The sequence below is a fragment of the Dipteris shenzhenensis genome, chromosome 23, assembly GCF_047967505.1.
Source record: "Dipteris shenzhenensis isolate YYH24624 ecotype China chromosome 23, Dip_SZ_1.0, whole genome shotgun sequence".
NCBI classification, from domain to species: Eukaryota; Viridiplantae; Streptophyta; class Polypodiopsida; order Gleicheniales; family Dipteridaceae; genus Dipteris; species Dipteris shenzhenensis.
The window spans coordinates 4,559,323-4,631,411 of NC_141618.1; the positions used below are offsets into that span (position 1 = coordinate 4,559,323).

General features: G+C 41.0%; 2 protein-coding genes across 2 annotated transcripts; one reads left to right on the top strand and one right to left on the bottom strand.

Annotated features, from left to right (window-relative positions):
* The first annotated feature begins 26,368 nt into the window (after positions 1 to 26,368).
* LOC147886892 (uncharacterized) lies at positions 26,369 to 29,416 on the top strand. The gene has a single exon (XM_087394960.1). The coding sequence runs from the start codon at positions 27,212 to 27,214 to the stop codon at positions 28,259 to 28,261; it is 1,050 nt and encodes a 349-aa protein (XP_087251086.1). The 5' UTR covers positions 26,369 to 27,211; the 3' UTR covers positions 28,262 to 29,416.
* A 25,930-nt stretch (positions 29,417 to 55,346) lies between these two features.
* LOC147886893 (pentatricopeptide repeat-containing protein At1g06140, mitochondrial-like) lies at positions 55,347 to 58,092 on the bottom strand. Its single transcript, XM_087394072.1, has 3 exons — positions 56,908 to 58,092; positions 55,511 to 56,682; positions 55,347 to 55,416 (listed from the first exon to the last, which is right to left on the bottom strand). The coding sequence occupies exons 1-3, from the start codon at positions 58,090 to 58,092 to the stop codon at positions 55,347 to 55,349; spliced, it is 2,427 nt and encodes an 808-aa protein (XP_087250198.1).
* Between the last annotated feature and the right edge of the window lie 13,997 nt (positions 58,093 to 72,089).

Sequence of the window (72,089 nt, forward strand, 5' to 3'; positions counted from 1 at the left end):
CTTGCTTTTGGTGTCCACTTCACTTCGGGAGCTTGGAAACACCTTCATTCTTGAATTTGGGATCATTTCATTGGATTTCTGACTCACTGTGTCAGTTTCTGCGTTTTTCTACCCAGGTGTTGGAACTCAAGTTTAGAGCAACCATTTGTAGATCTGTCAGTTCTGGTGGACTCAGGAGGTCCTAAAACTTCTATGTTGCTCATCATTTGCACTCCACTGGAGTTTACAAACAGCTCTGTTTTCAAAAACGTTTTTCAATCCGTGTGTTGGACCCAGTGATTGAGACCACGGTTTCCAAAACTGTCTGTCCCATTGCGTTCCGGATGCCCAAAAACCCCTTCTTATCAGTTCTTAAACGATTCAGTGGAGGATTTTCAGAGTTATAGATCTCTGTGTATTCCATTTCATCTCTCTGTTATGCATTTTTCATTCTAAGGTTTTGAAACCTTAGATTTATGCCACATGGCAGTGGATAAGTGTTGACTCCCATTTCTCACTCATCGGTTGGGATTTTGGACTTTCGACAGAAGAGAGATATTTGCAAATTTTCTTGTTGAGTCCGATTATGCAATGGCATCCATGTTTTGAGCATCTCAGGTTCTATCTTCAGTAGCGGTCATTACCGTGGGACTATGATTTCTTAAGCATACCTTATGTAGATCACTTTGGTTGTAGTTTGAGCAGTGCGCTCATTTGTGGTGTGCATTGGGTTGCAGTGGATGATTTATAGGCCATTTGGATGCATTGCGGTCCTTATTAGATGCGCTGATAGGCCCAAATTGCCTTGTGGGATGCTATTTTTTATGGACGCTTTGCACATGGATGCTATTTTATGCTGAGGGACAACTTTGACACATTGCAGTTGATGCACTGATAGTGCTATGCTCTCTTGGATGAGATATTATTAATGCATATGCCAGTGGATGGTGTTTATGCTTGAGTCATTTGGCACTTATTGGCATTTTGGATTGCCATTGCAGTTGGCATTTTCTTTTGGGCCAGATTTGCTCATATGGATGCATAGTATATGCACATGAGTCAGATGCTTTGAGCTTTGAGTTTTGGTGATATTTCAGTCTATTGTGGCATACACATTTGGGTGCACCTGGTATTTGGTGTGATTCTCTCTTATAGGCACTAGCATTTGGGATTTTGCTTCATTTGCATCATGGCATCCTCTTCCATGTCTGAAAAGGAGTTTTTCAGCATTAAAAAGTTTGATGGGACAAACTTTTCTTTGTGGAAAGAACAGATAAGGGATGTGCTTATTCAAAAGAAGGAGATTAAACCCTTGGCAAGGATTGAAGCTAAGCCTGCATATATGTCTAAGGATGATTAGAATGAGTTGGATGCATTAGCAAAGTCTACTATTAGACTTCATCTTGCAGAGTTTATTTCACAGTAGTAAATGAGCAAACTACGGAAGATTTGTGGAAGAAACTATGTGCCACTTATGAGAAGGAAACTACCTCTAATAAAGTTTACCTCATGAAGAGGTTGTTTGAACTACAGATGAAGGAAGGGGTCTCCATTGCTTCTCACTTGAATGAATTCAATATTATTTTTAGCCAGCTTCAAGCTTAAAGGATGAATTTCATGCCTCTTCAGGAATACCACCATCCAAACTCTTACTAGGTGATCTATTGATCGCATGCACTGCAGTCTTCATTGTCTCAGCCCAAAAACCACAAAAAAGACTTGCATTGGAAAGCATGCATTGCAACCTTTCTTGAATGGTACAGTTCATCTTTTCTGTAATTGGATTTTGCTCTGCAGTATGAGGGGATGTGAGCTCCCTCTTAATCCCACGTGTATCACAGAAATGCTAAAAGTCATGAGAGAGATACTCTCTACCATTGTCACTCTGTAGGCATTTAAGCGTTCTACCTGACTGATTCTTAACCAAGGCCAGCCATTTCTGAAATACCTGGAACACATCACTCTTCTGAGCTATAGCATAAGCCCACACTTTGCTAGTTGCATCATCAATGAATGTCACATAGGCCCTGCCTAATGACCGTGTAGGCATAGGACCACATATGTCTGAATGCACCAAATCAAGCTTTTCAAGCTCTTTCTTTTCCCTTCTTTTATGGGCTGATTTAGTCTGCTTGCCATAAAGACAGTGCTCACAAAATTCAAAATCAAAGAAACTCAAATGCAGTACATAACCCAAATGGCATAAGAGTTTCATTCCATTCTGGCTCATGTGCCCCAACCTGCAATGCCACAAAGAAGTGCTTGGTTGCTCGGTTATTGCAAGAACATAATCAAATACCCCTGATACATGTAAGAGATACAAAGTCCCACACTTGGCACCCCTGGCCAAAAGCATAGAGCCCTTCTGAATTTTCCAACTCTGAAAGCCAAAAGTGGTGCAAAAACTAGCATCATCTAGCAAACCCACTAAAATAAGACTCTTGGTCAACTTAGGAACATGTCTCACATGTTTCAAAATAAATGCAGACCCATTTGTAAAAGAAAACTTTATGTCACCTACTCCCACTATGTCACATGCATAGTCATTTCCAAGATGCACACAACCTGTCTTTCCACTGTCATAAGTGGAGAACCATTCCCTATGGGGAGTAACATGGAATGAAGCACCAGAATCCAAAATCCAATCCTAGGAATATGCATCATCTGAAGTGGTAAGCAACTCTGCAGATGAACTAGACATGAAGAGAATGTCATTGTCACTATCATGTGTGACTGCATTGATCTCCTTGATCTTCACTTTTCCTTTGTCCTCCCTTAGACTCTCTTCCTTTTGATTTGCACCCCAATTTGCATTCTTTTTCTTATCCTTTTGCTCTCTTTTCAGCTTGTAGCAATCCTTTTTCATATGGCCCTTCTTGCAACAGTGGTAACACTCAATGTTATGTGCCCTGGATTTGCAGCGAGACTTCCTTCTTTCTTGGGACTTCCCCCTGAACTGTGATCTGCCCCTTTGCACATTTAAGGCTGCATCCTGCTTGTTGCCATCCATAGACTTCTGTCTAATCTCCTCGGCCAACAAGCTACCCATAACATTATCAAATTTCAGTACTCCACCAGATGCAGAGTTACTGACAGTTGTACGGAAGGTATCCCATGAGGATGGCAATGAACATAAGAGAAATATTGATGGGCTATCATCTCTGGGATCCAGAAGCAAAGAAGATCATATGTAGCCATGATGTAGCCTTCAATGAGAAGAAGATTCATAAAGCACCCATGAGGGATGTGGAAATGAGGAGAATCACTTTCCAGGATGTGAATCCACCTGCATATGTTGATAGACAGCAAGCTGTCCATGCACCAAATGTGCAAGAAATGGTACCACCTAGTACTCCCACAGGTATACAATCAAGGGTAGATGATGGATCATCTATTGGTGGAAATGATGAGCCAAATGTGGCTGATATGCAGGTGGGACAGCAAGCTGAAATGCCCTTGAGAAGATCATCTAGAGTGTCTAGACCGCCTGATAGGTTTGTTCCAGGGGTAGATTATGTGATGCTTACTGATTGCGGGGAGACTTCTTGCTACAGAGAGGCTATAATATGCGAGGATCAACGCAAGTGGGAGTATGCTATGCAATTAGAGATGAGTTCACTTATGAAGAATAAGACTTGGGACTTGGTTTCTTTACCACATGCAAAGAAAGCATTGCCATATAAATGGGTCTACAAAATGATGGTCACATGTGATGATGTGCCTAGGTACAAGGCCCATTTGGTCGCTAAAGGGCTCAAGCAAGAGAAAGGTGTGGACTTTGATGAGATATTCTCTCCGGTTGTAAAGATGACCACACTTAGATGCATGCTTGGACTAGTGGCATCAGAGGATATGGAGCTTATGCAGATGGATGTCAAGATAGCTTTCTTGCATGGGGATTTGCATGAGGAAATTTACATGGTGCAGCCGGAAGGCTTTGAAGAAAAGGGGAAAGAGCATTTAGTTTGCAAGCTAAAGAAGAGTCTCTATGGTCTTAAGCAAGTGCCTAGAGAATGGTATCAGAAGTTTGATGCTTTCATTCGGTCCCAAGGTTTTAGAAGGAGTGAAATTGATCACTGCCTCTACACTAAAAGGGCTAAGGATAATAGCCTGATAATCTTGGCACTATATGTGGATGATATGCTATTGGCTAGCAAGAATACTTATGAGCTAGATGCATTAAAGGCCAAGTTGCATGAGGCCTTTGATATGAAGCATTTGGGAGTTGCAGGTCATATTCTTGGTATGCACATCACGCGTGATCGGAGTAGGAACTCCTTTGGCTTTCACAAAAAGAGTATGTTACAAAAGTATTGCAGCATTTCAATATGGAGGGGGGGAAGGCAATGAGTACTCCATTGCCTCCATATGTGAAACTGAGTCATATAGATAGTCCCAAATCAAATGAGGAAAGGGCCATGATGGCCAAGGTTCCTTATGCATCAGCAGTTGGGAGTCTTATGTATGCTATGATAGCTACTAGACCAGACATTGCATTTGTAGTGGGAGTTGTTAGCCGGTATATGGCTAATCCAGGAAAGAGGCATTGGGAGGCAGTTAAGTGCATCATGAGGTACATGAAGGGTACCAAGGAGATGTGCATCTGCTTTGGTAGAGGAGACATGCGTGTACTTGGGTACACAGATTTAGACTATGGAGGGCATGTGGATAGTAGGAGATCCACTTCTAGTTATGTGTTCACCTTTGCAGGTGGTACAGTGTCATGGATGTCTCACACACAGAAGTGCATTGCTTTGTCTAACATAGAGGCTGAGCATGTTGCAGCCACAGAGGGTTGCAAGGAGGCTATATGGCTTGATCAGCTAGTGGGAGATTTGGGGATTCATACAGGTGTACTAACATTGCATAGTGATTCCATGAGTGCTATTCAACTAGCACAGAATCCGGTCTTTCATGCAAAGACCAAACACATTGAGGTCAGGTACCATTTCATCAGGGAGGTACTTGAGGACAAGTGCATAGAGCTTGTCAAGGTTCATACAGATGATAACCCTGCAGATATGCTGACAAAGAGTCTACCTAGTCAGCGGTTTGAGTATTGTCATGTATTGATGGGCATCGGATAGTATGCTCATTGGTTGTTCTCCCTTAAAGGCACATTGTCCTTTAAGTGGAAGGTTGTGGGGGTAAAAGGTCACTGTGCCTTTACATCAGTTATGTACAATACTCAAACACATATATAAATGAATGAAAAAGAAGATTAGGGTTTCCGCACCCACCAAAACTTGTGTGGCTCTCTGTTTCTCTCTCTCCCTCTTCCGTTCTTGCTTCCATTGAGAGCACTCTCAGTTACGTACAATACTCAAACACATATATAAATGAATGAAAAAGAAGATTAGGGTGTTCTACACCCACCAAAAACTTGTGTGGCTCTCTGTTTCTCTCTCTCCCTCTTTCGTTCCGCTTCCGTTGAGAGCACTCTCAACTGGTATCAGAACCTGGGTGATCTAGCTGAGCGTGCGTAAATGCCTAGAAGCTCAACAACTCTATGGGAGGAAGGAGAAGCTTTGTGGAAAGCTTTGTGGGTGATTTTACTTGCATTTGAGTACGTAGAGTCCTTGAAGGACCTTTTTAAATTCACTTTGGTTTTGCAAAGTTGTTTTGAGAGCGTGTTAAGTGTTTTCAAAGAAAAAGTCGTTTTTAAAGCTTTTCCTTGTTCCGTTTGATGACAGAGACTCCATATTGACTTGTAGAGGCAACTATTGCTTGCTTTTGGTGTCCATTTCACTTCAGGAGCTTGGAAACACCTTCATTCTTGAATTTGGGATCATTTCATTGGATTTCTGACTCACTGTGTCAATTCCTACATTTTTCTGCTCGAGTGTTGAAACTCAAGTTTGGAGTAACCATTTGTAGATCTGTCAGTTCCAGTGGACTCAGAGGCCCTAAAACTTCTATGTTGCTCATCATTCGCACTCCGGTGGAGTTTCCAAATAGTTATGTTTCCAAAAACGTTTTTCAGTCCATGTTTAGACCCAGTGATTCAGACCACGGTTTCAAAAACTATCTGTCCCATTGTATTTTGGATGCCTAAAAACCCCTACCTATCAGTTCTTGCATGATTCGGTGGAGTATTTTCAAAGTTATAGACCTCTGTGTATTGGATTTCATATCTCTGTTATGCATTTTTCATTCTAAGGTTTTGAAACCTTAGATTTATGCCACATGGCAGTGGATAAGTGTTGACTCCCATTTCTCACTCATCAGTTGGGATTTTGGAGTTCCAATAGAAGAGAGATATTTGCAGATTTTCTTGCTGAGTCCGATTATGCAATGGCGTCCATGTTTTGAGGCATCTCAGGTTCTATTTTTAGTAGCAGTCATTTTCGTGGGACTATGATTTCTTGAGCATACCTTATGTAGATCACATGTGCGCTCATTCGTGGTGTGTATTGGGTTGCAATGGATGATTTATAGGCCATTTGGATGCATTGTGATCCTTATTGGATGCACTGATAGGCCCAGATTGCCTTGTGGGATGCTATTTTTTATGGATGCTTTGCACATGGATGCTATTTTATGGTGAGGGACAGCTTTAACACATTGCAAGTGATGCATTGATAGTGTTATGCTCTCTTGGGTGAGATATTTTTGGTATTGCATATGCCCATGGATGGTGTTTATGCTTGAGCCATTTGGCACCTATTGGCATTTTGGATTGCCGTTGCAGTTGGCATTTTCTTTTGGGCTAGATGCTCATATGGATGTATAGTACATGCACATGTGTCAGCTACATCTTTTGATGCTTTGATCTTTGAGTTTTGGTGATATTTCACTCTATTGTGGCATACACATTTGGGTGCACCTGGTATTTGGTGTGATTTCTCTTTTGTAGGTACTAGCATTTGGGATTTTGCTTCATTTACATCATCGCATCCTCTTCCATGTCTGAAAAGGAGTTTTTTAGCATTAAAAAGTTTAATGGGACAAACTTTTCTTTGTGGAAAGAACAGATAAGGGATGTGCTTATTCCAAAAAAGTAGATTAAACCCTTGGCAGGTATTGAAGCTAAGCCTACAGATATGTCTGAGGATGATTGGAATGAGTTGGATGCATTAGCAAAGTCTACTATTAGACTTCATCTTGCAAAGTCAGTTTAATTCACAGTAGTAAATGAGCAAACTAAATGAGCAGACTACGGAAGATTTATGGAAGAAACTGTGTGCCACTTATAAGAAGGAAACTGCCTCTAATAAAGTTTACCTCATGAAGAAGTTGTTTGAGCTGCAGATGAAGGAAGGGTTCTCCATTGCTTCTCACTTGAATGAATTCAATATTATTTTCAACCAGGTTCATGCTCAGAAGATGAATTTTGATGCGGAGACTAAGGTAATATTTCTCTTATGCTCATTGCCATCCTCATGGGATACCTTCCGTATAGCTGTCAGCAACTCTGCACTTGGTGGAGTACTGAAGTTTGATGATGTTGTGGGCAGTTTGTTAGCCAAGGAGATCAAATGGAAGTCTATGGATGGCAACAAGCAAGATGCAGCCTCAAATGTGCAAAGGGGCAGATCACAGTTTAGGGGGAAGTCCCAAGAAAGAGGGAAGTCTCGTAGCAAATCTAGGGCACAGAACATTGAGTGTTACCACTGTGGCAAGAAGGGCCATATGAAAAAGGATTACTACAAGCTAAAAAGAGAGCAAAAGGATAAGAAAAATAATGCAAATCGGGGTGCAAATCAGAAGGAAGAGAGTCCAAGGGAGGACAAAGGAAAAGTGAAGATCGAGGAGATCAATGCAGTCACACATGATAGTGACAATGACATTCTCTTTATGTCTAGTTTATTTGCAGAGTTGCTTACCACTTTAGATGATGCATATTCCTAGGATTGGATTTTGGATTCTGGTGCTTCATTCCATGTTACTCCCCATAGGGAATGGTTCTCCACTTATGACAGTGGAAAGACAGGTTGTGTGCATCTTGGAAATGACTATGCATGTGACATAGTGGGAGCAAGTGACAAAGTTTTCTTTCGCAAATGGGTCTGCATTTGTTTGAAACATGTGAGACATGTGCCTAAGTTGACCAAGAGTCTTATTTCAGTGGGTCAGCTAGATGATGCTAGTTTTCACACCACTTTTGGCTTTCAGAGTTGGAAAATTCAGAAGGGCTATATGCTTTTGGCTAGGGGTGCCAAGTGTGGGACTTTGTATCTCTTACATGTATCACGGGTATTTGATCATGTTCTTGCAATAACCAAGCAGCCAAGCACTTCTTTATGGCATTGCCGGTTGGGCCATATGAGCCAAAATGGGATGAAACTCCTATGCCATTTGGGTTATGTACCGCATTTGAGTTTCTCTGATTTTGAATTTTGTGAGCACTGTCTCTATGGGAAGTAGACTAAATCAGCCCATAAAAGAAGGGGAAAGAAAGAATTTGAAAAGCTTGATTTGGTGCATTCAGATGTATGTGGTCCCATGCCTACACAGTCACTAGGTGGGGCTGAATACTATGTGACATTCATTGATGATGCAACTAGGAAAGTGTGGGCTTATGCCATAGCTGAGAAGAGTGATGTGTTCTAGGTATTTCAGAAATTGCTAGCCTTGGTTGAGAATCAATCAGGTAGAACGCTTAAATGCCTACAGAGTGACAATGGTGGAGAGTATCTCTCTCATGACTTTCAACATTTTTGTGAATACACATGGGATTAAGAGGGAGCTCACATCCCCTCGTACTCCAAAGCAAAATCCAGTTGCAAAAAAGATGAACCATACCATTCAAGAAAGGCTACAATGCATGCTTTCCAATGCAAGTCTTTTTGGTGGTTATTGGGCTGAGGCAATGAAGACTGCAATGCATGTGATCAATAGATCAACTAGTAAGAGTTTGGATGGTGGTATTCCTAAAGAGGCATGGAGTGGCAAGAAGCCCTCTTACTCTCATTTGCGTATATTTGGGTGTGAGGCATATGCACATGAAAGTGGAGAGATTGGCTATCGTCTCTCGGATCCAGAAGCAAAGAAGATCATACACAGCCATGATGTAGTCTTCAATGAGAAGAAGATGCATAAGGCACCCATGAGGGATGTTGAAATGAGGAGAATCACTTTCTAGGACATGAATTCACCTACATATGTTGATAGACAGCAAGCTGTCCATGCACCAAATGTGCAAGAAATGGTACCACCAAGTACTCCCACAGGTATACAATCAAGGGTAGATGATGGATCATCTATTGGTGGAAATGATGAGCCAAATGTGGCTGATATGCAAGTGGGACAGCAAGCTGAAATGACCTTGAGAAGATCATCTAGAGTGTCTAGACCGCCTAATAGGATTGTTCCAGGGGTAGACTATGTGATGCTTACTAATTACGGGGAGCCTTCTTGCTACAGAGAGGCTATGATGCACAAGGATAAATGCAAGTGGGAGTATGCTATGCAATCAGAGATGAGTTCACTTATGAAGAATAAGACTTGGGACTTGGTTTCTTTGCCACATGGAAAGAAAGCATTGCCATGTAAATGGGTTCTACAAGATGAAGGTCACAGGTGATGGTGTGCCTAGGTATAAGGCCCGTTTGGTCGCTAAAGGGTTCAAGCAAGAGAAGGGTGTGGACTTTGATGAGATATTCTCTCTAGTTGTGAAGATGACCACACTTAGATGCATGCTTGGACTAGTGGCAGCAGAAGATATGGAGCTTATGCAGATGGATGTCAAGACAGCTTTCTTGTATGGGGATCTGTATGAGGAAATTTACATGGTGTGGTCGGAAGGCTTTGAAGAAAAGGGCAAAGAGCATTTAGTTTGCAAGTTGAAGAAGAGTCTCTATGGTCTTAAGCAAGCACCTAGAGAATGGTATCATAATGCTTTCATTCGGTCCCAGGGTTTTAGGAGTGAAATTGATCACTGCCTCTACACTAAAAGGGCTAAGGGTAATAGCCTGATAATCCTGGCACTATATGTGGATGATATGCTATTGGCTAACAAGAATATTTATGATCTAGATGCATTAAAGGCCAAGTTGCATGAGGCCTTTGATATGAAGGATTTGGGACTTGCAGGTCATATTCTTGGTATGCGCATCATGCGTGATCGGAGTAGGAAACTCCTTTGGCTTTTACAGAAGGACTATGTTACAAAAGTATGGTAACGTTTCAATATGAAGGGGGGAAGGTAGTGAGTACTCCATTGCCTACATATGTGAAACTGAGTCATATGGATAGTCGCAAATCAGATGAGGAGAGGGCCATGATGGCTAAGGTTCCTTATGCATCAGCGGTTAGGAGTCTTATGTATGCTATGATAGCTACTAGACCAGACATTGCAGTGGGAGTGGTTAGCCGGTGGCTAATCCAAGAAAGAGGCATTGGGAGGTAGTCAAGTGTATCATGAGGGACATGAAGGGTACCAAGTAGATGTGCATCTCCTTTGGTAGAGGAGACATGCATGTACTTGGTTACACATATTCAGACTATGGAGGGCATGTGGATAGTAGGAGATCCACTTCTGGTTATGTGTTCACCTTTGTAGGTGGTGCAATGTCGTGGATGTCTCATGCACAAAAGTGCGTCACTTTATCTACCACAGAGGCTGAGTATGTTGCAGCCACAAAGGGTTGCAAGGAGGCTATATGGCTTGATCGACTAGTGGGAGATTTGGGGATTCATACAGGTGTACCAACATTGTATAGTGATTCCATGAGTGCTATTATTTAATTAGCACGGAATCCAGTCTTTCATGCAAAGACCAAACACATTGAGGTCAGATACCATTTCATCAGGGAGGTACTTGAGGACAAGCGCATAGAGCTTGTCAAGGTTCATACAGATGATAACCCTATAGATATGCTGATGAAGAGTCTACCTAGTCAGTGGTTTGAGTATTGTCGTGTATTGATGGGCATTGGATAGTATGCTCCCTTGTTGTTCTCCCTTAAAGGCACATTATCCTTTAAGTGGGAGGTTGTGGGGGTTAAAGGTCACTGTGCCTTTACCCCGGTTATGTATAATACTCAAACACATATATAAATGAATGAAAAAGAAGATTAGGGTGTTCTACACCCACCAAAAACTTGTGTGGCTCTCTGTTTCTCTCTCTCCCTCTTCGGTTCTGCTTCCGTTGAGAGCACTCTCATACAAGCACTCACTACATTGATATGTCATTTATCACTGAGTTCTTGAAGAACTAATACTAGCCACAAATATTGTGTTCATCTATAATAAGGATAACTAGCTCACTGAGCACCATCTCGAAATTGACAAGGTGCAAGCTACATATTGGCTTTTAATGGTCATGGAGAGATGCAAAAGTATTTGGAAAATGCAAGTAAAGCTATAAGGAGTGATGGACTACACCACAAAGAAACATAGAGGTAGCATTCCTTTTGACACCATTCATATTCCCATATTGGTAATACTCGGGCCCTCTAGTTTTCCTAACCAAGGTGGAGATGATGGATCATCCTAGCAATATCACACTGGCCAGCCTACACCAACCCTAGTGCACAAATTGTGCAATGTTCTTTGTAAAGGTGCTTAGAAACATCAATGGGCACCATGATTAGAAAATTGGAAACCCAATGATGCTAATGTCAATTATCCACCACATGAGGGGGGACAGATACTTCCCTCATGAAGCATTGGGCTTGGCTACCAAAAATATCATCCCAAGGGCCCTTTATAGTCCCATAGCAAGACAGGGCATGGAACATATGCCAACAAAAAGCAGCAAAATGATGCACTAATGGAAGTGGCTGTGGCCAAGGTGGAAGAAGAAGCTAAGGCAAAAAAAGCCTACAGGGACCACATCAAACAACATAAAAAAGAAAAGGCTAAAAAGTAGGCTACATAACGATGTGCAACTCAAGCAGAGTAGATGAAAAAGAAAGAGGAGAAAACATAAGAGAAGGACAAGGCATTCGAGAACCCAAACAATAGTGGGCTCCATGGTGAACAACAAAATATGCTAGAGGAAGCAGCCCATGATGCCATACTATCGAGCAAGTTGAACCAGCAAAAAGAATCTCGACAATTCTAGGATCCCTTCAAAATATCTTGCAATAGCCCCCGTAATTGCTTCCCACTTGTCCATCAACTACCATCAGTTAAGTAGTACCACCACTTCCCAATCCTCAAAACTATCCCCTCCTATGCGGTCAACTGGATTGAAGCACAGGAAGTGCTATGACAATAAAGAAGTTACACTAAAATGAGGAGCCAAGATTTTTATCAAGCGGACCGAATTGAAGAAGGGTCATGATGTCAATGATGCAACACCAAAAATTGGTTCTTAACATCTCCAATGGTGCTACGAAGCACATCCTACCAATGGCCTCCCATGTCATCATGGACAATGTCCACATTAATGAGCTACGACAACAATTAATATAATGTCACTGCAATGCAAGCAGCCGGAGAAGCTAGTATCTAAGCCACAAGGAAATATAAAGAGCAGGAGGAGGAGATGCAAGCCCACCTCAAACACAATTAGAGGACCACCTAGTCAAAACAAAGAACTACAACAGTAATACCTCACTACACAAGACAGATATTCAAAACAGTAAAAAAAAATTGAGGACTACTAGGTGGTGGCAAAAATGCAAGAAATGGCACACAATATTCAGATTTTGGCCATACATAATATCCTTACAATGGAGAGAGATAGCAGCTAGAAATTATGATAGCCAGTGGCATTCTTAAATCAAGGGCCCATCCTTGAATACTATAGCCTAAACAGGTAGAAAGTGGATGAATTTGTCTAGCTCATGTGCACGTCCCATTATGTTGCCATGAACCCACTTGGCCCATGCATGGTTGAAAACACATTCACAATCAACTATGAGACATTCACCACATAATCCATGCCCTACAATTTTGACCTCACCATAGCCCTCCCTCCTAATTCCTTCCAAGCCCTTGTCCACCAACATACCATCTTTTGCCAAGCAATTTTGGCCATGGCCTTTTTCAAAGACCAAGAGCGAGTCATAGATAGTTTCCAGCTTAAGCTACACCCTATTATTGCCAATTTTCAAGCTTGGTGTAGGATAATCCAAGAATCCTCTCTTTTTTGTGGGGATGAGGTTATCTTGTAACTCTCTAAGATGGATAACTTGGATACTTGGCCTTGTAAAATCCATAGTCCTTGGCCAAAGGCCTTGGGTGTTTGCAACACTCGGGACACCAACAAGCCATAATAATGCGAGAATATATGCTCTATAATAGTGTCCAACAATACCAACCGATTGGCATTACAGTAGTATACAACTGTGTCCTCAAATCCATCCAACAATACCACCCAACTAGCATTATAGTAGGATACAACCATGTCCTCAAATCCATGCAACAAATGTTACAATCTGGCATGAGAAGTTTTGATACATTCCATGTAACCTACCTCAAAGAAATTCCCAAAGAGAAAAACGATACCACCCTTGCCTTTACCCAACCTCCCACCCATAAAAATACCCTATTACCTAATCTGAACCTCCCAGCCATAAAAATACAGTATTGCCTAATTTGAACTGCCAAACCCCATCCCCTCTAGGCACATATACTGGCCACCCTTGCCAATCTTCTCATGCCCCTGCCACACACACACACACACACACCATCTCCCATCACATCTTCTCATGTCTCTAACACTACATCCCTATCCACTTCACAAGTGAGCACTGGCACTCATGCAAAGACACAAGATGTGCTACTTGAGCCATCAAATACATCTAAGGTTAGTCATGTGGACAACACTCTACTGCAACAAATACTTGGCCCAACACTCTTCAACACCCAAGGTTTTTCAGGTCGTTCTACAACACACACATCTATTCAAGAATAAAAACAGGTAATCAAAGAGGACCAATCTCCACTAGAGCCTATTTCTTAAGCTCCCAATTGGTATCATATGCTTGAATCCTTCTAGCCCTTGATTGATCTGGAGACACTTCAACACTAAAAGATGAAGTTAGTAGGGTTGCACCTCCGGTTGGTTGATGTTATGGAGGTAAAACAACTCACAACCTTCATCAAAAAAAGTTATCAACAATGGCCAAAAGAAGACCAGAGGTAGATACAGGATCTAGATTCCTCCAGATCTCCAGCATAGGATAAAGATGCTAGGATCTAGCTGGCCTAGAGAATACCATTCCAAACGAATCAACAACTTTGGCCAATCATTGCAGAGCTAGGCGACATCGGAGAGTCCCATCCAACACACATACCAATGCACACCGATGGACTTGGTCCCAACCCTAACATGTTGTTCAACACTCCTTGCTTTGAATTCCCCCTATTGCCATGATAACCAGGCTTGTCTACCAACTACAGTCTTGTCTATCAACACTCCTTGCTTTGAATTTCTTCCTATTGCCATAATAACGAGTCATGTCTACCAACTCCATTGTTTTACTGACACTTACGACTCGGTTCCCGATCCTGCACTAATAGCTATAGTCCACTTCTTTTGGCTTATCATCATTTTTCTATGAGATATTTCCAACTGGGGAAAAACAATAGAAGAGCACCATCTCTACTTAGAATCCAAATTTGTCTTTGATATGAATGAAGGTCCATCACAAGGGCAATATGTATGCATGTACCTTCGAGCTCATAATCTACATGGCTACCATACCCGCATCTACAAGGACATGCATGACACTTACTTTTGGAAGCCGCTTTACAAAATCTCACCTTGAAAATTGGACTTCTACTCATTCATACAAGTATCTATAACATCCAATGTGCTACACTAACTATGATCCAGGGATGGATCACGTGTAGGAAGGGGGACATGTTAATAGCCTTGGTTAACAAAGGCACCTTTTAGATAGCTACATAATTTTGTAGATCTTATAAGGATCATAGAGTAGCTTGTATAGGACATGATGCTTGGAGTCAGATAGGCCCAAGTGAATTGTAAAGAGAGAGAATTGAGGGAGTGTAAGGATGAAAAGGGTTGGCCCTCCCTTCAAAAGGTCAAATGTATATAAGACCAAAAGTTTGACTTTGGTCTTCACTTATTGTTTTGCACTTTTGGAACACAAGCTCTCTTTCTATCTATGAGTTCTGAAGGATTCTCTTGTTTGCCTTTGTGATTGCACTCCCTCTTCTTCCCTTCCCCCTCCTTTCCCTTCTCCCCACTCCCTTCGCATCTCTTGCTCTTCATCCCCATTCCCCTCCCTCTTGTGGAATCACATTGCAATAGTCAGGAAGTTGTTAGAGTGACATTAGTGGTTGAAAAGCATTTGCATTGCTCCCAACTTGGAGTAGAGTGGAGTAGAGCTCACTGGTATATCGAGAAAAACTCCATGACACGTGAGTCATAGCTAGGACTACATATTTTTACCTCTATGGGGATATTGAAATACACTTTTGCATTGTGTTTTGTCTTCTTTTATTATCTACACTTTGCCCAATGCTTCCTAGCTTAACTAGGAGTATTGGTTTTGGAGAATAGTAAGTGTTGAGAAGAAGAAAAAAGAAAAGCTATATTTTCCTATCTTGAAGAATTTGAGGTAAATGTGAGTTATTTTTTGGTGTTTTTTGTATAAGCTAGCTTAAAGGATTGCTAATGTGTTTACGCAAGCAAGTCCCAAGAAAAAACTGTGAAATCTTAGTAGAAAAATGTTATGAGTTGTTTTTTGTTGTTAAATCTTAGTAGAAGCTAGCTTACAGGATTGCTAATATGTTTATGCAAGAAAATCCCAAGGAAATTATTCTTTTGGGTGAATTTTGAGTCCTTGGGAAGTCCAAAATTATCAGCTCATAGAAAAAGTTTTTAATTTTGGCCCCAAATGTGTTTTTTTTTTGTTTTTTGTTTTCAATAGGTAGAATAGGTAGAATAGGTAGAATAGGTAGCATAGGATTCCCAGAAGCTCACAAAGCTGGCATAGAAACTCAAAATCATAAAAAATATCATCAAACTCCAATAGAAAAAATTTGTGTAAAGAAGAGATTGCAATAATTTTAACGTGGTGTCACATTGCAATAGGGTTAACATTGTGGGATGTTACAATGTAATGCACTGGAAGTTGCAATAATTCACCTAACCTTAACACTACCAGAGTTGGCATTTAATGTCATCAGTCACCTACCCACCCATATTGCATTGGAAAAGTCAACTTTGACATTTAATGTCATCATTTGCCTACCCACGTTGCATTGGAAAAGTCAACTCAGACATTGCAATATGTTTCACTGAGCACCTGTGGCATTAGCTAACACAGCGCATAGGGTAGTGACCACAATGCCCACCAATGGAGTAAGCCATAACATAGCACATGTGGAGATAGACCACAATGCAGCACACATGGAGTAATCCATAACATAGCACATGTGAAGATATTCTTAACACATTATAATTGACTATACAATACAATATAAACATCGCATCATGTTGCATTATAGCACAGCACCGTCACGTTATCTATAGTGTAGCATCCAGTTAGGTTGCCTGGCACGGGATCTTGTATAATCACTTGGAATTAGCAGTTTTGCCTCCCCCACACACACCTGAGGGTCTGGTAGGTGCTTGCATCCGAACTAGAACTAGAGGATAGTGCTTCTAATAACATTTTAACCAACCAAGGGCCCACCTTATCGCCAGTTCAATCCAAGAACAGAACCCTGATCTCACACATTGTACATGGGCCACCCCAAGCCGATATCTCAATCTAAGAAGATTCCATGAGCTTTGAGAGAAAAATGGGTGGGAGCCCCAATCTCGAGACCTCCATGGTTTCCCATTCTAATTTGTCCAAACCCCACTTCCCCACACCTTCAGCCATAACCTCACAGCTTAGAGAAACTATTTCCAACATGATTGGGAGGTTTTCCCAACATGGTTAACCGATTTGCAAGGCAAAGTAGAGTGCAAAAGGAGCCGCAGTACCTCCAACATCAATGGTGCTAGAAGTCATGCAAAGTATTTCAATTCTCACCATACAAGTGAATTCTATGGAGCCATATGTGCACTTTTGTGAGGGAGAATCCTCATTTAGCAGCACTTTCGAAAAAAGGATGTCAACTAGCTAATCAACACAAAATCCTATGGGACCAATGGGTGAGCAGACTGATCTTAGGGAGAGCACATTACCTAGAAAGATAGCTTCCTACCCCATGTTGTACCCAATCTGGAGGAGCAACTCAGAAAGTATTCCATACCCTACAATTGCTTCGTATAGACCAATTCCCAATTTAAGTGTGCCTATGCCTAGGCCACCTCTAGTGTAGCTGATAAGACCAAGCCCACCTCAAACTTAGTGCCAATCCAAGGGCCTAGTGGGTCAGGAACCACCAATCCACTTTTGTATGACTAACAACCTTCTATAATCCACCTCTAGCACCACCTACTTATGAGGAAGAACCTACCCAACCTGTAAGCCATGTCACTAGCCTTCACTGGTTCTAGGATACAATTCCTCTAGGAGTCATCATATCCAAACACATAACCAAATTCTTACACTCCTACTACAACTTCTATCCCCTCTCACAATAGATCCTCGTGGACAAACCAAGCTCCAAATGTGTCATCTTGCTCCTCTATCTCCACACAATCTGAGAGCTTCTCAGACAACCTTTCCTCGCCTTTGCAAAGTGCAAGAGCTTCTCACATAATATTTGCTCTGCTAGGCTTGAAATCGTGACATATGAGATCACCTCACACAATCTTTCCTCCCCTAATGTTGAAATCGTGGCATACAAGATCTCCTTACACAATCTTCAAAAGCCCGATTTGGATTATCTCTCTCCAACTTCACCAAGTTGATAAATGAAGTGAATGTAACAGTTGGATACATCATCTATCAAATTTAGGGGACTAACATTAGAGAAAATAGGATTGAGAAGCCATTAGGCATTCTTGGAGGCAATTCACAAGCACAATTCTTGGAGAAGTCATGGAAGAGAAAGGATGTTTTAGCTTTATACCCCAATCCTTAGACCTCGCTCAGATTACTAGAGCTGGTGGAGTCAAAGTTTTGAGTTGCCAACAGATGTTTAGGATGTGTTGAAATAGATAAGGCAATACTCTCCTGATACAACAGGAATTGTGAAGTTGTGTCATGTTCAAGAAGCATTAGAACAATTGAGTGGATGCACGATCTCTTTCTCAAGGGTGATCTCTAGGAGTGTGATGACTAACTTGAAGAATTACAAAGATGCCAAATCCAAATTGTCATCTCAGTCAATTGGAGTTGCTATGCACTTGATGGGGACTTCCCTCAAATCAATTTTTGAGCAATACAATAAAAAAATGACTTTTCTACATATGAAAGCCAGCGATGCAACAAAGATAGCACTACGTGCAAGTATGCTCGGAGAGGGTGCATAAGCAAAAGTAGAAGAGGTAGAAGCGAAGGCCTTGTAGGCACAAGAGAAAGCTGAGGCCACTAGAAAAATGGCCAAGATGGAAAGGCATAGAAGAGAAGAAGCAGATAAGTGCATTAAGATACAATAGCTATAGCTTGATGAAGTTAAATTGGATGGGGATGATGTGGAGCAAGAGCTAGCAGGGATGAGAAAACTTCTTGAAGACTAGAGAGCTAAAAAGAAAGCTCTTTACAAATGGCTTTGCAACATGCAAAACACATTGAACATTGAGAAAGACGGAATGATAGAGCAACCAAAAAGGGAGAATGCAAAAACTAGAGCATTGATGTGGGAGTTACGAGAGAGCTTCAAGGCCAAGAAGGATGCAGATTGGGTAAAGAGCAGCCATGGTGGAGAACACAAAGAGACTATGTAATATTGGTAAGATAAGTACAATTCCATGTTTTTGAATTACATTAGGGCTCTGTGCATGGCTCTTGAAAGTTTTGAGAAGTAGCCCAACCCATCTGACTCAAACCCAACATAAAATGCATGTCTTGGAAGATACTTGCATAGATGCTACTAACCAGTTTCACCAGCTTCAAATGGAGGTGATGAAGGAGAACATCTGCACCCTCAAGATGAGGCAAGAACAAAGCAATAAATAGCTTGCTGATGGATAGGGTTAGATTGTGGTATTGACAGCCACAATGGTTAAATAGGATGACTGTCCTCTTGAGATGCGACAGGGTCATAAATGCATGGTCTATCATGGGAACATAATAGATGAGTGCATGGTCTAATGGCTCGAGTGGATCCACCCTCTGCATGTGTTTTGCTTTGGGATGTGTGTGGATATAACCTCAAAATGCAAAGATAGTAATTTGCCATTGTCCAAGTCATGGAAAGATCAATTCTGCTTGCCTGTTGCAGCTCTATATGCAAGCAGGAGCGAGAAGCTAGATTTCATAAGAGTGTTCACCATTTGGGTTGGACGTGCAAAAAGAAAGGGACTTGAAGGGACACACTAGCCCCTTGGAAGAAAGGAGCTTGAAGGGAAGAAGCCTAAGCTCTAGCCTTAGGAAGAGAAGAAGACCAAGCTCGAGCCTCAGGAAGAAGCGACAATCCTCCCATCAGGGGGAAGACATAGCCCAAAGAGCTCAAAGCGACCTAATGACCTTGTGCCATGACCAAGATGTTCAGCTTTCTTATCTTACAGCCTCTGTCTACTTCTCTTGCAAGCCATGATGAGGTGCATCTTGCCATTGATGCAATGGCAGCACAATCAGTGAACTACCAAAATAAAACAAACAAAACAAAGACAAGCTAACTTGTGAGGTGAGCTTTCTTTATCACACTTTTCTTTATTGGAGAGAGGATCTCACACCTTTTTATATTTGATTATCTCAGGCTTTCTTGGTGACCTCAAGTTTCTTTTCAAATAAATATTTGCTTCTATTTTCAAATAGAGTTACATATGTTTAAGAAAAAGTCATTTGAAATAGGGTTACAGTTTCGTAATGTAAAACTGCAAAAGTTGTATGATGCAGGGAAAAAGTTTGAAAAATAAGAAGCATGAGAGAGAGAGAGAGAGAGAGAGAGTCACCTTTTTTTTCTTGAATACCTCTGGCCAACGTGCCCTAATCTCTAGCCCACATGCAATTCTTCTTTGTCTAGTGGAGATGTAAAGCTTAAACCAAACGTCTACTCTCTGGTCAATGTGTGCTGATCTCCAGTCCACGTGTGCTTCTTCTTTGTCTAGCAAAGATAGATTAAATTGAATGATTCCGCTTTGGCTGACTTGCTATAGTCATTTGTCTAGCATATACAAAAGCCAAGCTTGACCCGACATGCACTCTCTAATAAAAAATTGAAAGCTTGAACCGCCTTAACAAAGTTTAGAAGCATATAGAAATTCAAAACCCAAAATGAATACAATTCGATTTAAAAGATTCTGCAAACATGTCTCACACGTGTGCATGAGAATCCATGCATGGATTAACTCGAGCTCCATTTTGAAAACATACTAACACCATAGTATTGGATTCTTGCCAATAATACGTATACTATAGCATGCATAGGCCCACACGTGATCATGCTTTGTCCCAAAAGCAAATCAAATAACATATTGGAATTTGAAATTGTATGCCTCATCTCCATATTTTCCACCAATTGTAGGGTTGTGATTTGTATCTTTTGTTTTAATACATGTTTCAATAGGAAAATTGTTATTAAAGGGGCATTGAAGCAAAGTAGACATAACCTCAACGAAGGGATATTGACTATGATTCTATGAGAAATGCATATCCACTTGAAGAGAACTTTAACTTAGAATCCAAATATGTATTCCATGAACCAAGGTGTTGTAATAGTTGGGCACCTTCTTCCTCTAGGCTCTATTTTAATACAACTTGTTCAACCTACACTAGTTTTAAGTAGAAGCTTTGGTAAGTCTACTTTTGAGTGAGATATAACTAGGAAAAAAGAACATTGCCAAACATGAGTACATTGATTGAATTGGTGAAGGTTTTTGCTATGATCCTAGCCCATTAAAAGGAAGCCCTTAGACATTCAAAGCTGGCAAAAACCCATAAGTCTATTAAGTTAGGGCAAGTCTCGGGCAAGTCAACTACATTGTTGCTTAATGGTTTAACACCACCCATGTTAACCCAAAATGATCATGACACATTCAAAAGGTGAGGCCCTTAGACACATAAAGGTGCCAAAGCCCCATAAGTCATTTAACTTAGGTTAATGTCAGTAACCTTCATTGTTTTCTAATGGCTTATCCGTTAGAAAGCAAAAATAAATGTGATTTCAAAAGACATAAGGACAAGAAGGGGTGTCAAAAAACCACCTTATTTGAATGTTCTTAATCTTGAAGAAGTGGACATGATTGTGTATGATTTCAAGCATACAAATTATCGATGCCTTTAGAATAAGACATTAAGATCCTCATTGAAAAATCTCTATCAGATGCTCCACATTTTGTTGACTCACCTTCAAGAAAAACTCAAGTGCAGTTAAAATGTGTATTAGATTTATACTCACGGGGTGCACTACTAAGAAACCATATGTATCATGTGTGTTCAAGGGGTGTTAAAAAACCCCTCAACTAAAATTTTCTCCTGAATAAAAACACCCCTCTTTACTTATGAACTAAGTGATTTTTTTCTAAAGTTGAACTTAAAAACCCCTCTTGTTATTGTAATCTTGTTTTGAAATTTGAAAATTCTGAATTACCCCTCGTTTTGAATGCACATAGTCCACTAAAATTTTGTGATGTGAACCCCTCGAGGAATTGTATAGGGTGAAGAAATATAATGTTGAGAAGGATGGCTTAACCACTTTCATATTCATATTAATAATGTTAAGAAGGATGGCTTGTCCACTTTATCATTTAGTATAACAAAGATGATCTTGATGATGATTACATATATATTATCAATGTTGATATGGAGGAGGATGTGTAGTTTATAGAGTAAGATGATGCACTTCTTCCATTTTTGGCTAGATGTATTGATTCCAAATATTAAAATTATATCTTCCAAGTAAATTGTACCCAGAATTTGCACCAATTGAAAATGTGAATTTGAATGTAAGGGTGTACGGAACCTATACATATTTTTAAAAGTATCAAAATCATGTATGTTTTTAAAATTTCTATTAAAATTTTTCGTAATGTAGCCTTATTTTTGGCACACTTTCTCTTTCTAAAGTTATGCTAAATCATCGTAATTTCACAATGATAAGAATTTTTTCAATCCTCTATGTAAAAAATATTCCATTTGGTTCTCCTTTATGCACGATGGCACCCATATTTTTTGAAATAATACTAAATTTAAAATTTATGAATTATCAAAGAGTTATTGGCATGTTTCTAAATCCATCTCAACTACTTTGCAATAAACTCTTTTCAAATTTGTGATGGGAATTTAATATGAATTTCCTCACATGTCTCATAAAATTTCCCTTTTGTTCATTGTACATTTTGAGAAAATCTTATGATCAAGTTCTAGTGGTATTTTTTTATAATAGGCCTTTGCTATATGTAAAATATAAGTAAGAAGATCTTATAAGCCGATTCTACATCTAACAAGCTCTTATGTTGGCCATGGTTGTCTATATGGTTCTCCTTTATGCACAATGCTACCCACTTTTGTTGCAATAATACTAAATTCAAATTGCATAAGTTAGTGAGAGACTTATTGGCATGTTTTAAAATCCATTTCAACTACTTTGCAATAAAATATTTTTAAATCCAACGTGGAACTTTAATATACATTTATTCATGTGTCATGAAATTTCCCTTTCTTTCATTGTACATTTTGAGAAAATTGTATGATCAAATTGTAGTGGAATTTTTCAACGATGGGCCTTTGTTGTATGTGGAACATAAGTCAATAAAACTTATGAACTCCAATAATGATTCTTCTTCTAACATGCTCTTATGTAGACCATGGTTGTCTACTATTTCCAACTTGTGTCACCTAGTGCTTTTCAGTGGATATCAACATTACTCAAAAGTCAAGCTTTTATTTTCGCTTTTGTGTCAATAGATGAATTCTTGTCAAACTCTTGCATGCCATATAATCATGTTTAGACAATAAGATTATATTAATTTACCATTAGTTTGTTTAGATTCTAAATTAATTTAGCATTAGTTTGTTTAGATTCTTTCTAAGAGAATTATATGTGGAATGCAACTTAAAATATTTCATCTTAAGAAAGTGCCTCTAAAATTTCATATAAAAAAGTATAAGCAACATGACAATTGAGAGCTCAATCGTATATTTTGTCGGCCACCATTATTATTGATTTTGGTTGCCTTGTCACATAAGTAAATGATGGTTTTGGTCCAATAAGTACTTGTTGTAAAATGTACTATTGGGAATATGTGAATTAGGCATAGTATTCAAGGGCAAGATAAAGCAAATCCATACAGGGATCATTTTAAAAGTAACTTTAAGAATCACCAATAGTTAGGGGAAACTTAGCCTAGGATGGTGAAAGCATGAATGGTGTAGCCAATCTTAGAACAAAATACAAAAAGGCACACCTTATACTATACTTTATAAAAACAAGTTGCTTAAATTATGGTTCCATGCACTAGCTTAAAGATTAAGGTAGTGCATCGAATATTTGCATTAACAAAATTGTATTTTATTCCATTGGTTGTAGAGCATGCCTTTAAAGTCATTACATCCAAAATGGCTACACCTAATCATGCTCTATCCCTATGTGTATTTGTCCCAACGCAAAAATGTGATGCATGATAATCTTCTTTGAGGAACCAAATGCACTCTCCGCTGTTGTTGGGTGCATAAAGATTAAGAAAAGCAATCTTCCACCCATCAATCAAAACATAGCCCAATGAATCTAGAGGAAATGATAACATTAGGCCCCACTACTATAATGCTCCACCCAAATTCCAATGCATTTGTGTGTACCCTTATAGCTATTGAACTTTTTGCACCAACACCTATGAGGATGGTATGAGGATGGGGGGCCTTGGGATCACATCTCAAGGAAGAATGTAGAAATTTTTAATTTAAAAGATGGAAAAACATTTCATGACAAGAAAACTTGTGCCCCTCATGGTTGAAGCTAGATCCTTGATTGGTGGTACCAAGCTCATTTAGAGAAGAAAAGTTCAATGTGGCAAGGAACTATGAGCATTGCCAAACTAAGACAATGTTTGATATAAAAATGGAATTCATAACCTAATGAGCCCTAAGCTAGACCTTTTAAGTGAAACTCAGTGTAAATATGTGTACATATTATGACACATTAAGAGTTAATGTATGGAAGCAAGCCAACCATTAAAGTAGTAGAGATTCCTTTCAAAGTACAAAGGTAAACTTTTAAGGCCTTTCTCACCAGACCGTACAGGCATGATGCCACCTTTCTCACTAGCCTATATAGGCACGATGCCACCTTTTTTAATTGGAAAAGACATCAAGGAATGCTTTTTCATTTATAAAAAGGCATTATGAAAGCATCTTCCGTGTCAAGTTGTTCTTTACTTTTTTGGTAGTGTGAAATGATTGATGTGTAATGGGCTAACATATTGCCCAATAAGTACTATCAAACTAGTCTATGGAAGGACTTGTTTATGCCTTATAATGGTTGAAACATCAAGTATTCTTGAAGTATGTCTCTTCCATGGACCTCAGATCTCTCAACGTAACATCAACATGGTTTTTCCTAATAATATGGAAAGGACTAGCATGCAAATGTTAAGGAGGTTTAGTGTTTTTCATAGGAAGTCGTTTCAACTATATTCCAATTTTAAAAGTAGAACCAAACTTGCACCAAAGATGCTCTATGTTGTCACCCTTTAAAAAGTGTGTGTTGCCACATGTGTAAGTTAACAAGATGCATTATTAGAGATATTAGACTATTTTAATGTATACAGATAAATGTACACAAATATTAGAAAATGAGTTCTTATACCAAAGTATATTAAGAAGCTTTTTTCCCTTAAGTCGATACTGACGTCATGCCGAAACACTATGCTATTTTTGATGTCCCATATCGGGTAGAGCCCAGATATATGGCCAACAAGCCACTAAGATGGAAGGTAACATCATGCTGTCGCCAAGTAGAGCTCTGTGCCAATTAGATCCTAAGAAAAAATGAGTCGTGAGCCCCACCAATTTTTTACCAAACATGTCTTGCCACCCTCCCACACAATTGCAAAGCGCTTGGCTAAACGGCCACTACACAGAAACCATGCCACTTTCCATAGAAGGAATCAGCTTAAGGGAGACTCCTATCATCAAAAAAGTCAAGGGGTACCTCAAGGATTTTGGCAAGATAATAAGAAAGAGCACGTCGTGAGTAATGCACTATGTGAGGTAGAGGTTGCTTTAATAGTTGGGTAAAATGGGGTAGGGCTGCTTGCAACATAGGTTAAGGGCTATGCCCACTGTTTGACCAAATTTTGAACATGGTCTTACCTTTTGGGACTAACCACCCCCTTAATATAAATACAAATTTTGAAAAAAAAGAAGAAGCTTTTTTCTTGTGCCTAGAATGCATATGATAGTATTTGAATGCTCTAAAGAGTGATCACACAAATGCCAAAGTGTTTTACGTCTCCTTTCAATTATAGTCTTTATCCTATATCACCTCCCAAGGTAGCCATTTTGATGGAATTATTGGTTGTATGGGAACCATCATAATAAGAATTTAAAGAAATTACCCATGTAATGTCCAAGGTCCTTATTTGTTTAAAAGGCTAGTGCGCATTAAAGTGCTTGAGCATTAGAGGAATCTATGCACCAAAAGATGAATGAGAAAAACATTCAAGAAATGGGTATTTTTAGGTCTAGTTACCATTTAAATGCCGTAATCTTCACTTTCCTAGTCTCACAACAATCATTTTAAACCGCAATTTTCAATCTTGCTATGTTTCTTCACTTCCTTGCCTTGAGTATCAGTTGGAGTTGTTTGGTTATTGCCTACTTCATCTTATCTTCAATTTTCTTAGAAGTATAAGGTATAACCTCAACAACTCTACACTTAACTTCTGTAAGTTGTGCAATACATTTTGCCATTGTGTGGCACTCTACCGCGCACAGGACAAGAGTAGCATGGGTCCCAAAGTGACTCCATAGGCAAAGGATAAGAGTAGCATGGGTCCCAAAGTGACTCCATGACGATGACCACTCCTCATCTTACTTATAAGCTCTCTCCATAGGAAAAGTGTGAGATACATTTCGCCAATTTTGTGACCCTCCACAGGCAAAGTTCTCATGCCAGCATGGGTCCCAAAGTGACACGATGATGATGACCACCCAATTCTTTTAAGATGTGCATGTGGTCAGCAAAAGCTAGAAATCCTGTGGCGAGCTTGAAAGTTGATACATTTGGATGGTAAAAAGAGAGAGAGAGAGATCTAGGCTGCAATGATCAAGGGGTGTACGCATGCAAGACCGAGCGGTCTGATTTGTAGACGTCAATGACACAAGGCATCTTGGATATTTTAGTGTTTAGCCTGGGAATCTGTCTGACAATCAAGCCTCTGATTTTGCGATGAATTTCGCGAGTCACTGCTGGACTCTTCTGGATGTTGCCGTCAGCTCTCGGATTTGGGCATGAATGTTCAATGCAATCAGGAGCTCCCTCGATCTAGGTAGCCAGATTCTAGAGTAAGAGTATCTTTGCTTGCGGCAATTTTGAAATTATGAAGCATTGTGAATTTGTGATCGTGGACCTTGTTCTAGGCTCTAGTTAGTTCTCGAGTCAGGCCTCATCTCATCAGCCTTCAAAGGTTCAGGTATCCTGCAGTGCCGGCGTCCTACCGCACGAATTGCAGGCTGGAGGCCTGCAGCAACTTGTACGTTTAGAGCAGATCCAGTGCGTGCGGCGATGGAATCATCATGGTAGTTGGCGTCGGTATGCACGGTGCAGTGTGCAGTCACCAGTGTGCAGTGTGCACACCTCCCACTAGGCTTTTAGAATCGTTTGGCCGCTTGGCGCGGGGTGCTATTGCACCTTCTCAACTCTCCGGAGCTCGGATCAATGGTGTAATTTACCAAGTTACTCGCTGAAGAATGCGACTGCGATCCGTCCCGTCGCATGTCATGGTGACGAAGGTGATGCAGCTATCGCGGAGACCAGCGCCGGGCCGCGGCTCCGGTGTCGACGCAGGCCCGGGCCAGGGACCCGAGTTTCATATGAATCGATGATCTTCTGCAATTGTCACGTTTGAAATGGGGAGGCCCGGAATGTACCAAAGTTAAGCGGGGGCATTAGTCAAGGTAGCTCGAGATGAGCAAGGAACCATCTATGTGAAGAGCCAGGTGGTTACGTTGTCTGATGCGTTCAGCCAGAGACGGAGAAATTGTGATTGTGTGTGTGTGCGCGTGAGAAGAGAGCTGAGACACAGAGAGAGAGAGAGAGAGAGAGACAGAGAGAGAAGGCCATATACTCTTGAGGGGTACTGATGGCGAGGATTGATAGTTTACCCTCCGAAGCTTTGTCCCGGAGAGAAGGTTTTCTCTCCGCAGGATTGTCGAAGCCCCTCTTGCACGACCGCAAGCTTGCGCCTGGAGCCATGTGCTCATCTAACAGTCCAAGCCGATTCGATCTACTTCTAGGCATTCGCTCCAGCTCGAGCTCCAAATGGCCGTCGGAGGTGCTGCCGACAGCTGAGAACGAGGGGCCAGTTTTCGAGGAAGAGGACGGAGGATGGACTCAGCAAAACGAGGTGGACGAGGAGGAGGAAGAGGAGGAGGAGGAAGTGTGGGAGAAGACGGCGAGAGGCAGAGAAGGGTTCGAGGATGTGGAAGGCGAAGGGAGGCATGGGTATATTGCAGAACAAGGAACGTGTGGTGCGAGCAAGGCAATGGTGAGCAGCAAAGACGATGGAAGGAGCATAAGCAACAACAATATCGATATCAGCAGCAACGGCAATGCTGGACGGCTAGGCATGGTGGCGAAGGACGCGACGTTGGGGCTGACAGCGGCCTTAGATGAAGAAGGAGTTGGGGTGACGGTGGTGCAGCAAGCTACGAGTCACCATAGCTACAAGCTGAGCAACAGGAGGGTGATGGCGGTGGCAAGGTGCAAGAGTTATAGTAGCATGGCGATGCACCAGCTATCAGGGAGTAGCCATAGCAACAACAAGAGCAGCAGCAGCAATATCATGCAACCACAGCAACAAGGTGAGCTCGAGAAGCAAGCTCAGCAGCAACATCGCCACCAATCGGCTCCTGTGAATGTACCGGACTGGTCGAAGCTACTTGGTGGTGGTGGTGGTGGTGGTGGTGGAGGTGATGAGAGCAACACGAAGAGAAATGGGTGGTATCTGCAGGAGGTGGAGATGGAAGAAGAAGAGGAGAGGGTTCCCCCTCATGAGCTGCTGGCCAAAGAGTGGAGTTCTACTGCCTTCTCCGTTTGGACGCTCAAAGGCAGAGATCTCAGCCGAGTTCGTAACACCATCCTCAAGCACACTGGCTTCTTCTCTGATACCTCCTCTGAGCTTGCAAACTAACACTCTCTCTCTCTCTCTCTCTCTCACACACACACACTCTCTCTCTCACTCACTCTCTTTCACTCACCCAATTACTTTGATTTCTCCACCTCCTCAATCCTTCCATCTCCGAATTCTCACCTTCTTCATTCACCTTTGCTCTCTCAGCCTGCTTTCCTCTCAGCTCCATTGGTTCACCTTCATCACCACTTTCTTTCTCTTAGCCCGTGTAATCAACCCTCCAAACACATCCTGAGTGCCTGTTTGCAGCTGTCTATCAAACTCAGTCATGATCAGTAGAATCAACCCCTCAAAAAAATCCTAAGTGCCCGTATGCAGCTGTCTATAAAACTCAGTCATGATCTGATCTGAGTTTACTGCAAAAATCACATCTCTACTAACAAAAATACTTCTTGTCTGAGGATTGTAGAGACGGTAAGCCTTGCTCTGACTGCTGTAGTCAACAAAATGCATTTAACTGCCTTATCATCCAGCTCGCTTATCAACTGACTCCTGCTTTCATCCCTGCACAATTCTTCGTCCAACTTCAACTCACTCTTTCGTCTTCACACCCTATCTAGCCTACCTTCAACGCGTAGCTGTTGTCCACATCCCACCCCAGCTGGAGTGCTCCCTGTGTGCTGTAACTTGAAAAGCTGCTTTTCCTTCTCCTCTGATCATCTTTCTCTCCTTGTTTCTCCCACAAACCATAACTACTGTTAATTGGTGTTCCACCCTCTTTGGACAGGGAGTCCGACTGGTTGCAGCACCTCTACTCTTTCAAGGATTTTGCTGGGATTTTGGGTGGGAGGAATATTCAGTTGACATCCATCAATGTTGCAGCTACAATAAGCTCCTCTGTGATCCACTGCACCGGTCTCTCGGCCATGAGGTATATTCAGTTGACATCCATCAACGTTGCAGCTCCAATAAGCTCTTCTGCGATCTACTGCACCGGTCTCTCGGCCATGAGTTCATCGCTCTTCGTTGGTCTGGGGCGGCTGTTATCCCCTCTTACTTGATTGCGTACATTGGGTTTGTCATGCAATTTCCGGTTTTCTCCGAAGAGAGTTGCAATGAGGCTGATGAATATCTTAATGGGTTTCAAATATTTTCATACACCATCGTATATTGTTTTCATGCAGTTATAATTTTAGACCCGATCATTGATTTGAAGGTGGAATTCTACAATTCACAATGATGCGCCCTTGTCTTACTCCTTAAATGTCATCATCTACAGAGACAAACAACACAGATTTTAAAGCATAAATGTGGAAATAAGCATAAATGTATGGTTTCCATGGAGAGGTTGATTGTGTCCCGTCTAATGGCCATTCAAGCACATGTAAAACATAGTAGCTACCCTTGCATGGTGATTTTTGGGATGACCCTTGGATGCTGATTTTTAATTGTGTCCAGTCTAATGGCCATTCAAGCACATGTAACACATAGTAGCTACCCTTGGATGGTGATTTTTGGGATGACCCTTGGATGCTGATTTTTTATTTGTCCCATCTAATGGCCATTCAAGCACATGTAAAACATAGTAGCTACCCTTGAATGGTGATTTTTGGGATGACCACATGTTTTCGTTTTTGTAAATTCTTGAACTATTTTTACGGCAAGCAGCCTAGGGAGATGTTTGGGTTTTCTCACACCCCCTTGCGCCATGTGTCATGAATCTAATCCCTTGATCTGGTTCATCTTATGCCCTTGATTTTGTTTGATGTAAAAGCTAGGCACTAAAAGCATATAGGTGCTTTTCATAGTTAAAAAACTATATTAATGTCTCACTAAAAGCATATAGGTGCTTTTCACAATAAAAAGACTATATAAACGTTTCAAACCTATTCGGTCTACTTGATTTGCAAGTTTGGGCTTATTGGTGGAAGGTGCAGCGTCTTCAATAAACAGCAGACAAATACACGAAGCTATTCTTTTAAGTAAGAACTGCCATGAGCTAAATCACTAAGTCTATGTTGTTTTATACTACCTGCAGAATTCTTGCAAGTCGTTTTTTTGTTTGTCGAATCAATATTATAGAAGAGATACAACAGAATTGTGGTCCTCTTTTGTCACTTTTGTGATGCTATATCCATGCATGAGCTCGCTTTCCTTGACAATGTCTCACGACGTCTTTCACTTAGCTACCATAGCTCGTATCTTGCCTCACACACACACTCTCTTGGTGTGTTTGCCTCCCTGTGACTTTGACGCCCCTTCAATTTGAGCATTCTTGATGCTTTTAATTTTGGCTCTTGCTATGGCATCTTCCCTTGCACAATTCTAGTCCTTTTTGGGTGCGGATCAACAGCTAAAAAGTTCTCCCGCCTGCAACTTGCACTTAGCTTCAGAAGGTCGTTGTTCTTGCGAATCTCTAGCAAAACCTTTGGAACTACTTGGCCAGTTTAACAGTTGCATATGTATGGACTCTCTTTTGCAATAGTGTCTCTAGCATGCAATCCCAATGCAACTGCATCTTTAGCAAGCCAGGACAATCCTATAGTCAGCTGACTGAAGAGCACCTTGAAGGCTCCAGTCCTATTTGCTCAGCACTCATTGGCTGCCATACACGTGAGGAATCGAAATGACTTCTTACGCATTAGGATGACATGAGTGGTTAGCACGATGTGAGCCTTCGAATTACTTTCCACTTTCTCGTAATCTGATGATGTGAACAAGCGATCAAAGCTCTTCATCTGTCATGGACATAGTTTAGATTCATGAGTAGTGCATATGGGTAGAAGGAGAACCAAAATGTCCCAGCGCAAGTTCGAAGATTGTGGAAAAAGGGTAGAGAATGATTTTCAAGCATAGGTTCCAATACATATTGAAGAATTGAGTGATGGAAGTTCAGCATGATCAACGCTGCGAGCTTCAAACTTGTCAAATTTTGTGTCAATTTTTTTAACAAGCTTAGAAACCATATAACCCAATTGCGTAGGTAGTTCATTATTGTGAGCTTTGAGTAACATGGGTTTTTGTAAGGTAAATGATTCAGCAAGTTTAGCTTAGAAACGGCTTCAAGAGTCTTACCTTACGTTAATATTTCTTCGCAGTGCCAGGACAAAGAAATACTAATTCGAATTATGGTCATCTTGCTTCATTCTAATTAGTGCTTCTTAGTTCACCTATAGTCTTTGTCTCTATCTATATTCATGGATTTACTTTCTGTTTACATTTCCAAAAATTCACATGGGTATCTTGATTGTGAGGAGTTCTTCATTTGTTTGTGCTTTCTCCATGCCTACATGATATGCTCTCTCTCTCCCTCTCTCTCTCTCTCTCTCTCTCTCTCTCTCGCCCTCCCCAACCGTGGGCTTTAACTGCAACTAACTAGAAAAGTGTGCAATAGAATGCGATTTGGAGGAATGGGAACTTCCCAACCCTCCAAATTGCATTCTGTTGCACAATTTCTTTTAGTGCCTATTTTTTATGCCAGGATTCTCCAAATACTTTTAAAGCATGATGGCATATATATTTATATATTTATTTGTTTATTTGTATATATTTATATATATATAAAGAGAGAGAGAGAGGGCATTCTCTGGGATTATAAAATTTCCTTATTTGCTGATTTTTGTGGTTATCCAAGGAAGGGCTTAAAGCACGAGAAGAGAGAGAGAGAGAGACAGAGAGAGACAGAGAGAGACAGAGAGAGAGAGACGGGGAACATCGATTAGTTTAAGTTTAGAAAGAGTGCAGACAGATTTACTATATTTAGTTTGTATAGCCATTTTTGGTCCCTCATGTCTCCCATGACATAAATGAGAGAGAGAGAGAGAGAGAGAGAGAGAGAGAGAGAGAGAGAGAGGTATTTCAATTCTTGATGCAAGGTGTAGATGAAGCATTTTAATTCTTGATGCATGGTGTAGAAGAAAGATCCCTAATTCCATTAAAGAAGAGGAGATTGCAAAAACAGGAGAGGAAAGTACAGGCATGAAAGAGACAAAAGATGAAAAGGAGAAAGCAAGTATGAAAGGGAAGCCTTTTGCAAAAAAGACAATTCCATTCCAAGGAAAGGCCTTAGATGAAGATGAGAAGCCATCAAATTTGATGCTTTTTGAATTTCAAGAGAAGTGAGATGCTCAACAGAATTTTCATCTTTTCTATGAGATGTGGAATCGAGAGCTAGATTACATTGCCATATTGGAGATGCACAGAGATTTTTTAGCAAAAGAGGCATAATTTAAAAGGGTTAAAGAGAAGGGTAGGGAGGTCATAGAGGACAAGGCTTACATTCACATAAAGGATCTAGTAAAGGAATAAAAGCTTAGATTCCCTACAAATAGGAGATTTGATACCTTGCCCCAAATATACAAGGCAACTTCCATATATCATGCTAGAAGATGTAGGCTCTTAGAAGAGAGTCTTTCTTTTGCTATGTTCCTGGTACCTACATCTTTATTATGGATCTCCTGAAGACATATCAGAATAGGCTAAGGAAGATCCTTAGGAAGAAACTAATTTTGAAGAAAAAGTTGATAGTATTGAAGAGGCACATGAATTAGAAGAGCAAGATATTAATCTTTAGGAAGAGAGTAAAGAGACTACATCTTTGGATCTTATAGCTTTGAAGTCAAAAACACTTAAAGAAGCAGTTTCTACTGAAAGAATGGATTTTGTGACATGTAGTCTTATTATCGCCATGCTTTCATCCTTTACTATTCAAGGTTAAGAGTATTGTCTGCTATCAGACATACTCATTCTATTTGACTTGAGAGAAGATTGCGCCATTACATTGATTGCTCAAGCTTGTAGTTTAGACAAAGTTGTTGGAATTGAGGATGATGAATTGATGATTCTTGAAGATTCATTTAACCCCAAGGAAGCCCTATCTATGTGCTTTCAAAAAGCCACAAATATCAAGGAGATAGATAATTAGATCTGCAATCAAGTTAAAATGCAGATGAATATTCAGCCAAAGGTACAAGAATAGAGAAAAGCAAAGATTAGCTTCGAAAGAAGCACTGATCTTTGGAAGGATAAAATTTTGGAGGATGATGAGAACATTAAGGTACGTTATCACTCTTTTCTTTGCTATATCATTTTTATTATGAGCGTGTAAATCTTTCTCATTATTGTTTGTTTGATATTGTATCTATATACTGAAGATGACAATTTTCTTAAAAGCCTCCATGGGGAGCAGAGAAAGGGGACTTGGGCAATTTTTTGAACTTTCAAATTATATCAAAAAGATGTCTTCTACCAAGATTTTAATTTACCATCGATATCAACATTTTTTGGTGGTTACCAGGTGAACTAGTGAAAAGACAAAGTGATATTAATTGAGAAGTTATCTTCTTTTGCTTCTTTCTCATCAAGCTAGCCTCCTTCTCTATGTTTAGCCTCTGGAATCGGACTCTCTAAACCTTATAAAATGGTGCTTCCCATAACCATCGAGATGTATAGGATTTTTTATTCCATGTGCAAGAGAATACGCAATGTAGGTTAGAAAGTAACCTACCTTGAGCATTGTTGGCCTGGGCAATCATGCTGTATTTGTAAAGGACTACAACAAAAGATAGTGAACTTTGAATTTGTATCAAATTTCTTCAAATAAATCATGTCGTCTCTGCTTTTCTCAAATGGGTCGCACATTGATGCATTTCTTTATAAGCTTTTAAGATCTATCAATCCATTTGTGATCCAAAAAGATCTTTGGCTGTCTCCATTCTGTATGTTTCTGCATAGTCGCTGAGTTGTCCAGAATTTTCTTTCTTCATTTCTTTTGTGCCATGTTGAAGGTAATTTTAACTTGTGATAATGCAACTTTTTTCTTTATTTGTAACCTTTTTAGTACACATCTATAGAGCCATTTAAATACTTCTTTGAGACTATTTGCCTTCATTGCTCCTCCAAAATGTTGTGTGTGTCAAAAAAAAGGCTTTCTTGTTGTGTAATGAGACTTCTCCATTCCTTGTGTAGACCAAATTGCAAGGCATCCATACTTTTTCACAAAATAGGGAAGGTGGTTATAGATAATATGCTGCAATAATAGAAAAGATTAAGTTACTATTTTGTGCTAACAAGAACCAAGATCATCTTCCTTATAAGACAAATTAGTTTTGCTTACCATATAGTGTGTTATGTTACAACTTGTCCAAGCTCGTTTCATTGACTTTCCAAAAGCTTTAATCTCCTCTTCTAATGAATAGTGATCGCTCCTAGTCCTTGTCTTTTGTCACAAAGTATGGATAGCTTGACCAATGATTTCCATACTTCTGCTTTCACATTTCTAGCTACACCATCTGCCTCATCCTTGTTGAGAGCCTTATGCACAAGCTTCCAAAGGCCCTATTTCACCCTCGAAACATATGTCAATCATCTACCAAGCTTCCATTCTCTTTTTGGTTCTGATAAAAACCTTCTAGCTTTGACTCCACCAATTGATGGTTTGATGGGAACATCCTTTCGATTTGTTGACTTCTTCAGGTCTGTTATGATATGTACATCTACTCCATGAAGAAACATGTCCGATAATACTTTTTCTTAGGCAATAATTTCTTTTTTCCTAGGATTTTCTGGTCGAATCTTCCAAGCGAATGCAATATATATAAAAAACCAGCTTTTCAATGATTCAACATAAAGCATGCAAAGTGCATATATGGACATTGCACAAAGGGATGTCCAAGACTGCTTTGAATTTAGATCAGTGTTATCCCTCTTAGGATCTCTCCTCCACCATTTAGGATCCATTACACAGGCTAGCTCCTTGCAGTAAAGTCATGGAGATTTAGAATTACCTCCTTTGCCTATGTTGAACATGCACTTTAGGGTCTTAAGGTCCCCCGCCATCTTGAAAATTACCTTTTCCTTCGACATGAAGTTGCCCTCTTGGAACTTGTTTTTTGATGTGACTACTAGTATTTCCGTCTGGTGGAACACCCAAAACAATGTTTGGTGGTCCTCTGTAATAACCTATCGTTGGAAAATCCATCTTTATCAAATCATCAAGGCAATATAAATAGAATCAAAGATCAACGCATTTTAAATATGGAAAACCATTTAAAGTCCAAGTTTGTGCTTACCTCAAATGCACCCAACCAGCAAATGTGCTTCTCTGATTGTACACTCAAATATTTTGAGTCTACTTTTGTTATTGACGGAGCAAGAGCTCTATTCATAAGCATGATTGTCACTCTTTCAATCTTTGTCTTCTTAACAATCTCCCATTGATCCAGCTTAATAACAAATATAAGTCATCCTTGGCACTCTTCAAATGGAGGTAACCATTCCCATATTCTCTTTCCTTCATCTTGATGGGTGGTGAACAATTGATTCTTGAGGTTAAAACTTCTTGTGGGGTTATTTCTCTTGCACATATCCTTTAGGGTATTCCATGCCTTAAAAAAGTATCCTCAAGGAGATGATTCAGCAACATTCCATCCAATGTCATCTCAATAATCATTGACAATAGCTCTAAATCCCTATCCATCCACTATTCAACCTAAATAGGCCTGCCAATGTCTCTATATTCCTTGTATCATCCAATGTGGGTAGGGCTTCGCTTGACATTTGAAGTGACCTTCTAGATATTCCATGCCATTTGTGATCCCAAATGTTGGATGTAAGGAGCAATGGAAGAAAGCTAGAATGCAAGGGAGGAGAAAAAGGGCCGAGAGAAATCAAGCGTGCTTGCAAATGAATAATGGTAATACACAATAGTGGCCAATATATGCCCCAAACAACTTAGGACTAAATGTCATAGCTAGCCTAACTAGGACTAACTGGTCCTAACTAGCCTACGAGGCTATACTAGGGGTAAATGGCAACAAAACCCCCTACATGATATGGATAAAGTATCTTGGATACATCTTAGATATACTTGGAAACTAAAACATGGTTGCACATGCTCATCCATGGTGGATATAGCAACCTACGATAATACAAAGAAAGGAGAATCACGTGATAAAAGGTACCAAGTGTAGAGATTACCAAAAAGTTTCAAACTTTGGCCACAGTAGAGCCTTCGTGAAGAGATCTATTAAATTATCCTTCGTTGCAATGTAGGAAAACTGTTGTTAACCCATAAATGGGATTAATAGGAGAACAATGGGTCCTACCTACATTTTGTACGATTTTTTTGTACATATGCAGAAACACATTATTCTTCTTTTGGATGGCTCTTTTGATGTCTTCTAATAAGCATCCTTTCAGCACAATGGGAAGGATAAACTATATACACAAAAGTGTCTTATAACAATGATAAATGCTATGTACAAAATCAAGCAAGCCTGAAGAGTGTGTCAAATTTCAATAAAAGCACACATGTAAGAACTTATCCTGAATATGAGACTTGAGGCTAGTAACCTTATTGTTCCACATGAAATCTCCCTTTAGGTAAAGCATGTGTGCCATCGGTGTTCAAAATGATCCAATGTATCTCTTGATTGTTACTTCCTCTCTTTGTGAGGACCCATGATGCCTTCAAAAGCATAACTTTATGGCCATAATTCAATCATCTTTTGTACTTCTCTCAGGTCCTCTCATGCTCCCTCAAAAAATATCTCACCAATTAAATGCTCCCAAATTATGGATCCCACATTCTTGAAGATATGCATGTTTTTTTAACCTAAATCCAATACTATTTACAATTTCGAATTGTTTCTTTTTCCATGCACTTGCTTGCTATATGGCTCATAAGCATGCCAAAGGTCATTGCATTTCATAATACATAGCATCAAACCCGAGAGTGTGCCCTTTGGCCTATTTGTATTTTGAAGCATTTTAGGCCACATTGCACTTGTTTGGGATATCCATTTCTGTTGACGTGTATCGCTGGAGGGGGGGAAATCGACGGCTGAAATTTTTGCTACTCCCACAAATTTCAAATTTTTACACCTCCGACCCATCAAATCTTGGAAGATTAAGTACCTGCAACTTTCCCCTGCCCTGCCGCCCACACGCACCTCGACGTGACCTTGCATAGACTTTGGTTTGCCATTGTCTTGTTTCGGGTAAGTTGTCTTCTATTCTTTGCTTACCTCACTAGCTAGCTTCTCTGGGTCTATTCTAGATTGATCATGGCCATGGCATCAATGGCAACATGCAGCTCGCTATGGCTTGCGAGAGAAGCAGACAAAGGCTACAAGAGAGGAAAGCTCAAAAGCTAGGTCAAGGCACAAGAAAGAGATTGTGGGTTGAGGACTGCACTGGCATGGTATCGAAATGTCAACAGAAGACACTTTTGCAGCATCTATGAAGGGAGAAACAACGAGAAGAAAGAAGACTCCTTGTAGAGCAATAGCAAGAAGCGACTGCAGATGCATGCATTCGATCATTGCCATCGGAGCAAAGGACACGAGCTGTGGTGTCACGATTGGTGGAAGCATTCGAAGCAGTAGCATCAAGCCATTCAAATGATTACCAGTCTCGAGTCTTCACAAGATTTAACTTGCACCCTAAAGTTTGTAGAGTAACAACCCTACCAACACCTCGAGAGATGCATGCCCAAGAGGCGATGATCTCTAACCTAAGAAATGGCCTACAAAAAGTGAAAGGGGTGCATAGCTTAGGTCAACTAGCTGCAAAGAGGATGATATTAGCTATATTGGTGTTCCCTGAAACAAATGAGAAATGGCTTGGGTGCACAATGTCAAAGATGTCAATCAGAAGGATCAACGTGGCTCTATCTATTGAACATAGAGTAGAAGCAATGCATGATCATGCCGATCTGAGAAGTCTATGGGCTTCAACAGAATGCAAGAATAGGAGAGACAGCCTAAGTGCAAAAGTCATTGGTATAGTGATGCCATTTTGGCACGAGAATACAAGAGTTTCTCCAAATAAAAAGGACATATGTAAGAAGCAGACGAGATGTAAGGTGTTTGAGGAGCACATCATACACATGCTAGATACAATGCAGGTCAATGGTGCCTAAACCAGCCCGGTGGTTTTTTATAATTGAGCTTTGGGATAGTTTTCTTGTTTCATTTCCTAAACCAAGCTTGGACTAAATGTGATTGTCCTAAACTAGCCCGGTGGTTGGAACATCATGCAACCGTAGGCTGGTTCAGCTCAATCGCTAGTTATGTGATTGTCCTGAACCAGCATTGTTGAACAGACATTAGTTGTCATCCAACCCGGTGGTGTGGTTGGTTGAGCAAAAATTAACAATAATATATTTTGCAATAGAATAGCAGTATATTATTATTTTATTAAACCAGCCCCGTGGTTGGAACATCATGAAACCGTGGCTACTTCAGCTCAATCACCAATTATGTGATTGTTCTGAACCAACGTGGTTGAATAGACATTAGTTGTTGACCAGCCCGGTGGTTGAAATTCTTGTGTTTCTTAGTACTTCAATTCGTTAACTTTAATTTCCTACGATTCGGATCATATACCACTATTTCTAGACTAGGATGGCTTGGACTTAATGTGATTGTCCTAAACCTGGTTTAAGACAAATAGCAAGTAGTTAACTGACTAAATTTGTGATTGAAATTGTGAAATTCAAAAATGAAAAGCAATACATTGTTATTTTCTAATTGTGAAATTCGGAAATGAAAAGCAATATACTTGTTATTATCTAATATGCGAAGTTGAGACCTCATGTTAAACTAGCTCGGTGGTTGAAATTGTGACAGTGTCCTAAACCATCCCATTGGTTGAAATTGTGACTATCCTAAATGTGTCTTGAAACCACCTTGGTGGTTGACTGTCCTAAACGTGTCCTAAACTAGCTCGCTGATTGAAATTGTGAATGTCCTACACCAGCCTGGTAGTTGAAATTGTGACTATCCTAAACTAGCGTGGTGGTTGAAAATTGTTTTGCTTCATTATCAAGGTTCAAGTAGTTACATAATCGCGGGCTTTTTTTACGTTAATAATGTTTGTTAATAACAACTTCACATCATCATGTTATTAAGAGCTTGGTAACAAGCTGGTGTGCAGTGGCCTGATAACCTACAAAAACCCCAAAGGGATTTGGCAAAGTCTCGTCAGGCCCAACAGGAAAACTCAAAAGCCTACCGGGGCCAACCAAGATAATCAAAAAGCCTGACAGGCTATTTATTATATATGGCGACGGGCTCCCTCACATTCATCTCCCTACAACCTACTTGTCCTATAGCCTTCAGCCTTCAAGTAAAATTTAAACCTTTATCATTATGTTATTTTGAATTTTAATTTCATAGTTTTGATTCGGCTCTGTGTCGTCAATTTGACATAATGAGTCATCTCACTAGTTTAGGTAGTTAATGTAAAAATGTTTGGCTTGATGTCGTACTTTCGACATATCAAGTCGTTCAAAAATTCTATAACTAGTAAAATAGTAGGCCATATATATGGTACCTAGCTATCGGCCCTTTGTCATTCATTCAACAAGATGGGTCGTTCACATATGTATGTTACTCTCCTCAGCACTTGGTCATCTTTATGACCATGTGTGTCGTTGAGACATAACACCTTCCTTTCCAACCAATATCTAGGTATAGTTTGGCACTTAGTCATTTATTCAACTGTGTGTGTCGTTCTTAGAAGTGTGCACTACTACGTAGAAGTCGTCAACACTTGGTCATTTAGTCGGTCGTGTGTGTTGTTTCTGGGGGTAGAAGTGGACTTGGCACTTGGTTGTTTAGTCGACAATGCAGAGTTATGTAGGGTTTGTTTAAGTTATGTAGGATTTTGACACTTGGTCATTTATTCAGCCATTTGTGTCATTACACTAGGTTCATCTCTATGCGAGAGCTCGGCACTTTGTCATTCGTTTGGCATTTGTGTCATCTCTCCTTGCATTCTCATTCTCATGTGTGCATTGTAGTGACGTTTGACAATGCACATTCCATCTACAATCTACATCTACATGAGCAATTTGTGCTTGATGCTCATGTGCATGCGAAATGAACTCACTTATGTTTTCTTCTTTAAAGAATGATGTGACCAACTAACTTTCTCTCTTCACATGCTTTGTACTATGTACATGTTTTAATTTTTATATAGTGTATGTGTATGTGTTTACTATGCTGACATCCTTGTTTTCTCGCCTACAACAATCTTGTTATCAAGAAGCATGCTCTTTGTCTCATTGTCAATTGGTCTTGTATGCAGAATGGGTGATGTCAGTTACGGGAGAGATGAGAGAAGGGATGTGATGAGAGCTCTTAGTTGGAGTTCGTCAATGAGATTAGTCGCATGTTGCTGACTGCTATCGAGAGCACCATTCAGAATGCCACATCACTCGATGACTTCACTCATGCAATACTGAGTGTGGCAAGGTGCGACTTCAAGGAGAGGAAAAGGAAATTTGACGGAGGCAAGATTATGGCACTTAGAAGTGGTCAAGCACATGTGTCTCAGTGTCATTGGAAATGTCACTAAGTGTGTCACTGATCTAGGACTCCAACGACTAGCTGATGATATAGAAAGAATATATTTATGGAATGCTCAATGGGCAGAGGAGAAGCATAGGAGCAAGAGAGCAAAGGACATTGAGTCACAGTTGTCGCTGAGTAAACATCAGCACAAAGCATTAGATGAATCTGGTAGAGGTGGCAAGAGAGAGGAGACAAGTTTTATAGGAGCACAACAAATAGCATACAATCACAAGCAACACAAGAGAATAGATATTAAGACTACTCTTGCCCAAAGAAGGACAAATGGCCCAAATACCTAAACACAAACTCTACAATTAACAAACTGAGTGTCGAAGGTCCTTGTAATGATATGTATCATGGACTACCCTTGCCCAACAAAGGACAAATAGCCCAATCCACGTAACAAGCTAGGTCTCATCAACACTCTAAAGAAATGTCTGTATCAAGGACCAACACAGCCCGAGTAGGACAAATGGCCCAATCAACAAAGCATTTTAGAGCTTAGTTCTAAGAACAGTGAACAACCAAGCCTTAGCAAGGGTGTGCTACCCAAGGAGCTGTCTCTACATGCTTCTCCAGATCTGGGGATGTTCATATTATGTATTAAGAAAGCCTGTCGAGATTTATTCATCTCCTGGTGATGCCCGTCGGGCTATTGCAATAGCCTACTGCCAGGAATAATTTGCCCAGTGAGATACTTGAATATCATGATGGGATAATTAAATAGCCAGTTTACTGGTTAATCTTTGATGGGTTACGACAATACACATGTTATTAATGTGAGTCAACAACGTAAGTACGTAACATTAATGACATGTTCACGTTTACGATATTACATTAACGTAATCCTTGTTCATTATATACTTTAATGAGACTGTGTTTTGTCTTGTTTTAGTAGTGCAAAAAGGGGGCTCACTATACTGTTGTTCCATTTAAAAGAGGGCTCATTGTTATGTTGTTCCCGCATGTTGGGTCAGCAGACGGAGTTGTATCTCAAGTTTATGGATCAGAATCTGAACATTTTAATTGGGCAAAGGAACTTTGAGCATTGTAAGCCCTAGTACGTTAGGAATCTCAAAGACAGGAATGTTTGTTGTTGCAAAACATACATAGACTTTGACCTAGCCCAGCAAGCTATGAATGACTTGAGATCTGGTTGTGTCACTGCATTGCTCCATGGGGATCAATGCCCATGCCTCACCAATGAATGCATAGTCTATAGGCCACCTAGATCCTCATCATGTATTGCAAGGGATAGCAAGTTTTGTAGCCTAAGGTCTCTGTGGGAGCCAGTGGTTTGTCCAAAGGGAGACCATGAGTGGCACCACATTGAATGCATTCATGGCACATTGCAGTCTGAAGCTAAAGAAGAAGGCATTTCACGTCTGTTCAAATGAAGTGAGGGAAGACAACCATGTTGCTCTAAAATGGAGATTTCAAAATGTCAATGTTGAAGGATAAGATAAAAAGAGATGGTTATTGTCATATAAGAGCACTCAGCCAATGTTGAAGGATCCGATAAAAAGAGATGGCTAGTGTCATTTAAGATCAATCAGCCAAGGGAGCTTATAGGTCATGTGGTTCAATCCATCCCAAAATATGTACTTTATAATTTCATGGCTAGCTGGCATGATAAGTAGTTCAAGACATGTCTTGCCGATTTTCCCCATGACACTATTGTCTATGTCATAGATTTTACTGAAAATTATTCATTTCAAGAACAAGATGAGATACAAAGTGCTCACTGGTACAACAAGCAGATAACAATTCTTGTGCATATCACGTATAGTCATTTGCTTGATTCTTCTACACCTGATGCCAATCTACTTGTTGACTCATTGGAGTCTAGGTCAGTGCAACGCACATACCATTTCTACATTTTAGATAATAGGGAACATGAAACCTTATTTGTGCAGCATGCTTTTCTACAGCATTGGGAATGGCTAAAAAAGGAAAATCCCCATGAAAAAATATAAAACAACATTGGGTGTGATCAAATGGTACTGCCTCTCAATTTAAATCGGCCTGTGGATTCTACTTTGTCTCAAGGTTCAAATCCCTAACCGGTGGTCTAGACTAAACACCAATTAACATGATCTCAACAAAAACTCAATGATACCCATGATGCTATAACATGGCTTACAGCCAACCTCTCCACATGCATGCATTCAACATATAGTAAACAAGCCTTAAGAATAGTGTAGTATGTAGAGTGTTCCATGAAGTGAAAGTGGATGAATTGCAAAGGAGAAGCGATTATGAAAAACTTAAAGGAGTTCATGGTTTGCACACAGCATATGGGACTTTTCAAACAACCAATTGATTAAAACAAGAAAACTTTCTTGTTTCTGCAGTGCATGAATCATAGGGGATCATGACGATTGTGAGAACATTGCAACTGTGAAGACATAAGAGTAAGTTCAATTTTTTCCTCTACGTTCAGATGGAGTGACAAACAACAACTTGCCACAGTTTGGGGAGAGTTTCGATGACCTCACTGACTGTCTGGAAGAGGGGGATAACTTTGCAGTTGTCACTGCCTCTAGGGAGAATGAGAAAGATGACCCATACTTTTGTTGTAGTGCACAAAACCTAAGCACAAGGTTGAGGAAGCATTTAAGGATAATTGGAGAATAACCTATGATAAGTGGGATGTACTCAGAGCTTTTTGGTACAAAAAAGCATCCAAGAGAGGCCGCAATTACGAACTGCTATATAAGAGTCCACAAACATTTGTGTACTCTCATCTAGTAAGAGCTATTAAGTTCTAGATGCAACCTATGCCACAACGAAAGAAGGGCAAGAGTGTCTTCAAATGGGATTTAGACACATGAGCACATCTTGGGGTGTCTTGGAGCAGTGGACGAGGATGAATGAGATAGTACTAAGAAAATGTAGTCTCATTGCAACAAGGAAACAATATTCCACTTATCCTAGAAAATGGAAAATGTATTTGAGACTATGCATCTTTTAGTAAATCCCAAACTAACCACCGCACTTGTTTTTGTAAATCCCAAATGATAAATCCCATGTTTGTTTTTAGTATATCCCAAAGAACCACTGTGTTGGGTTTTATTAAATTGTTTTTGTAAATCCCAAAAGATAAATCCCATGCTTGTTTTTAGTATATCCCAAACAACCACTGCGCTGGTTTTATTAAGTTGTTTTTGTAAATCCCAAATGATAAATCCCATGCTTACTTTTAGTATATCCCAAAGAACCACCATGCTGGTTTTATTAAATTCCATAAGGAATCCACACATCTACAAATTCATTCATCTTGTAATAATAGAAGCAAACCATTGCGCTAGTTGCTATTAATATCCTAGTGCAACCAACCATCATGCTAGCAACCACTTATCCTGCACTACTGATGTGCTATCCTAAAATTTGTTCCATAGTGTTATACTAAAATAGTCTGCTTTAGACTGGTTATCTTTAACTGTTAGATTTCAACCGCCAAGCTACTTACTAATATGGAAGCAAGTTGACACAAAATCAGGTATGACGAGCACCATAGATCATGGATGATGGTAGGCTGAGAAAGTCCACAAGTCCAAGAAATGCCTGCAAGATTTTTACTTTTTCAAAAATATGACGACATTTTGTGGCTCAAGGAAATTCCAAACTCCCAATTATCTTATCAACCTCTCTATAGAAAGCATTTCCCAGCTCTTTAGGCCAGTCTGCTGAACTATAGTAGACCTCTTCACACACTCGGATCGCCAATTTCTTGCTTGCCTCTGCTGACTTGTACGCCCATAGTAACTCCTCTTTTCACTTGGCGTCCTCTTCATCCTGGTATTTGTGCTCTACACAACTGTGCACCTCCATCATATCCTACCAAAAGAAACCTACATCATGAGCTTGACAAGTACCTTAAAGGAGCAGCAGGGAAATTAATATTCACCATCTTTGCTGACTCCAAGTAATACACCCACTACCAAAGCATATCCTCCTTGTAGCTATTTTCCTCCTTCTATGGGTCTGTTTTCGAAAGGAGTGTGGGGTTTAAAGGTCATTGTGCCTTTACCCTGGTTATGTACAATACTCAAACACATATATAAATGAATGAAAAAGAAGATTAGGGTGTTCTACACCCACCAAAACTTGTGTGGCTCTCTGTTTCTCTCTCTCCCTCTTCCGGTCTTGCTTCCATTGAGAGCACTCTCAACTGGTATCAGAGCTCAGGTGATCTAGTTGAGCGTGCATGAATGCCTGGAAGCTCAACAGCTCTGTGGGAGAAGGAGAAACTCTATGGAAAGCTTTATGGGTGAATTTACTTGCATCCGAGTATGCAGAGACCTTGGAGGAACCTTTGGAAAAGTCACTTTGTCTTTGTGAAGTGGTTTTGAGAGTCTGTTAAGTGTTTTCAAAGAAAAAGTGGTTTTTTGAGCTTTTCCCTGTTCCATTCAATGACAGAGACTCCGTATGGACTTGTAGAGACAATTATTGCTTGCTTTTGGTGTCCACTTCACTTCAGAAGCTTGAAAACACCTTCATTCTTGAATCTGGGATCATTTCATTGGATTTTTGACTCACTATGTCAGTTTCTGTGTTTTTCTGCTCGGGTGTTGGAACTCAAGTTTGGAGCAACCATTTGCAGATCTGTCAGTTCCGGTGGACTCAAGAGGTCCTAAAACTTCTATGTTGCTCATCATTCGCACTCCGGTGGAGTTTACAAATAGCTCTATTTCCAAAAACGTTTTTCAGTCCGTGTGTTGGACCCAATGATTGAGACCACGGTTTCCAAAACCGTCTGTCCCATTGCGTTTCGAACGCCCAAAAACCTCTACCTGTCAGTTCTTACGCGATTCGGTGGAGGATTTTCAGAGTTATAGATCTATGTGTATTCGATTTCGTCTCTCTGTTATGCATTTTTCAATCTAAGGTTTTGAAACCTTAGATTTATGCCACATGGCAATGGATAAGTGTTGACTCCCATTTCTCACTCATTGGTTGGGATTTTGGAGTTTTGGCAGAAGAGAGATATTTGTAGATTTTCTTGCTGAGTCCGATTATGCAATGGCGCCCATGTTTTGAGGCATCTCAGGTTCTATTTTCAGGAGCGGTCATTACCGTGGGACTATGATTTCTTGAGCATACCTTATGCAGATCACTCTGGTTGCAGTTTGAGCAATGTGCGCTCATTTGTGGTGTGCATTGGGTTGCAGTGGATGATTTATAGGCCATTTGGATGCATTGCGGTCCTTATTGGATGCGCTGATAGGCCCAAATTGCCTTGTGGGATGCTATTTTTATGGACGCTTTGCACATGGATGCTATTTTATGCTGAGGGACAGCTTTGACACATTTCAAGTGATGCACTGATAGTGCTATGCTCTCTTGGATGAGATATTATTAATGCATATGCCAGTGGACGGTGTTTACGCTTGAGTCATTTGGCACTTATTGGCATTTTGGATTGCCATTGCAGTTGGCATTTTCTTTTGGGCTAGATTTGCTCATATGGATGCATAGTATATGCACATGAGTTAGATGCTTTGAGACATGAGTTTTGGTGATATTTCACTCTATTGTGGCATACACATTTGGGTGCACTGGTATTTGGTGTGATTCTCTCTTATAGGCACTAGCATTTGGGATTTTTTCTTCATTTGCATCATGGCATCCTCTTCCATGTCTGAAAAGGAGTTTTTTAGCATTAAAAAGTTTGATGGGACAAACTTTTCTTTGTGGAAAGAACAAATAAGGGATGTGCTTATTCAAAAGAAGCAGATTAAACCCTTGGCAGGGATTGAAGCTAAGCCTGCAAATATGTCTGAGGATGATTGGAATGCGTTGGATGCATTAGCAAAATCTACTATTAGACTTCATCTTACAGAGTCAGTTTATTTCACAGTAGTAAATGAGCAGACTATGGAAGATTTGTGGAAGAAACTGTGTGCCACTTATGAAAAGGAAACTACCTCTAATAAAGTTTACCTCATGAAGAGGTCGTTTGAGCTATAGATGAAGGAAGGGGTCTCCATTGCTTCTCACTTGAATGAATTCAATATTATTTTCAGCCAGCTTCAAGCTCAGAAGATGAATTTTGATGCGGAGACTAAGGCAATATTTCTCTTATGTTCATTGCCATCCTCATGGGATACCTTCCGTACAGCTGTCAGTAACTCTGCACCTGGTGGAGTACTGAAATTTGATGATGTTGTGGGTAGCTTGTTGGCCGAGGAGATTAGACGAAAGTCTATGGATGGCAACAAGCAGGATGCAGCCTTAAATGTGCAAAGGGGCAGAGCACAGTTTAGGGGGAAGTCCCAAGAGAGGGAAGTCTCGTAGCAAATCCAGGGCACGGAACATTGAGTGTTACCACTGTGGCAAGAAGGGCCATATGAAAAAGGATTGCTACAAGCTGAAAAGAGAGCAAAAGGATAAGAAAAAGAATGCAAATTGGGGTGCAAATCAAAAGGAAGAGAGTCTAAGGGAGGACAAAGGAAAAGTGAAGATCGAGGAGATCAATGCAGTCACACATGATAGTGACAATGACGTTCTCTTCATGTCTAGTTTATCTGCAGAGTTGCTTACCACTTCATATGATGCATATTCCCAGGATTGGATTTTGGATTCTGGTGCTTCATTCCATGTTACTCCCCATAGGGAATGGTTCTCCACTTATGACAGTGGAAAGACAGGTTGTGTGCATCTTGGAAATGACTATGCAAGTGACATAGTGGGAGTAGGTGACATAAAGATTTCTTTTGCAAATGGGTGTGCATTTATTTTGAAACATGTGAGACATGGGCCTAAGTTGACCAAGAGTCTTATTTCAGTGGGTCAGCTAGATGATGCTAGTTTTCACACCACTTTTGGCTTTCAGAGTTGAAAAATTCAGAAGGGCTCTATGCTTTTTACCAGGGGTGCCAAGTGTGGGGCTTTGTATCCCTTACATGTATCAGGGGTATTTGAGCATGTTGTTGCAATAACCGAGCAGCCAAGCACTTCTTTGTAGCATTACAGGTTGGGGCACATGAGCTAGAATGGAATGAAACTCTTATGCCGTTTGGGTTATGTACCGCATTTGAGTTTCCTTGATTTTGAATTTTGTGAGCATTGTCTCTATGGGAAGCAGACTAAATTAGCCCATAAAAGAAGGGGAAAGAAAGAGTTTGAAAAGCTTGATTTGGTGCATTCAGACGTATGTAGTCCCATGCCTACACGGTCATTAGGCGGGGCTGAATACTATGTGACATTCATTGATGATTCAACTAGGAAAGTGTGGGCTTATGCTATAGCTCGGAAGAGTGATGTGTTCCAGGTATTTCAGAAATGGCTGGCCTTGGTTGCGAATCAGTCAAGTAGAACGCTTAAATGCCTACGGACTGACAATGGTGGAGAGTATCTCTCTCATGACTTTCAACATTTCTGTGATACACGTGGGATTAAGAGGGAGCTCACATCCCCTCGTACTCCAGAGAAAAATCCAGTTGCAGAAAAGATGAACCGTACCATTCAAGAAAGGTTGCAATGCATGCTTTCCAATGCAAGTCTTTCTGGTGGTTTTTGGGCTGAGGCAATGAAGACTGCAGTGCATGTGATCAATAGATCACCTAGTAAGAGTTTGGATGGTGGTATTCCTGAAGAGGCATGGAGTGGCAAGAAGTCCTCTTACTCTTATTTGCATATATTTGGTGTGAGGCATATGCACATGTGCCAAAAGAGCTTCGAAAGAAGCTAGATCTTAAGTCTAGGAAATGCATCTTTCTGGGTTATGGTGAAAGTGGAGAGATGGGCTATCGTCTCTGGGATCCAGAAGCAAAGAAGATCATACGCAGCCATGATGTAGTCTTCAATGAGAAGAAGATGCATAAGGCACCCATGAGGGATGTGGAAATGAGGAGAATCACTTTCCAAGATGTGAATCCACCTGCATATGTTGATAGACAGCAAGCTGTCCATGCACCAAATGTGCAAGAAATGGTACCAGCAAGTACTCCCACAAGTATACAATTAAGGGTAGATGATGGATCATCTATTGGTGGAAATGATGAGCCAAATGTGGCTGATATGCAGGTGGGATAGCAAGCTGAAATGCCCTTGAGAAGATCATCTAGAGTGTCTAGACCGCCTGATAGGTTTGTTCCAAGGGTAGACTATGTGATGCTTACTGATTGCGGGGAGCCTTCTTGCTACAGAGAGGGTATGATGCGCGAGGATCAACGCAAGTGGGAGTATGCTATGCAATCAGAGATGAGTTCACTTATGAAGAATAAGACTTGGGACTTGGTTTCTTTGCCACATGGAAAGAAAGCATTGCCATGTAAATGGGTCTACAAAATGAAGGTCACAGGTGATGATGTGCCTAGGTACAAGGCCCGTTTGGTCGCTAAAGGGTTCAAGCAAGAGAAGGGTGTGGACTTTGATGAAATATTCTCTCCAGTTATGAAGATGACCACACTTAGATGCATGCTTGGACTAGTGGCATCAGAGGATATGGAGCTTATGCAGATGGATGTCAAGACAGCTTTCTTGCATGGGGATTTGCATGAGGAAATTTACATGGTGCAACCGGAAGGCTTTGAAGAAAAGGGCAAAGAGCATTTAGTTTGCAAGCTGAAGAAGAGTCTCTATGGTCTTAAGCAAGTGCCTAGAGAATGGTATCAGAAGTTTGATGCTTTCATTCGGTCCCAGGGTTTTAGGAGTAGTGAAATTGATCACTACCTCTACACTAAAAGGGCTAAGGATAATAGGCTGATAATCTTGGCACTATATGTGGATGATATGCTATTGGCTAGCAAGAATACTTATGAGCTAGATGCATTAAAGGCCAAGTTGCATGAGGCCTTTCATATGAAGGATTTGGGACTTGCAGGTCATATTCTTGGTATGCGCATCACGCATGATCGGAGTAGGAAACTCCTTTGGCTTTCACAAAAAGAGTATGTTACAAAAGTATTGTAGCATTTCAATATGGAGGGCGGGAAGGTAGTGAGTACTCCATTGCCTCCATATGTGAAACTGAGTCATACAGATAGTCCCAAATTAGATGAGGAAAGGGCCATGATGGCCAAGGTTCCTTATGCATCAGCAGTTGGAAGTCTTATGTATGCTATGATAGCTACCAGACCAGACATTGCATTTGCAGTGGGAGTTGTTAGCCGATATATGGCTAATCCAGGAAAGAGGCATTGGGAGGCAGTTAAGTGCATCATGAGGTACATGAAGGGTACCAAGGAGATGTGCATCTGCTTTGGTAGAGGAGACATGCGTGTACTTGGGTACACAGATTCAGACTATGCAGAGGGCATGTGGATAGTAGGAGATCCACTTCTAGTTATGTGTTCACCTTTGCAGGTGGTGCAGTGTCGTGGACGTCTCGCGCACAGAAGTGAGTTGCTTGTTCTACCACAGAGGCTAAGTATGTTGTAGCCACAGAGGGTTGCAAGGAGGCTATATGGCTTGATTGGCTAGTGGGAGATTTGGGGATTCATACAGGTGTACCGACATTGCATAGTGATTCCATGAGTGCTATTCAGCTAGCACGGAATCTGGTCTTTCATGCAAAGACCAAACACATTGAGGTCAGGTACCATTTCATCAAGGAGGTACTTGAGGACAAGCGCATAGAGCTTGTCAAGGTTCATACAGATGATAACCCTGCAAATATGCTGACGCAGAGTCTACCTAGTCAGCGGTTTGAGTATTGTCATGCATTGATGGGCATTGGATAGTATGCTCACTGGTTGTTCTCCCTTAAAGGCACATTGTCCTTTAAGTGGGAGGTTGTGGGGGTTAAAGGTCACTGTGCCTTTACCCCGGTTATGTACAATACTCAAACACATATATAAATGAATGAAAAAGAAGATTAGGGTGGTTCTGCACCCACCAAAACTTGTGTGGCTCTCTGTTTCTCTCTCTCGCTCTTCCGTTCTTACTTCCGTTGAGAGCACTCTCAAGGTCGTCATCCAACATCATTCTCAGATAGAACAAAAGCATTCCAAAGTCTTTTGGGTATGCCATAGATTTGCGGTAGGTGGATCGATGTACAGAGTTCTGGGGCTAGATTTCATAATGGGCTCTTAATTGTGTCAACACTGCACTTAAATAGGGAGAGAGTTCATTGAGCCTGACCTTCTCATTCTTTAGTCTCACATTATTTGTTTAATTAAAATCTTTCGTCTCACATTAGTTGTCTAATCAAAATCTTTCATCTCACATTATGGTCCTTGGCGTGTCAAAGGACACTATCTAGTCACACAGTTGAGAAAACATTGCCCAAGTAAACTCTAGAGATGATTAATAATTCAATAGATTACACACAGATTACATAGATTACATCTCAGAGACTCCTTTCCTTCAGATTATATCTCAAGGACTCCTTTCCTTCAGGGGGCTGGTTCCACATTGCTTTGGGTAGGTCACCTTTTTGAGCTAACTAATGGCCCTCCTTGCTCCTTCCCTTGCTCATTTCTAGAAGGGGGCTCGTTCCTTCCTTCAGGGGCCTAGCCCCTCCCTTCATGTCACTTCCTCTTTCCTTGATTTGAGCTTCCTGGTTGCACACTCGGCCCTTCTTGCTCCTTTCTTGAAGGGGGTTGGTTCCTCCCTTCAAGATCCTTTTCCTTGCAGGCAAGCTTGGTTTTGGCCTTCTTCAATTTGAGCTCCTTGTCTTTTGTATTTTTTGCCCAAATGGCAAATTGAGCTACAACATCTACTTTCTCGTCATAGATAGTTGTAGTAGGTAGGCACATTTGATCTGTGCATGACCTGGGCAATGGCAAATGGCATTCTCTACATAGCAATCTTGCATGCATAAACACCAGGGTGGTAGCACACAGGCCATTGGATCATGCAGTCATCTATGATGGGGGTATAGCAGACCATGCATTTCGGACCCTCGTGCATAGCAAGATAGGCATCCGATTTTACTATTGAGGCCGTTAATACCGCAATCTTACTCTATACATGACAAAGTTGCTTTCTTGATTCCTTCCTCCCCCATCCTAAGGCTACGGATGTTCTCCTGCATCTCCTCCACTCTTTGCTCACTCTATGCAACAGCTTCATCTAAATCCCTCAACATTTGTTGAAGCTGCTTAAATTGCTCAAAAGCATCAACATGGGCCGTTTCCAAGACTTCCACTCTAGTTTGGAAATCTCTCAGGATGACAGACTACTTTTCAAAACTGTCAAAAGCCATGGCAAGCTCATGCACAACCCTATCATAATCATGTTGCAAGGTCTTGTAGCTTACTTCCAACAGTGTTTTGAAAAAACAACCCTCACCGTGGCTGCTGTAACTTGCTCACCGTGGCTGCTCTTTGCATCCTTCCTGGCCTGGAGAGCTGCCTCATTGTCTTATCCACCCCAGCTACTCTCTGCCCCATCCTTCCTAGCCTTGAAGCTCTCTCGCAGTTCCTCATCACCTTTTTGGTTTCTGCATTCTCCGTCTTCAACTCCTCCATCATCTGGTCTTTTTCAATGTTCAATGCGTTCTGTATGTTGCAGAGCCATTTGTAAAGACCCTCCTTTTTGGATCTCTGATCTTCAAGCTCCTTTTACATCATTGCTAGCTCCTTGTCCATGATGTCCCCATCACTTCTCACTTCTTCAAGCCTATCTCGGAGTTCCTTGATGCGCTTCTCTGCTTCTTCTCTTCTATGCCTTTCCATGTCGACCTTTATAGCGGCCTCAGCTTGCTCTTGTGCCTGCAAGTCCCTCACTTGTGCCTCCTCTACCTTGGCTTCTACACCCTCCCTAAGAATTTTCTCAAGTTGCACTGTCTTTATTGCATCGATGGCTTTCTCTTGTAGAAAAGTCACCTTCTGAGACATCTTCTTATTGTATTGCTCAAAAATCCCTTTGAGAGTAGATTCCATCAGGTGCATTGCAACTCCAACGGATTAAGATGACAATTGGGATTTGCGATCCATGCCATTCTTCAGGTTGGTTATCACACTCGTGGAGATCGCCCTCGAGAAAGATACATCACGTCCTTTCAGTTGCTCTACCGCGGCTTGAACCTTCCAGAACTTCGCGGTTCCTCTCGTATCAGGAAAGAAGTACATTGTCTTCTTTAGCACATCTTGGAGGTCTATTGGCAACCTAGAAAATTTGACTCCACCATCTTTGCTAATCTGAGCGTTGGGATATACATCTAGAATATCCCGTCTCTCTCACTGCTTCTCAAAGAAGTGTGCTTGCAAATTGCCTCCAGGAATGCCTAGTGCATTTTCAATCATGCTTTCAGTGATGGTAATATTCTGACCTTGAAGACTAGTTGTCCCTCCTTCACATTCACCTCCTATACCAACATGGTGAAGTTTTTTAGAGCATCCAAATTGGGCTTTTGAAGAGCGAGTGAGGAGCTCCCATGTGTCATGATTTCAAGATCAAGGGAGAAGAGGCTCTCACACTGCGCTACAAAGGGGGAGGAAAGATTGTGTGAGGAGCTCCCAAACTGTGCAGGGTTTATTACAAGAGGGGATAGAAGTTGTAGGAAGAGTGCAAGGGAGATAGAAATAGTCTCACATCATTGAGTATTCTTTTTCTATATGATTTCGTTGTTGATCTCTATGCTTGGAAGTGGCCACTCTAGACTGTCAAAAGAAGGCAGGGGAAGAGATTCTAATCTTTCATACTGGCCCTTCTTGATCTGACACGATGCACATTGAGTCATAAAAGAAGGTCCCGTCTTTCTTCACTGATCTCAGATGGAGGACATGGCAACACCCTAGTTATGCGTGATATAGGCTCCCACTCACTATAATTAGATGGGCACAAATCTGTCAAACAAATGCAAGACATGATATAGGCTCCCCCTCACTATAATTAGATGCATGATATAGGCTCCCACTCACTATAATTAGATGGACATAAATCTGTCAAACAAATGCAAGGCATGAGAAAGTTGTCCCCTAAAGGAAAACAAATACTTTGAAGCATGACCCCAATAAAGTACGTACGATTAGGCCTACGATATGGAAGGTCTACATCCAGATGCACGTATATATCTGTGTAGATAAAGACATGTTGAATATATATGCAAGTGATTGTCTTATTGCTAGGAGACATTTTGAAAATCTATGATTCTCCCCTTTTAATGTTTGGAGATGTCCTTTGCATCTTCCGAGCCACTTTATAACACCCACGATTAGTGGATTGCATTGTGATCCAAGGATATTTCTTGCAAAGCTGAGGAATCCGTTCCTCATGCTCATCCTTGATGTTCTTTGTATAACAGTCTGTAAACTACCTCTATCTGTCATTTTCCATCTCCATAGTCCCTATTTCCGTACCACATGATTAACAATCATATCCTTCTGAAGTAATCTGTGTATTTCAAAATAATTTTTGGTTTGTTTGTGTGAGGGGTTAGATTAAAGGAGAGGGAAGGAGGGAGAGAGAAGAGACGGAGAGAGAAAGAGAGCTGCACACAGAGAGCGAGAGAGAGAGAGAGAGAGAGAGAGAGAGAGAGAGTCTCTTCGTTTCTCTTCTCCCCCATATTTCTAGATGTTGTGAATTCTAGGGTGAGAAGAGAAAGGAAGATTGTGTGTGTGTGTACATCATCCCACAGAAAAGAGGGCACTTCAAAATTTTCTCTCTCTCTCTCTCTCTCTCTCTCTCTCTCTCTCTCCCCTTATTAATGTCCCTTCTTCCTCGTCTCCTTCAAGCTACCCCCTCACACAAACAAACAAAAAATTATTTCGAAACACTTCGTTAAAGATATGATCTCTCTCCCTTCCTCTCTTCCCCCCTATCCCCTCACAAACAAACAAAACAGTATTTTGAAATACTTATTAGGATATGGTCTCTCACCCTCTCTCTCTCAAAATCATAGCTTAGGTCAGGACGTGATCTCTCTCTCTCTCTCTCTCTCTCTCTCTCTCTCTCTCTCGCACGCGCGGGGGGGGAGGCGCTCACTTAAGTCTCTGTGCTCACCCCCTTTTGACACTACTCGTCTGCTAACTGAGATGAGGTACACTTCCCATGCAGGATGCATGTGAAAATTTTCTTATAACGTGGCTATTTCTGTCTCTACCTTCTTTTTCTGTCAATAGATTGCATACCCTCTCCTTGGGCCTTGTAGGTATGGGCATCATTCTTTTGAAGTGATCTGACATTGCGCATCTTCCATGTGTCATACTTTGCTAGCACAGTCTTACATTTCCCAGTCTAAAATGAGGTCTCCATGAAAACTGTCCCCACACATGTGGCTGTGCACACAAATAAGAAGAAAGAAGGACCAGGAGAAAGTAAAGCTACCCAAAAAAAAAAAACAAGGCTTCAGTTGTCATCATAACCTCCTTAGGGGTAGCACGATACACTCATGTACCTTACATAGGTAAACAGTACAACCACTAACTGGTGGGCATACAGCTCATATCCAAGGAAAAGCAAGGACACCAGCAACCCGTAGTGTACAGTCAAACAGACTTCAGATGCAGTCCATGTCTTATAGGCCTGCAGTCCTCCATGAACAAGCAGGACTATAGAGTTAAAATATGGACAGATTTGGTCTTTTCCCCCCCCCCAGAAAAGGGAAGATTTGGTCATACTCTGCCATGTCAAGGGATACAGATTTCACATTTCCTTCATCTATATCAGCAGGCTCTGTTTCCAAAGAGACAATGGTGGAGAAAGAGACTCTAAATTGCAGCAATCACCATGAGTTCCCTCCCTCCCAAATCTACTTTGTCCAAATAATTGAGAATAAGTGCCATTCTGCCTTTATTCTAAGAGCAGTGGCCTTAATCATCGTAAGATCACAGTTTTTGCCTGGCATTCTGTTATTATTGTAAGAACATTGGCCTTGTGATTGTCAGAAAGAGTCAAGGATTTCTTGCATAAATGACCCCTAGGGCACAAGCGATATCCAGCTGCTCACTGTGTCCATATATCCTGTAACACATTGTCCAAATTAGGCATGAAGCAAACCCCTTCACAAATTTCTGGGTGTACGCCTGTGCCAAAGTTAGGGGAATTTGCGGCGCACCGCTGGGAATTCCCTATTTCAATGGCTTCCATGGCTATTTTGACGGTCGGATAAACCAAACTATATTCGTCCTTTTCCATTTTGAACGAAAAAACGTCTTTATTTTGGGGACATCCACCCAGAAATGTTTGCACCGTTCCGTTAGGGTCAGTCCACCAGTTCTGGTCTGGCTCCTTCCATGCTGGCTCTCTTATGTGCGCATCAGAATAGATGTTAGCCAGTGAAACGTATGCTGCAGGATGTTTTTCATCTAATGTCATCACATTTTCAAAGGCATGCCTGCCAGCCTCTACATTCTTCCACATACTACAAGAACCCAATATGGTTGACCACACAACAACATCGGGCTGAAAGGGCATGTTCTCCACCATCCCTACTGCCTCATCCACTCGGCCTGCACGGCCAAGGAGATCAACCATGCAGGTGTAGTGCTCGACACTTGGGATAATGCAAAACTGTGCGCTCATAAGCTGAAAGTACTTGTGGCCCTTCTCCACTAGACCCCCGTGACTGCATACAGTGAGAACACTAAGAAAGATGACACCATCAGGCTGTATGCCTTTTTGCCTCATTCTCTCAAATAATTCAAACACAAGTTCACTATCTCCCTGGCGTGCATATCCTGCAATCACTACACTCCATGGTACAAGGCGTGTTGTGGGCAATGCATCAAACAATTGTTGGGCATCAACCATGCTTCCACATTTAGCATACATGTCTATGAGACTGGTCGCAACAGTTGCGATAGTCTCAAAACCAACCCTGCTAATTTGAGAATGGAGTTCTTTTCCAATTTCCAGAGCTGCTATGTTGCCACAAGCTTTCAAGGTCAAGACAAAGGTAATATTATCCGGTGGCAGACCTTGGTCTTGCATTTGTTTATACAGTATAAAAGCCTCCTCGATTTCGTCTTGATCGGCATACCCTGAAATTGTGGTATTCCACGAAGCCACATTATGGTAAGGCAGTTTGTCAAAGACACACCGTGCATCCTGCATGCTCCCACATTTTGCATACATATTGACCAGGGCGTTTCCCACAAATACTCCTGACTCAAAGCCACTCTTTAATGCTTGTAAGTGGATATTTCTACCTTTTGCCAGACATCCAATTTTTGCAAATTTCCCATAAGCTTGCCCCCCATCATCAAGTGCTGCCAGGCTACTGCAAGCCTTCAATGCACCAACAAAGGTTCGATCATTTGGTTGGACACCTTCCTCTTGCATTTGAGCATACAATTCTAAAGCCAGCAAGCTTTCTTCTTGCTCTGCACACCCCAAAATCATGGTAGTCCACGTCACCACATTACGACAAGGGGAGCCACTAAAGACACACCTTGCATCCTCCATGCTCCCGCATTTTGTATACATGTTCACCAAGGTGTTCCCCACAAATACCTCTGACTCAAAGCAATTCTTTACTACCTGAGAGTGAATGGCTCTGCCTTTCGGCAAACTTCGCATTTTCACAAGTTTTCCGTCGATTTGCTTCCCTTCTTCAAGTGCTGCAAGGTTACTGCAAGCCTTCAATGCACCAATCAACGTTCGACGGTCAGCTGTGACACCTTCCTGGTGCATTCTTGCATATACTTCCAATGCCAGCGCACTGTCAAGCTCAGCATAGCCCAAGACCATGGTAGTCCAACTAATCACATCACGATGAGGCAATTCATCAAAGACACGCAGTGCATCGTGCATGCACCCCCATTTTGCATTCATATTCACCAAGGTATTTCCCACAAATACATGTGAATCTAATCCACATTTGACTACTTGGGAGTGAATGGCTCTAGCCTTTTCTAGACATCCTATTCTTACAAAATTCCCATCAACTTGCTTCCCCTCCTCGAATGCTGCCGGGCTACTGCAAGCCTTCAATGCAGCAACAAAGGTTTGAGCATTTGGTTGAACACCTTCCTCATGCATCCGTGCATACAGTTCTAAAGCGATTGCACAGTCTTCTTGCTCAGCATATGCCAAGATCATTGTACTCCAGGTAACCACATCATGACAAGGCAATTCATCAAACACCCGGCGTGCATCCTCAATGCTCCCACATTTAGCGTACATACCCACCATGGTGTTTCCAAGGAAAACATCTGGCTCGAAACCACTCTTTACTACTTGGGAGTGGATAACTCTACCTTTCACCAGGCATCCTATTTTGACAAATTTCCAACCAACTTGCTTTCCCTCTTCCAATGCTGCCAGCGTACTACATGCCTTTAATGCACCAAGAAAAGTTCGATCACTTGGTTGGACACCTTCCCGTAGCATTTGCGTATACCATGCCAAGGCCTGTACACCCTCTTCCCACTTGGCGTGCCCCGCAATAATTATGTTCCACGACACCACATTCCGCATATGCATCTTTTCGAACACTTGGCAAGCATCCACCATGCTCCCACGCTTCACATACATCTGCATTAAACTGTTTGCCTTGAAAACTGGAAGCTCACTTAAACCTCCCACACAAAATTGAATAAAGTCCTTTTGCTGAGGCAACCTCTTGTGGATTGCATCCACGACTCTGCCTGCACCGAAGGAATAACTGCAGAAACGCAGCCTAAACTGTGGGCCCATAATCGCGGGCAGAGAGCTGCCTCATACAAGAAGAGAGCCTATAAGCCATCACAGAGAGTTACCTTGGACGAAAGGTCGCGTAGCAGGAGCGCAGAGAGTCGCAAGCATAAAGACAAAAGAGTTGATTGCGCAGAAGAACTCTGATGCCAAAACGTGCTGTATCTGCTCAGCATTTGAAGTCAGGGTGAGTCGTCTTCGACGGCACGATACAAGCGCTCTTGTATTGCAGATAAGCTGAGATAACAATGGCAAACAAAACGCTCTGTGTGAAGGCAATGATGGCGCCATGAGTATGTGTTCTGATAGAGGGCACAGCAGATCTGAGGGCAATGTGTTCCGGTTGGGTTTGGTCCTTGTGTCTACCAAAGACCTGAATTGGTAGAGGTCTGCAGATGGGTCGTGAAGTTGCTCCATCTGGGAGCAATTCTTGATTTGGAGAGTGGCTGGTGCTCACTTTTGCCCTCCCACTCCCTCCTTCCCTGTTGCAAGCTTATGCGTAAGATATGGAAGAGAACAAGTGAGTACGAGTACTCGTCAGCACTGCCTTAAGTTCTTCCAGATGAAAATGATTGTCAAGATGAATGGACGATGCAACCCATTGTTGCAAATGCTAAGAGATTTGCAATATCTATGTGTGTTTAAAAAACGAAAGTGTGTTTCAGAGAGAGAACCAAAATTTCACTAAAAAAAGAGAGCGAACCAAAATAGAAGGGGACTACTTAGCAACCAAGTGTGTGGGACACTTTTTGGCCTAGTTAGGTAGCCTTTTTAGTCTAGGTTCAACAACTTTCAAAACCAAAAATAATTTCTCGCATTTTTCAAGATGTGTTTTTCTTTCAAATTCTTTGATTCACTTCTAAAAAAGCAAACCCAAATTTGAAAGAAGGAGAGAGTGGATGTACTCTAAGTATTTACTTGCATTCATTGAACATTCCCTTTCTCTCCTCTTCCATTTCTCTCCACCTTTTTCTCCCCCTCCCCTCTCTCTCTCTCTCTCTCTCTCTCTCTCTCTCTCTCTCTTCTTTTTTTCTCTCTCTTGGCAGGCCACATGAATAAAATTCATCTTGTTAACAAAAGTGTAAGTAGAGCGCTGCCTGGATGGCAGTGCTAACAAAGTTTCTGCATAGAAAATCCTCCAATGAAAGCCTTTGCTCCGAGTGGGAAGGTGTAGGCCATTCTCAAAAGCGTACTCGGGCAACTAGCTTCCGGTCGATTGGGATTCAGTTGCTCTGGTTTTCGAAACAGGTTGGTGATGACGACGACTACCGATGATTCCCGATCGTCGATGGATGTGGGAGGTGGCATCAAACATGTGTCAAGCTATGACTGGTCAGATCGACGGCACTTCGAGTGGTCGTAGGTGGGATCTACAATTGAGAAGAAGCGCTTCATGTGCAATATTAATCTTGGAGAGATTGGACGGTCGAGACTAAATACAAGGTCGACGCATCGCATCGCATCGCACCACTATTTGTGGAATGTTGGATGACATTTTGATCAAACGGTTGGAATGTGAGGACTCATGAAGTACCGTTTGCCGGTAACATAGCCGGTTACATTTAATTACCACCCATTACCATTATTAAGGCTTGTGGCGAGGATCTATCCTCCACCATTGATAGGTGGGGCAGGGGGGAGAGGGGTGGGTTAAGGTTGTTTAAAGACTATCCCACTATTAGCATGCATGCAAATCATGGACAAGCATGATTGCTCACTCACATCTAGCCCATGGCCCATATGCATTCACCATGGGTGCATGTAGTCTATAAACACCCTAAGATCAAATGGAAGGGCTCTAAAACCCATTTGTGATGACTTCTGATGGGAAGGGCTCTAAGACCCATTTTTGATGTCTTTCTATTGGGAAGGGCTCTAAGACCAAATTGAAGGATTCTAAGACCCATTTCTGATGCCTTTTTATTAGGAAGGGCTCTAAGACCAAATGGAAGGGCCCTAAAACCAATTTTTGATGGGGAGGGCTCTAAGACCAAATGGAAGAGCTCTAAGACCCATTTTTTATGATTGCAAGGGCTCTAAGACCAAATGGAAGGCCTCTAAGATTCATTTCTGATGGTAAGAATGCACTGCATATCAACAATATACGTCCACAAGTGCGTACTTACATGCTAGCTAACTATATGTATAGAGGAACGGATCTTCTAAGTTCTTCCTAATTTCCCTTTAAATTTTGGTTAAGTTCGAAAGTTTACACAATTTGCACTTAAAGAGAAATACTAAGGAATAAATCCATCATCTTTACATTATCAAAAGTTCATCTCCCAGCCTAGACCTAGCAAAAAGCTTCACCAACGTTGATGATGTACGGATCGAAGCACAAGGAGGAGAACAAAAAATAAGTTTTGGCCAAACCCAAAGATGAGGAGAAGAGTTTGGAAACTCCAAGTGGCAAGTACACAAGAGTATCCATCAGCACCAACTCAAGACGTTTGCTTTCAATGTGCCCTTGCCCCCTATGATGGATACAAAGCATTGTACAAAGGAGGATGCTCAAGGACAACAAGGAGTTCCTAGGGCAAATTTGCTAAGCTTGCAATGTGTTGTGCCACACAGCATAGAACTTCATAATGTAAAGGGGGAAAATATGACTTTCAAAATTGGACCAGTAGAAATAATATGCTCAAAGCACAACTCGTATCTTTGGAAGTCAATCAGAAGGGAAAGTAGCTGGGGACAAAAAGCAGGCTAAGACAAGGAAAAGGTGATGCATGAAGTAGAAGAAGCCAAAATTGAAGCTAACTTTGTAAGGAGGTAAAATGCTTAAAAGGAGAAAGCCAACAAAGGAAGAAGCACCTATAATAAGCAAGGGAGCATGTTCATTAGGTTGATAAAGACAATATTGTATTGAAGACGCAAATTTAAATCTTGCAAGCTTGAGTCATGGCCACTGAGGACAAGATGCCAATGTCAAAACCCCTTCATAATCTCAAGGGGAAAAAATATGACTTCCAAAATTGGACCAACAAAGACAATATGCTCAAAGTGCAACTCGTATATTTGGAAATCAACCACAAGGGAAAGTAGGCGAGGACCAGGCTACGGAAGACAAGACAAATATGATGCATGAAAGTTAGACAAGCCAAAAGTGAAGCTAACTGACTTTGTAAGGAGGTAAAATGCCTAAAAAGACAAAGCCAACAAAGGAAGAATTAGGTGCAACAAGCAAGGAAGCATGTCGATTAGGTGGGTAAAGACAATATTGAAACCTTGAGCCATGGTCATCGAGGACAAAGTTCTAATGTTAAGGACAAGCTTGAAGAATGAGTGTGATAATTCTACAACCCTAACAAGTTCAAGAAGAGGAATGACGAAAAAGACAATGATGATGATGAAACGAAAGCAAGCATTGAAGGGGAAGGGGTGTTGACTTCATCAACCACACATTTGTGTGGATAAGTGACACCAATTACAAGGAGACAATGGACCAAGTGAAAGACCAAGGCAGCAAAGACAAAGGAGGTGGAGCCATTGCAAAGGACATGACTTCAAAGGCAGCAGATCAATGAAGTGAGGAGAGGAAGAAAGGCACCACAAAGAGGCTGCCCCATTAAAGGCCCATCTGGCCCAAATTAGGCCCAAATGTAGTCCCCAAGAAGTGAAGCAGCCAATGAAGTGCTAACGACACCAAGGGAACGACGATCGATAAAAATTAAGAGATGTGATGGAAAACAAAAGAAATGGAGAGGGAATGAGCAATCCACAATGCTTAGTTCGTGCAAACATGGAAAGCCAAAGGGAATGGCTCAATGGTGGTGAAGAGGGTGGTCGATTAGAGGAAGAAGGAGCAGCTCTCATAAGGACCCTAATAAAAAGTGAGCCCATAGAGCTAAATGACAAAGACACCCCTGTGCCACCCTTACCAAGTACACAAGGCTTCAAAATTAGTGCAAAACACAAAGGGAAGGTCCAATAATGGTCTCATGATCAACAATCGCACTCTCCAACCCCATGAGCATCAAATAGGCTTGGAAGCATGCCATCAACAAGAGAATCAAAAAGCCTAAAATAGCAGGCCATCATGCCTATCAAAACACGTACAGATCACAAGAGAATAAGCATCCAAAAGGGACTTCGATGTGAAGCTGATGCGACTCACTAGCATCAAGTCAGATAAAACTTTCCAACTGTTGTGTGCAAGCGCAAAGACCCACCAACCCCCCAATAGCATGGGAGAATAGAAGAGCATTTTGGGAGCAAGTCCCAAAGATCAAAGCCGTGAGGATGTAGCTTAAAATAGAGTTGGGGCAAGTGTTGAACCTCAAGATTCAAGTAGCATCAAAACCAAATCCGAGAGCCCCAATCAAAGGACAAAGTGGGACTCCTACTAAAAGACAAAGGGAGATCCCAAGCAAAGCATCCAATGGCCAAATGATGCTCCCATTGCATTACATCATGGAGAGAGTGGCTAAGGGATTGGGCAAGGCAATGGGCACCATGAAATTGCCATTTTGCCTGATCTTCTGAGCACCATTAAAGAAGCAATAAAGACAAAGGATGCCTGCAAAATTAATTCCAATGGCACTAGGTGGCAGGTTATTAGACATGATATAATTGGTTTGTCAAGTGAGATTAATCATTTGTAATAAATAAATGTCAAATTCTAACATCTCAAATTCAATAATTATAAAGTCTATGGATAATACCAGTTGCCTCTATTAGGCGAGTGTTAGATTCCTTCCATGTATAATAGGTCCAAGAGTCCAATTAATTTGGGTCTATTATTTTACGATCAGGGGGTGTAGAGTGTAGCCATGCGCTATTATATGTAGCCGATTGGCCACAAAATATAGAATTATTTTGCCAATCAGTTTTGCAATCATTTTGGAATGCAAACTGTTTATCTCTCTTTCTCTTATTGAGTGATTCTTTTGATTGCATGCCACACCTTGAATTTGCTGCATTCATTTCACAGTTGCTCCATGAAGCGCACCACCCGTCAATTATCTAGAGACAACAATTCCCTTGTTATCTAGATGTAGAAAAGGTCTTTGGGATGATAAATTAACCACAACAGTGGGTTGTTGGAGCTATTTTAGCGCTATTTTCGTCCTAAACCAAGGAAATTGTAGTCCTACTTTACTGGTATTTCACAGGATCTTACATTTATAAAAACTCGGCAATTGCTGAGAGCCTTAAAGGCCAAAATATCATAGCTAGCAACCATAACCATTCAAATATAAAAGTTAACAACAGTGCATATTGAGAGCCTCAAATTGAACAAAAAGAGATTACATAAATGTAATAAAAACTCAGCAATTGCTGAGACACTCAGAGACTAAAACATTACATCCAGTGAGCCAAAAGATCGTTGAGAGCCTTAGAGGCCAAAAGATTACATCCAGCCATTGCTAAGTGGTTATGAGCCTCGTCTGAGCAAGAGGAAATTTGTACAACTCAGTATTGCCGCCATTCTAGCTTGTTGCATTAAATTTTTTTAGGGAGCCAATGGAGGAGACTATGGAGAAGCTGAAGGCCTTGCACATTGCTAGGACTCAGATTATGGCCCCCCCAATAAGTCGAAAGTACTCTGTTGTGAAAATATTGAGGACGTCTAGGGGGAGCCCATATAGCACAACCATAAAGGGGCCAAAGGTGAGCATGTCATCTAAGGTGTTGACATGTAGATATGGGGGGAATCAATCATTGGAATGAAGGGTCTCCACTACTGCCATCATTTCTACTCCAGGTGAGTGTAACACAATCACCTTACATGAGAAGCAGATAACATTGGGATAACAATGCATCGAGGGGGGGTGGTAGTAGGCATGGTGAAGATGAGTGGGTGAGTAGCAGATGAGTAGGGGAGTAGATAAGTGATGAGAGTTGGAGGAGGAAGCACGGAGCAAAGTAGAGCAGGGGCGGAAAAGAGCTGGAAGAGGGGTGTGGAGCAAAGTAGCAGAGTAGGGGCGAATGAGAGCAACGTAGTAAAATGCCAAATGCCATGGATCTTATATATTATAAAGTTTGAGCCACCGTGGTGGCTGGAGCTCGGGGTTCTATCCATATTAATTGCAGGCCACCGCGGTGGAATCTTAGGTGCCACCCCAAATGGGATAGTAATCATGAAGCAGATGCATGGTGGTGGGCCACTGCAGTGGTTGGTAATTAACTACCAACCCGATGGAATCTTCGCCATGACAGACGTGGCTGATGAGAGCCACCAACACCAGGTAGTAATTACCACAAAAGTAAATCATGAAGCCTAATCACCTCTAATAATTCATTTCCATGCACTCCAATACTCTATTAAGCATGCAAGCCTGGTGACTAGTAATTTACTGCACTCGTAGTGATCATGCATGCAAGCTCAGTGGTGGTAACTGGCAGGTGAGTAAATGCGGGCCACTGTGGTGGCTGGTAATCAACTGCCAACCCGGTGGAATCTTAGCCACCATGATAAATGTGGCTGATGAGAGCCACCACCATCAGGCAGTAATTACCACAAAAGTAAATCATGAATTTTAATCACCTCTAATCACTCATTACCATGCACTCTAGTACTGTACTGAGCATGTAAGCTCGGTGGTGGTAAAACTGCTGGCAGGTAAGTAACTGTAGGCCACTGTGATGGTTGGTAATTAATTGCCAACTCGGTGGCCACAGACGTGGCTGATGAAAGCCACCACCACCGGACATTAATTACCACAAAAGTAAATCATGAAGCCTAATCACCTCTAATCGCTCATTAGCATGCACTCTAGTACTATATTGAGCATGCAAGCCTGATGACTGGTAATTTACTGCACTCGTAGTAATCGTGCATGCAAGCCTGGTGGTGATAACTGGAAGGTAAGTAATTGCGGGCCGCTATAGTGGCTTGTAATTAACTGCCAGCCTGGTTGAATCTTAGCTGCCACCATAGACGTGGCTGATAATCTTAGATGCGACCACCTCTAATCACTCATTACCATGCAAGGTAGTACTGTTGCCTTAAATTAATCAAAATTCGGGCCAACCACCATGGTGGCTCTCACCTTGACAGTGTAGTCGTCGGGATACAAACTTAAGCCTCTGCTATTCCATTCCCTTAACTATTTCATCTTCTATCCCGCTCAACTGTTTCTCTCTCCCTTGCACTCGGGCTGCAAACTCAAGCCTTCATTGTTTCTCTCTCCCTAGCATCCACATAAACATTAAAAATTACATCCCAATCGGGCTGCCTGAGGATGGGGGCCTTGACGAGGCGATGCTTCAGATCATCAAAGGCTAGTTGTTGTGGGGTGGCCCAAACAAATGATCGGTCTTGATGTAGGAGTTCTATTAGTGCAATAGCAATGTCGGCATAGAAACGTATGAACCTTCGGTAATATCCTACATGCCCTAAGAAGGACTTCACCTCTTTGGGTGTACGAGGGATGGGCAATGAGATGATCACCTCTACCTTTGCGGGATCCATGGTCATGCCCTCAGCAGAAACAATATGACCAAGGAGAACACCTCGGAGTGAGAAAGAAACATTTGTCAGGGTTCAAACACAAGCGCACTTCTCTACACTTATCAAAGACCCATCTCAACTTATGTACTCTGCTAGATTTGTACGAGTATTGGCCAGAGCTTTTGTGTCCATTATCTGATCCAAAGTGACGAATTAATTTTCTACACAATAAACTCAGCTACAAATGCAATGAAGGCAAAGTTCATCATATAGCTCTCAAAACATTTACCTATATCATGAAGTTACCCCAGTGAGCTATCCTGTCCTCACCATGACATCCATTGATCCAAGAATGGAATGTCCCTTGAACTCACATGGTTATTTCTCCACCAAGTTCTAATGATTCGGGATTGCTCTTGTGCAATTTCCCTTGTTTGTGCATTCTATGCTCGGCATAGCTGCAAGTGGGTTTCTCTGAATATTTGATACACGTATTTATTGGTGATTCTTTGGAGTCCTTGTTGCCAATGGAAAATGCATGATCTCTCTTGTATGCTATGAAGCCAATTATTGGTGGAAGAAATGCTAGGCCGAGCTAGTTTCTTCCATTCCCATTCTTTGTTAATTTCTTTGCTAATTGTAGGCAAGGGAGGAAAACAATGATAACATATACTTGTAAGAGCTTAGAACTAGAGTAGTTGTATAAAGTATTCGATAATTAAAGGACAACAAGAACATAGTGAAGACTTGGTACAATGTCGGCTGACCACTTTGCAAATGTGACATTTCAGGGAGTATGCGTAGCAATTCTGGTTTGTATAAAAAATGATAATGTTATAGGACATTATCTATTAACAGATTCCAATTTTTGGAGGTATTTCATTGGAAGGCAAAATCTTTGCATGTTTTTCACATATAAAAGCTTTAGATGGAAAAACCTGCGATGAGAAGCAATGGATAATGATTTGCATGATGGGACTCAAAGTACCGTTGTCGAAGCATTTATTTCTTGGCAAGGACATCCCGATCTAATGTTAGAATTGGAAGAGGAGTTGACCATGTAATTCCTTAGAGAAAAAAGCAATTGGCAACAACAAGCTTTGTTATTGAATATTGCTTGCTTCCTTTAAATTGCATGTAAGTAAAATAGACATCATAAAGATAAAGATATAATACTATTTTCTTTTTTCAAATTGTACGTAAGTAAATTGGAGATTAAAAAGACAAAGACATAGACTGCAAATGATGTGAAAAAAGTAACCCATTGTATTCATAGGAATGATACACAAGATTGAGAACCCTTGCATCTCTAGATCGCCCAAGGTATGGTACACACACCAACTCTAACCATTGCCCAAGGCATCACAATCATGTGCTTTCTTGAGATCAAGATTTAGCATCATAAATTTTTTATTCTACATCACAACGTAGTCAAAGATTGCATCATGGATGCTTCAGCCAAATAGAAAACCATAATGAGGGTAGAGAAATCTAGATAGGAGAAACCTGAAGGCTGACACATAAAGACAAAAGCTTTGGGCTAGATCCTTATACAAAGCATTTAGCATTGTTAAGGGTACCAATCCCAAGGTGTAGCCAATCAACTTGTTTTGGGAATCAATTTGACAACCCTTGAATTCATTGCAGGCTATAAATAGCCCCTCCTAAAGCATGTGCTGAGCATACCTGTAAGATCTTTGCCACACGGAGATCAGTAATGCTAGACAAAGTTAGCTAGTATACCATTAAATTGTGAAAGTTCAAGAGAGTATTAAACATGATGCATCGAGCCTTAGCTTGGGTTCTACCAAAAACCTTGCGCACATGAGTAATGTTGTCCAAACATTGCTTCCCACTTAGCAATTGGGCACAAAATTTACCTCGAGTTTTCGTCCATGCTCTAACGATGGCACAATCAAAATCATCCTTGCCAAAAAAACTTGCGTTCATTTAAAACGTCATAGGACCTTCATTGCTTTGCAAGTGGAATGTAGGTTGTAGCTTAATAACTTTTGACAAATGGTCAGAGGATGTGGAGGCTCCCACAAACCAACCCATGAATGTGTAGATCTATTAATCGGGCATTATTAGATATATGGAACCTATCTAGCCGCGCAGCTTCTAGGAAGAAACTGAGTGTCTGTTATGCCATGTGAATTGATTATATTGTTTGAGGTACTTAAAGTCGCACTAGTCAACTAGAGCATTTTCCAAGACAAGTATGGTCTAGGATTTTCATTCCATAGAGTTAAGGACATGAGTCTCATGAGAATGATCATGGCTATGAGTTACAATTATGTTTCAATCTCCTGTCAATACAACTTTTCTGCCAACTAGGTTTAGGCATAAGGCATCCCACATTTGCAAACATAGAGTTGGTGGAGAATCAGAGGCATAAATTGAGGAAACCAAAAATTGACATCCTTGAATGCATACTTCTAATACAAGGAAAGAGCAATCCATTGCAACTGCAAATACACTAGTTGGAAATCTATTCTTAAGAAATATACTTGTCCCACCCATACCCCTTATAAGGAAATTGCTAAAAACTCTATAGTTGAGCAACTGCATTCCCTCAAGGTTGGTAGAACCAATTTTAAGCTCGTGGATTGCACATATATTTGACCCATAATGATAGAGAAATTTCAAGAAAGTTTTTAGTGCAAGCAGACACCACACACATTCCAGCGGCGACTAGCAATAGTTATGGGTTTAAGTAGGTTAGTGTTTCCTAAATAGCATATAGGTTTTCGTGTCAAATTAAAAATTCACTCAGTTACTGCCCCCACGACAGTTATCTTGAAGGCAGGATACAATTGAAGGCATGTACATTCAAATCTTTTTTGGAAAAATACATTAGTCAGTTACTCTCATGCCTCCCACATCTTCTCATGTAGTCCTCCCACTGTCTCCAATAAACAGGTCAAAAGAAACCACCTTCTTTCTTTCTTACATAGAGACTGGTTGTATACTAGAGCTTACAATTGTTGAACGTTCATTTACAGATTCATTACAAGGCCAAGCTTGCATATGATTACTCTACTTGGGGAATTTGATGTTCTTTGTACAACACGATTCTCTTGCAACATGGAATTTATACTAATGTGACAGACAGTAGTAGCTACCCTTATTGACTTCCACCCCGAGACTTGAGCCTCATTTGTCACCTTGGTGTCTCTAAGAATCGCCTGCCTTCAGGAATGAAAGAGGGAATACATCTATTCTTCAAATAATTTGGCAAGAAGGATGAAAAGCACGCTAAGTTGGATATATTGTTGCTAAGATAAGTGTCTTGTCTAGGATGTTTTGAAGTTCGTTTTGCTCTAGCCTATTAGTTATCAGAAGGTTGTATCTTTTTCTTTCTCTAAATTTACTCTCTTTGCAGTAGAAGATAGTCTAGATGTACACCTTACATTCTAGGGCTGATATCAGAGGAGAATAGAGATGCATTCCCAAGCAGGAATGTTTATGGAAGGAGGTATATCTGTTACATTTGTGTCCTTAATGTGTTGCTTGATTTGATAGTGACCTCACTATCATCATTATACTGTAGGATTTGGAAGAGAAGAAATTCAAGCTAATCTTGCTCTATGGGAAAATGACCTTCAATCACATGCCATCATTAGACAAAATGAGGCCAAAAAGAGAGAGAACAACGAGAACAAAACAAGTGCATGAGAGAGAATAATTTGATGGAGATTGACGAATCCATAAAGCAATAAATCATCCTTAAAATGGTGAAGTTTTTCAATGACAAAACCCAAAGCATGGAGAAATAGCTGAAGAGTGAAATCTCCAATCGAATTCTACAGCACCCTGAAGTGATAGGATTAAGAGATCGAATAGCTAGGGAGGAGGCGGATGTGCAAGTAGACTAATAGCCAATGTGCACAACACAGTGGCTATCATAAACCATGTCCCTAAAGAAATGTACATTGACCATGCTAATGAACCCTACTGAAGACATGCCCATTGCTAAGGTGGCAAGGGTTCTGCAAGTTTCCAAGCATTCCTTGTATAAGGCAAGGTTTTGTTTGGAAGCCCAAATGGATAATGGTAATCTCTTATTCTTGTTGGAAGCATCAATGTAGAGGTACAATAAAGACTTATTTACTTCTTTTGGGAATCTGAGTCACGTGTTTCCCCCAACAAGAAGGATGTTTGTAGAAAGAAACTAGGAAAAAAAAGCTACATCAAGCACCTAGTCCATCTACTTAATGAGCCTTAGGTAGCACTAGTTTGAAGGTGTTATCTACCATACGAAGGCATTTGGTTAGGAACAAATATTTGCCTAAAACACACATTCCATTAATTTTGGACTGGTACACTCTCCAAAATCATTTTTGTAGGTACTTTTGGAAGGCGTACACTCTGAATTAATTTGTATACATATTTTGGGGCACGTTAAGATGTAATTTTTTTTTTAATCCACTCGTTAAAAAACAAATAAAAACAACAAAGTAAAAATAATTTTGTAAGTTTTTGGAAGTGGAAAATATGAAATTTGTAAAATTTAACATAATGTGTGTGTGTGTGTGTGTGTTGTTATGGATAAATTTGACCAAGGTAAAAGACATAAATATGTGTGTGTGCTTGTATGTGTGGCAATAGTATAATAAAATATGGTGTGCATAGGGTCCAGGGTTGAGGTGGTAGGGCATGACCATGTGCCACCCTTCCACGTAAGAGGACCCATAAGGGGTGTTGTACATAATCCATGGTAGTAATACTATAAAATGTTAAGGTGGCATGGTTCCTCCATGTGCCACCCCTCTACCTAGGCGGTCCCATGCCTGCATTTAGTGAGACATGGCCCAAGGACCATGGGAGAAGTAATATAAAATAGGTGGAGATGGATATTATATTGGATTATTCCCTCCATATAGGATAGGCCCATGTGGGGGGGGTGTAGATAGTCCAAGAATGCAAGTTAAATAATGGGGAAAGTAGGATGAGGTGGCAAGACTCCTTGTGCCAACCCTCCACTTGTCCTCCTAGATGTTTGAACGTATTATAAAATTGGGAAGAGACCAAGGGAGTATATTAGACTTGGGATATAGGGTTTGATTTATGTGGAAAAATGAGGCAAAGGGTTGTCGCACACAATTGAGAGTGCATACCCACCTAGCCTACATGGGAGACTCTTCCACACACACCATGCATGTGGGAGGATGCATTATTGGGAGAGACCCCTCTCTTGGCTATAAAAGGAGGGGGCTATTCCTTGATGTAAACACTCATTCTTGTAAAGCCACCTAGCTAGTACTTTGATTTCCCCCCCCCATCCTTTCTTTCAAATAAAGCATGACTCTCTTCCCTTGATGTCTCCATCTCTACATTCCACCTCCCATCATGTACATGCTCCTCTTCCCCCTCTTCCTTCCCCCTTGTGCCATAGTCCCCCTCTTAATCCCTTTAAAAAAATCTCCCTTTGTGCGACGTACTTTTGCTGGGATTGGTTCAAGGTTGTTAATTAACTATACATTCATTGTGGCTCTTTTAGCTTCTTTCTTCTTTTTGTTCTTTTTGCTTACTGGTCAACTTTCCATTGAGCACATGTTGGGGATAGATGATCCTTTTGAACACATTCATAGATTGGCCTCATTATTATTTAATGAATTTGATGATTCTATAGGATTTGCCTTATTTGTATGAGTGGATTTAGATATGACTTCACTTGTGTGACCATTCGATTTGGAAACCTGCCTTTCTAATTTTGCTTCAATAATTTTTTGATCCTTCTCAAGATACTTCTTAACTGATTCTTCAATCACAATTGTAGCATCATATACCTCTATTATGGTTTTGCAACTATCGTGAACTAATTGCTCTTTAATTTCTTCATGAATCCTTTCTTAAAACTTTTGGGTAATTAGCACTCTATTAGTGACAGATTTCTCTCTCTGTGATAGTTATTCTCATCTTGTAGAAGTAATTTGTCATAGTATCTTGATTGTTTTAAACTACCCTTAGCAATGTCAAATTTGTGAATCCCTTCTTTCAAGGTTGTCAGAATTTGTCTGAGTGACACATTATAAACTGTAAATCATAGGAGAAAGTATTGTCATAGCATGGGCCATGATCTTTGTATTTCCACATCCATGTTGAGGTACTAATCAAATGGTTCTCTAATGAGAGCTTGTGGGAATAGGTTTAAATAATATTCCTACTACTTTGGTGTCTCCTAAAAGCAATGAATTCTTCGGGATCACCTCTGCCTAAGAGCATAGGCATGTATACAAGTGGATCAGATTGCATGCCATGTTCTTGTGCGATTGACTCCAATTGATCCATTGTATTATTAGTATACATGTTGATGCATTTAGGGTAGTCCTCTTGAATCTTATCCCATATGGGATCCTGAAGTGTTGCCCTTTGAGTAAAATGTTAATGATATTCAAAATGGCTATGGGACTTTTGATTTTAAATGGCTAAACTCATTGGTGAAGATTTAACCAATTTTGTGGTGTGCCATATGTACGAGCAAAAACCTTTGAGTAGGATTTTCCAAGCATGGTTCTAAAGAGATCTTAACAATAGTATTTCTTTAGGAAACATGGATTTTGCACTTTGATTTTCACTAGAATGACATCCCTTTATCATA

Excerpts from the sequence above, each read along its gene's own strand:
- LOC147886892 (XM_087394960.1), top strand. The coding sequence starts at position 27,212 with ATGGCGAGGATTGATAGTTTACCCTCCGAAGCTTTGTCCCGGAGAGAA.
- LOC147886893 (XM_087394072.1), bottom strand. The coding sequence starts at position 58,092 with ATGGGCCCACAGTTTAGGCTGCGTTTCTGCAGTTATTCCTTCGGTGCA. Across the intron at positions 56,683-56,907 it reads AGAATTGCTTTGAGTCAGAG|GCTTGCAGTAGCCTGGCAGC; the intron begins GTATTTGTGGGG and ends GGTGCATTGAAG. Across the intron at positions 55,417-55,510 it reads GAAATAGGGAATTCCCAGCG|GATATATGGACACAGTGAGC; the intron begins GTGCGCCGCAAA and ends AATGTGTTACAG.